The sequence below is a fragment of the Apium graveolens genome, chromosome 3 (assembly GCF_009905375.1).
Source record: "Apium graveolens cultivar Ventura chromosome 3, ASM990537v1, whole genome shotgun sequence".
Classification (NCBI taxonomy): domain Eukaryota; kingdom Viridiplantae; phylum Streptophyta; class Magnoliopsida; order Apiales; family Apiaceae; genus Apium; species Apium graveolens.
Window position 1 is genome coordinate 143,735,392 of NC_133649.1, and position 72,089 is coordinate 143,807,480.

General features: G+C 37.8%; 3 protein-coding genes, 1 long non-coding RNA gene and 1 pseudogene across 4 annotated transcripts; 2 read left to right on the plus strand and 3 right to left on the minus strand.

The window, feature by feature from the left end:
- Window positions 1-12,786: 12,786 nt before the first annotated feature.
- LOC141714616 (mitochondrial phosphate carrier protein 1, mitochondrial-like) lies at window positions 12,787-18,108 on the minus strand (annotated as a pseudogene).
- Window positions 18,109-23,967: 5,859 nt separating this feature from the next.
- On the plus strand, window positions 23,968-24,480 carry LOC141714617 (uncharacterized). The gene has a single exon (XM_074518127.1). It carries the CDS (start codon window positions 23,968-23,970, stop codon window positions 24,478-24,480), a length of 513 nt encoding a protein of 170 aa, XP_074374228.1.
- An 8,979-nt stretch (window positions 24,481-33,459) lies between these two features.
- LOC141712808 (uncharacterized) lies at window positions 33,460-36,370 on the minus strand. The gene is made up of 2 exons (XR_012571710.1): window positions 34,442-36,370; window positions 33,460-34,099 (listed from the first exon to the last, which is right to left on the minus strand). It is a non-coding gene; the product is annotated as an uncharacterized LOC141712808 (long non-coding RNA).
- A 1,146-nt stretch (window positions 36,371-37,516) lies between these two features.
- Window positions 37,517-42,144, plus strand: LOC141710889 (monosaccharide-sensing protein 2-like). Its single transcript, XM_074513386.1, has 5 exons — window positions 37,517-38,020; window positions 38,257-38,823; window positions 39,364-40,301; window positions 40,931-41,118; window positions 41,437-42,144. Exons 1-5 carry the CDS (start codon window positions 37,942-37,944, stop codon window positions 41,873-41,875), a joined length of 2,211 nt encoding a protein of 736 aa, XP_074369487.1. The 5' UTR covers window positions 37,517-37,941; the 3' UTR covers window positions 41,876-42,144.
- A 745-nt stretch (window positions 42,145-42,889) lies between these two features.
- Window positions 42,890-48,689, minus strand: LOC141712809 (MLO-like protein 10). Its single transcript, XM_074515882.1, has 15 exons — window positions 48,286-48,689; window positions 47,274-47,331; window positions 46,985-47,184; window positions 46,352-46,468; window positions 46,194-46,254; window positions 45,999-46,087; window positions 45,648-45,722; window positions 45,474-45,562; window positions 45,339-45,388; window positions 45,217-45,257; window positions 44,970-45,143; window positions 44,157-44,192; window positions 43,979-44,046; window positions 43,825-43,885; window positions 42,890-43,469 (listed from the first exon to the last, which is right to left on the minus strand). Exons 1-15 carry the CDS (start codon window positions 48,412-48,414, stop codon window positions 43,065-43,067), a joined length of 1,653 nt encoding a protein of 550 aa, XP_074371983.1. The 5' UTR covers window positions 48,415-48,689; the 3' UTR covers window positions 42,890-43,064.
- Window positions 48,690-72,089: the final 23,400 nt, after the last annotated feature.

Genomic DNA, 72,089 nt, shown 5'->3' on the forward strand with positions numbered 1-72,089 from the left:
GTCATATACACATTATGGTCACTTCATTTTTTCTAAGTATCGTAGGTTCATTATCTTTATCGTCGTCGGCTCCGCTTATGGATTCTCTCGGTTTCTACTCGCGCGGTCTCGGCTCCGACATTTTTATAAAATTGATAAATCATTAATTTCACTTGAAATTTTATGGCAGTTAGGAAACTCAATATGTTACTCTCTTTAAAAATTTCATGATTTATGATCACTTTTAAGTCTATCCTTTATATTTTCAAACTTTGTAATTCGTAGCAGTTTTGTCGCGTAAATCACTTTTACTAAAACGGTCATAACTTTTGATCCGTAAATCGGAATCAAGCGATTCAAGCGCCTAAACGATCCTTATAACACTGTCTATCCTAAACAAAGGTTATTTTTCAAGAATCTACAGTTTACAACTTCGGAACTTTCTACAGAAACTTAAAGTTACGATTTGTTGGTTTTAACGAAGTTATGTTTACGATCGGGATTTCGTTTATGCCCTAACTATCAACACGACCACCAAAAATCATCATATCACCATCAACACACAAACTCCTCTCAAGAACATCATGTTCTTGAGGCAATAACAACCAAACTTAGATCTACTTAACTTAATCATCAAGATTTCATCAATAACACCCATTACACTAGGTTTACTACCACATACTAAATGGATCTTAAAAATGAACCTTAAATAAAGTTGGGCCAAAGGTTTTTACCTTTATTGAAAGCTTGAGATGTGTTCTTGAGGATGGTGGAGGCTTGGAAGTGCTTGGTATGATTTTTATAACCTAAAACCACCATTGAAATCAAGAAACCAAAGAGAGGTTACTATTCACACTATTCATTAGTGAGTTTCTTGAATTTATTCCACCTATCAAACCTTAATAAAAAGATATGAAATAATTATCTTACCTTAGTTTAGTTTCTAGGAGGCTTGGTAATTAATTGGGTGATTTTACAAGAGCTTGAACTTGGAGTTTGGAATTTGAATTCCTCCCTTTTTGCATTAGGGCCGAATGAAAGCTTGTGAGGGGGTATTTATACTACTTTGGTTGCTTCTCTTGGATGCTTTGGATAGGTTGCTTCTAGGAAGGTGAGTTGATATCTTGTAACTTTATTCTATTCTTCCTAGTATAGCATTCTAGGTTTATTCCTTGTTGCCAAATCCATAAACATATCTTTGTAGCTTGATAGCTTACAAGCTAACTACAAGGTTAGCTTCCTTAGCACACTATTTTGCTAGCTAGCTTGGTTATCCTATGGTTAGCTCACTTTTTGATGAAGTAACCATGGTTACTTCCTTACCATGGTTTAGTTAGTGCGCTACGTTTATTTAATCGTTTACACGTTCGCTCGGTTACTTAAACGTTCTCCGTAATACTTACTCATAAATGGTTCGCGATATAATTCCTTTCGTATTTATTCTTTATATTTTTATTTATCCTACTTGAATATAAATCCTTAGGATTTTAATCTCGTAATTATATTATGATTCCCGTAATCCTCGATAAGTCGTAAATATGGTCATTTTTCTAAGTTTGTTTTCTTCGAAAACTAATAGCGTTTACATACACTCATTTGGTACGTATAGTCGTAATATCAATTCCGAAACTCATTTTCTCATGCACTACATAGTGTGGGCTCAAAAGTTTTTCCCGTCTGTCAGGGTTACTATTCATTAAACGTTTTACAAGGTCTCAAAAATTCGAGTTATTACATTATTGATTCTTGAGATGCCCTGTCATTGTCCTTGTGAACCTTTTTATTGATAATATTATTATTCATACCTTTTTAAGTAACCTTTTCTTATCTTGATCACTTGTTAATACCTTGAATTCCTGTAAACCCTATAAGAACCTTTGTGAACCCCTTTGTGTGATGATCCTTTATTCCTTTGTTTACCTTATTCCCTAATGATCCTTGAAACGGTTTTGATTCCCTAACTTGTATACCCTGTTATCATTTGATCAAGATCCTTAGCATTGAACTTTGCTTACCTTTGGTTTATTCATTTCCTTTGAATTCTTGAAATTGAACTTAAGAATGAGTTTTGACTTCAAAGAGTCTGAATGATTTCATATTCTTGGTAATGATAAAATGGATTTAGTAAACCTTTCTTTTTCCAACACAAGGTTTTCCAAACGAATTCCTGATGGATTGGATTGAGACGTAAGAGACTAGTAGGACTAGTCCAGTCATATAAAGAGGCTAGCGGGGCTAGTCTAGTTTAAGGTTGAAATTATGCCATAGGTACCTTAAAGACCGGATGGAGGTCGGTACGGGTTGATCACCCGTATTATTATGAATTGAAAGTTAAAGAAATCCAATCAAGGGTTCCATAACTATTTAAAAAGGAATTGAATTTCCTATTCAGTACTTGATTCTTTGAAAATGAAAAAGGTTTATATTGTTTTGAAAAGTGTTGATTGTGATATTGTGAAGCTTACAGCTTGTGAACCCTGATTTTGATTATGTTGATCATATAATTGATTCCCAATGATAAAAAAATTATCACTTTCCATTTGAAAGATTATTTGTAATCATGTTAATGATTTGTGATGAACGTCGGCTTTCACCCTATCTTGAGCCTTGTTCCTTGAAAGCCCAAAGTTTTTCTTCATAACCCTTTCATAGCCCAAAAGACAGAAATCTGCCACCTAGAAATGATAAAGTAAAATGCCCTGAGATCAATAATGGTATATTATGGATTTTGTATCGTAGAACTGTTTTATAGTTACTTGCTGAGTTTTATACTCATATGTGTTGTCTTAATCAAACCATGGCAGTTAAGCAAGAAGATGGCCAGGCTTAGGCGCACTGCTCGTAAGAGCGTACCTAGTGGTCCCTACCGTGTTGAGGGCTTCCGGTTTCTAGAGCAGGTAGTACAGGTTTTGAGTGAGCAAGCGCTTAGCCGAAAAGTTGTTAAGATATAATGGGTTATCTGTCGATTCCAAGTCGGGATCGACTATGTAAATTTGGTTTTATTTTAGGTTGTAAATTATATTTTATGGTTGGTAGTTGTAATCGTGTCTCATACTTTATCATGTTTGATCTTGTTAGTAGTTAATCGGGGTTTATGCTTATTTAATTTATAGATTAAAGGCGCGTGGGTCCTCATTTCCTAACCCCGAGATTGAGGGTGACACAATCAGAACTATCATCGCGATATTGAGACATCTTCCCCTAGATGCAGAAACTGATTACCAAAAGTGAGTTCTGCATTATCTGAATTGTGCTTGACTTGATCTCAAAACTGTTAGCCGAGATGGCTGGCCTGATGATGCTTGACTGAATATCATTGATCTTAGGCTGAGAATAGTCCATCAAAGCCTTAGGAATTTTTGCTTGATCTCCCATCACTACTAAAACTGGTTCCTCGATTTTCTCTTCTTCTTCTACCTTCTCTTCATCCTCAACAACTTCCCTTCAAACCACCACAATTTCTTCCTCGGCTTTATCCAGAATTCTCTTACGAGACCGCGAACGCGTATGCATACACGCTCGCTAGAGTACCGGAAATAAGACAAGGAAACAGATAAGTAACAATGTCTGAGTCAATGAACTCTAACGACACTGATGACAAACACATAAACTAAAAATTAACACCGAGTCCCCGGCAGTGGCGCCAAAAACTTGTTAGTCTCTAAACACGCGCTAGATTACAAGCAAGTATACGCGTTCGCAAGTAGTATAAGATATAAATCAGATTCATTTCAACAGAGACTCTTGGATAATTTAATAATATGCACCTATGCAACAATGATATGATTATTATCCAATGCTAAGACGATCCACAAATTGAGATTGTTTTTAACTAAAATTATGCTAACAATTATAACTAAGAGAATAAGAATGGTTGAATTAATGTATATGACAAACATGGGATTTTAACCTTATTAGATACTAATCAGATAACACGAAACTGATAAATGCCAACTTTCGTTGCAAGAATATCAAACTACCAGACATCCACAAAAGAGATAGAAGCTGAATAGACACCAAATATATTGAGACCCTATATGTCTTTAGAATTTGACAACATAACGGTTTAATGCAGAAGTTATCTATTATGATTACATAGGGCAAGTAAGATGGTTAAAATTACCTACGAATCATGCATAACAATAACACATGAACCTATGCTAGCATGGAAAGTTTTAAATCCTTAAATTCACTTTTGCTTCATTAAGAATTAACACACTATCTTATAAGTTCACGACAATCATAAGATGAATACGCACAACCAATACTAGGCTATCATACAATCACCACACACTAAGGCATCAAAACAAATCAACTAAAGAAATCCATAAATAAATCTGTTAGAACCCCATGATAACGATTAGCCCATAATCGAACTCATCATCAACGTGGGTTCTGATGAAAGCATGGTATAATAAACGTAGTATTTATAAACAAATAATAAACAAAGTACAAAACAAGTGTATAGGGTCAAGAATAAGAAAACTAGCATCCAACATTACAACGTAAACAAAGAATCTCAAGTTAAAACTAGGTATTCTTCGCCTTGATTGAATTGTGCTAAAACGGTCTTATTTTCTCCTTCTCCTTGTGCTCTCGTATGTCTCTTTATGAAAACGAGCTTATTTATGTATATATAGCAGACCCATACAGAGTATAAGTCTTCTGGATCAAAAGCCCCAATAGAATCAGGATTTCTGTTCTCGACCTGGCGCGGTCACGCGCTTGACCAGCGCGGGCGCTGAGTTTCTGGACTTCGGGCGCGGCCACGCGCTATCACAGCGCGGGCGCGCTGACCTCCTATATAAAAATCTGACTTCTTCAATTTTTTTGCTGATTTGAGCCGGTTTTTCAAGAGCTTTTATTCCAACACCATCCTAACAGCAAATTAGCACCAAAACAATGCTAATTCACCTGATCACCTAGAGCATGCCTGAAAATGTAAGAACACTAGAAAACACATTAAAACACCAACAACTTGAGTACAAATGCACCAATTCAAAGGTTTACGGAGTGTAATAAAGTATCATAAATGCCACTCAACATCCATACTAGTGTATCTAGTCTCTACATCCAACAATCTCTTACTCACATAATATACCGGCGACTGGAGGCCCTCTTTCTCTCTCACCAACGCCACACTGATGGAATATTCGGAAACCGCCAAGTAGAGAGTCAATGTTTCCCCATCCTCAGGTTTTGCCAACATAGGAGGATTTCCCAACTGTTATTTGATTTTCTGAAAATCTTCCTCACAGTCTGAGGTCCACACGAAATCATTTCCCATTCCTTTGATAACCTTAAAAAATTCCTTGCATTTGTCTAAAGATTTTGAAAGAATCGATTTAATGATGGAATCCTTGCTGTTAAACTCTGTACTTGCTTAACGCTGGTGGGAGATTTGATGTCTAGCAGAGCTTTGATTTTCATTGGATTTGCCTCGATCCCTTGGTGGTTTACCATGAACCACAGGAACTTCCCCGATTTTACACCAAACACACAATTCTGAGGATTCAGCTTCATTCTATACTTTCTCAAAATGTCAAACATTTCAGCTTGGTATGCTATGTGATCTTTAGCCTCCTTAGATTTCACCAACATATCGTCCATGTATACTTCCATCGTCTTCCCAATCTGTCTCTTAAAAATCTTATTCACCAACCTTTGATAAGTTGCGCCATCATTGATTAGACCAAACGACATCCAGATATAACAATAGAGACATCTGTCCGTGATGAATGATGTGTGATCTTGATCAGGCTCATACATGGGGATTTGATTGTAGCCAGAGTATGCATCCATGAAATTCAGCAAAGCATGTCCCGTTGTAGCATCAACCAACTGATCAATTCTTGGCAAAGGGAAACTATCCTTTGGGCAGGCTTTGTTTAAATCTGTGAAGTCCACACAAGTTCTCCACTTCCCATTGGGATTTTTCACTAACACCGGATTTGTCAACCATTCCGGATAAAAGGATTCTCTGATCAATCCGACATTCAAGTGTCTATCCACTTCCTCTACCAAGGCTACAGCCATTTCTCCACTTACGGCCCTGCAATTTTTTCAAACCCCTTTATGTTTGGGATCGATATTCAATCTATGGCACATGATTTTCAGATCAATCCCGACCAAATCCGAGTGGCTCCAAGCAAATACATCAAGATTTGCCAAGAAAAATATTGAAAGTCCTTTTTCAGCCTTAGATTTAACTGAGAACCAATCTTCAGAACTTTGCTTGAATCTTTCTCATCGATTCGGATTTCAATCGTATCTTCAGCCAACCCCATTTTCTGTATGGGCATTGTAATCCGTGGATCCAAATCGAGTTGATTGTGATCTTAGTCACTTTGTTTAGAAGGTGCGTCCTCTAGAGAAGGAGCATCAACTTCTTTTTTGAAAGAAGGCACGCTCTGCGTAACAAGGGCATCAACTCTTTTAGAGTCCTGAATGAGAGAAGCCGCGCCCTGTGAAATAGGGGCATCAACTTCTTCTGAAAGTTTTGGTGATTAGGGCGCTCCCTCAGGAGGAAGGGCATCTACCTTGTACACAACTTGTTCAAGATTTTGCAAAACATCAATTCTCCCTTCGATCCGTTCTCCATTGAAGTTTCCTTGGATTATGTGGTTGTTTGGGGGGTCTTCCTCTTCCAATATTTTGATCCTGAGGGTGTCTTTTAATAAAACGTTGCTGAAGGCAACTCGATGGAGTATTCATTCTTTTGCTCAACATAATAATGGACACGAATCTCCTCGATTGGTTGCTCGATCGTTCCTTCTGGTTCGTCATCAAGGCATCTCCGACTTGGACATCCTTTCTTCGAAAACCCCTCATAGCCTGTCGGTAACATTCTCGGGAGTCATATTGGGAAACATTTATATTGCCAACCGTATTTGGGGTGGGGAACTTGATTGTTACATGGTCCATTGAAGTGATGACCCTCATTTCCCTGAGAAAAGGTTGTCGTATCAACACTTTGTGAGATGATTCCTGATTTAGTACTTTAAACTCGAGCATCTTTGTTACAGAAAGGGGGTTTTCACCTAGAGTGCATGGTAATCGAATTGATCCCATGACACTAACTCCTTCTCCAGAAAAGCCGTATACCCAAGAATCCTCTCCGGACATGTCCTGATCAGGCAAACCTATTTTTTATAAGTACTGTAGTAAAGGATGTTTGCCGAGATTCCATTATCAATGAAGGCTCTGTAGATATTCTTAGTTCCGATTTGGAGAGAAATGACCAGAGCGTCATTGTGAAGATGATGTACCCACCTAGTATCTGCCTCTCTGAAGGTAAATATCCATCGATTTTTCCTTAAATACTTTAGGTGGCCGATTCTTCATCATGTGGATGTCATTCAACGGTTGGAATCGGGCTTCCCTTGCGTATCTTGCCAAGGCTCGATTACTGTATTTTATTCTAGGATCTCCTCCATATATTGCTCGAATACTGCCATACCTAAAAAATTTGTTTTCCTCCAAAATCTCATTGTTGGACCCCCGAGGAGTACGGCCTCCTTCCTCTTTTACTTTATCGAAACCATTTGTTTGCCTCCTTACTTCCTTAACTACCCATTCTCCAAGATATCCTTCATTGATCAGAGCCTCAATTTCATCTTTTAGATGTCGACATTCATGAATGTTGTGTCAGAATTCGTAATATTTCTTTTTGTATTTACTTTGCCAAGAAGACAGAGCTTCTAGCTTCCTGAAAAGTCCTTTATTCTTATTCACTTAAAAGATATGCTCAATCGAAGCGGCTAGAGGGGTATATCCGCTGGTTCTGCTGTCATAACTTGAGGGAGGACTCTATTCCCTTCGCACGGTTGCGACGTTCACCCAATTTTGGCTTCGGCTATCTCTTCGGTATCTAGGGCTCGGGGACCTGTCCCTCTTTCTTGATCTTCCCCTCTGACTTGTTTGCGAGGCCGGGCGAATTTCCGCCAAAGATTGTTCTATAGCCTTAAACGATTCTTCTAAGGAAAAGACATCTACCAGAGTAGCTGGGTCCTTCCCTTGCAAGTGTTTCCAAAAATATGAACCAACTCTTAATCCTTCTATCAAAAAACTTTTCAGAGCTTCGTCTGAAACCCCTCTTACACTGGTAGACTCGGCGTTGAACCTTTTGAAGTAAGATGCCAGACTTTCATTCTCCCTCTGTTTGATATTAGCCAGTTTAGTGACCAACGTAGCATACCTCACAGCTTCTTGGAACTTGGTCAAATATAAGGTTTTCATCTGATCCCAGGAAGTGATTACCCCTGATCCAAGCTTTTGAAACCACTGCTGAGCGCTTTCCCTGAAAGTTGCTGCCAGGAGTCTGCATCTGGCTAATTATGGAACTTGGTATACATCCATCTCTATGTTGAATCGTCTCGGAAACTCCACAGGCTCTGAACTTCCATTGACCCGGAGATCGCTAGTTGTGTTACGATATCCGGCCAGTAACTAAGCCTCTCTTACAGCCGCAGAGAATGACAAAAGAATTTCAGCTGTTATCGTTACCCTTCCTTCTAGGACATTGATCAACTTTTTTAGATCATCCACATTAAAGGTCCCCACGCCGTTGCATATTGGATTGTGGATCCTGAGGTTGCGATAGAGGTTGCACTACCTGATTTCCACCCGGAGGAGCCGGTTGCTGATTAATATTTTGAGCATTGGTTTGTCCTCCTCCCGGTATCACTGGTATCTCTTGGTTTCGCCCTTGATGTCCTTCCATATCTTTTCCCTGTCCTCAGCCGCGACCCTGAGGAATCTCACGATCATATGTCTGGATATCCCTAGAACCGTCATATCCTGCATAATTATCTCTTTCAGCTCGATCTTACATGCGAGTATCCATATACCCATGATAGTTGTTGCGGCGATTGTCGTCCAAGTATCTACCTCGGCCTCCGCCTCTTCCCCTCCACCGAGGTCTTCTCCAGCGATCACTTTCATATAGTCACGACCATACTGATCCATCGATCCACGAAGAGGAGCTCTCTCATGGTCGCGGTGCCGCTCCTAATTTTCAGTAGGATTCAGGGGCACATGGATTGAACCACGGGGCATCGCATCTCTTTGGTCGGTGTCTCTCTGCCATTCCAAAAGCAACATCCTTAGATCATCATCTCCCAAACGGATCCTCAAATGATCCTTTAAAGCAAAACCTCGTAGATCATTCGCCGACCTAGATTCCGCTTTCCGCCGTTCATTCAGAGTCCGCCCAGATCGGTGCGGGTGAGTAGTTACTTGATTATCATCCCGCGACACCTCTCGCCCATCAGTATCTTCATCGACAAGTTCAATGATGGAGGCTATGTTGTTGTAGTAATTCAGACATCACGGCATTATTGCCACACACTCGCCTCTGGATTGGTCGCGGCCCACCGGAGCGTCCATCTCAGCCATGGGAGCCTTTCTAGATGCATGAGCAGAGCGGTTATGACGAAGTTTCTCCTTGTCTTACGTCGCTCCACTGTGCTCAGCCTTGAGTTGAAAGTGTTCAAGGCATCACCTATGCGATAAAGCTGCTCTAACCAATCCGCGTTACTAATTAGTACTGGTGGTTGGCCCCCGACATTCGGGGTAGGACGATCCACCAGAGTAAAAATGTAGGGTTCATCATAGCCCTGCTCAGAGCCTTATTCAGAACTTTCTCCATCATAAGAACTATCATCACGATATTGAGACATCTTTCCCCCAGATGCAGAAACTGATTACCCCTCCTTCTAGCTCCCCCTCCTTCTAGCTCCAATTTATCGATGGAGGAATTGGTAACAACAAAGTTTAAGGTTTTTAGTCGGAAACAAGATCTGTGACGGTGGTTCTTCGTCAGAAAAACCGTCTTCTACTAGTTTTATGAATGTCCGTCGATGAGGCCCAACCATAAAAGCCCAAGGCTCATCCATGACTTCGAGACTTCACAAATAAGGTATCTTCCTGGCCAAGGATAACCCTCTGCTACCAGATGTTTCTCTAATCCGTGGATGCAGGTATAGCCGTGGTTCACCCCAAATGTTGGACACATCCTTGTCCCCCGGATAAGGAGCCCCTACCAGATTATAAGACAAGTGATCCTAAAATTTTGGGTGCAAAGTGCAGGATACTCCGAAGTCTCCCAACGAGGACACCCGTTGACTACAGAGACAGAGCTCTCAAAGCACACATCAAAATTCACCCCACATCCCCAATGAGGACACTCATTGACGGAAGAATTGGTAAAAATAAAGTTTAAGATTTTTAGTCGGAAACAAGATCTTTGATGGTAATTCTTCGTCGGAAAAACCGTCTTCTACTAGCTTTATGAATGTCCGCTGATGAGGCCCAACCATAAAAGCCCAAGGCTCGTCCATGGCTTCGAGACTTCACAAATATGGTATCTCCCTGGCCAAAGATAACCTTCTGCTACCAGATGTTTCTCTAATCCGTGGATGCAGGTATAGCAGTGGTTCACCCAAAATGTTGGACGCATCCTTGTCCCCCGGATAAGGAGCCCCCTACCAGATTACAAGACAAGTGATCCTAAACTTTTGGGTGCAAAGTGCAGGATACTCCGAAGTCTCCCAACGAGGACACCCGTTGACTACAGAGACAGAGCTCCCAAAGTACACACCAAAATTCACCCCACATCACTCATTGAATACAGGAGGAGGCCTTCTATCCAGGCATATCCTGGAGGTCTCTGAGCACGGACACCGCCTTTCTGTGGTTGCATTACAGGAATGAGTTCTTCAATAGAGTGCCTGCAAAAAATAGGCCAGTGATAATAATCTCCTCCTTCCTTGAATCATCCAAATAATCCGTCCAAGTAATCATGTTGAAGTCCCATTCAGACCATTATCTTACTTAGGGTGCGCCCTAACACCTTCCACAGGTGAAGGACTAGCTCAAAATTATACAAATTTCCTTCTCCATATAAAAATAGGGCGCGCCTCCTCCATTATGAGGGCGCGCCTTAACTCTTTAAGGCATTAACCATTAACTTCTAATATATATAAGGCCGCGCCTCCACATATCCATAGTGCGCGCCTACAACCTGCACAACAAAATATTTGTCTTATTTTTTCATATTTTCCTTAATTTTAGATATAAATATTCTAATTTGATCAATTAACCTGGTTTTTATTCGAACAAAATTTATATCAAATTTTGAGCGTAACAAAACTCATTTTAAGTTTGAAATTCTGCCGGCAGCGGGTCTGGACAAATAAAACAAGATGTAGGGCCGAACCCAGCTCATACGGACCCTATCCCTTTGGTTGATAATTAAATACTTCAAGTTGTTTAACATGTCCCCTTGCATTCTAAGCTTCACCATGATAATAAATTCATATAAAATACATTTTAAAATTATTCGACAACTTATTCATATTATCATCTTATATTTGTGAGTTTTGACCCAGCGAATTCAGATATTACCCAGAGCTTTAATAGTTGTAACTAAACGTTCCTTTTTCACTCTCATATTTTTTTTCCCCAGTTTAAAAACCATCTATTTATTTCGATGAAGTGTCATTTAAAAATTGTGTATATTTCAATTTTAATATTTTTTTGTGACTCAAGTGCAAGTCATGAGTTGGTTAGATTAGGCTATTAATCCGTTAATGAATAAAAACATGATTATAGAATATCATATCAGATAGTAGGTAAGCTTTTTGAGTCATGCATATATACGAAATTGTTGGTACTTCTTGTTGGACCTAGGTGGGTCCATCTCAGATGTTAATATTGTGGCTATTGGCCCAACTGGCCTAGTTTAAGTTTATATACCATTTCAACGACAAGGAGATGATAGATGATCCGCGAGGACTAGACCAATCCAGAGGACGAGACTTCACAATTCAGATTAACAGATCTTTTTCAATTAATTTCAGATCAAATCAAATTCAGGTTACGATATAATCATACTCCATTCAAATTTAATGCAATCGAGTCTAATTTCGGCTTTACACAATTTAAATTGCGACACTGTCTGTCAAATTATTCATAATAGAGATAGTTGTTTTTTTACTCAAAATTCCCACACCATGTCAAAATTATGCGGAATTTCCAACATTCATGTAATCTTAAATGATGTATATCAAAAACCATTTACATTAACGTAGAAATGAATGCAGGAGAGGATACTTATTTCAGGGATAGGTCATCAATCAGCTCGGAATGAGTCTGTTTCTGTGTTTCTATGCATGGGTTGGTTCTTTAATTGACAGGAATCAGACGACATTGCTTGCTGCAAACTATACACTTGCAGTTGCATATGTAGATGCAAAATTGCAATTATATTCACTAGCAAATTATAAGTGGCTCCCAGACACACTTATAAGCATCCCTCTGCAGTACAGGTGATGATTATAGGAATAACAAAAATAACAAAAATAAGAATTGGGGGGCCGAGAAAACTTAAAAATCCATTCTCTTAAAACTTAAATCTTAAAATTTCCAAAGTACTTATACATGCGCAAAATGGACCTAGACACAACATCGTACTGTAAGTTGCAAGAAAATAAACTTCCTCCAAATCCGGGCAGACAATGGAAAATAAACTTCTCCCAAACAAGCATAAGGTAGCTCTAACTGCAAAGCTTTTATTGTACAAAATTTTGAATTTGGCATAACCATTAAAAAGTGAGGCTCATTACCAACTTCATACGGTCGCAGAATGGTGTCAGGTTTAATTTAGTTCAATGTGGTCCAAACCTCTCCGTATAAGAGTGGTGCATAAAATCCCGTTACTCCAGTCGTACAACTATAGTTATTTTAACTGCAGAAGATAACCCTACCTAGAATAACACATAGTTTAGCTATTAAAATCAACTGACATCAGGCTGTTCTATTTTCTTCTGTCCTTGTGTTGCCTAAACCGCTTGTAGGCCTGCAAAATTATATTAAAACTAATTATCTGAGATACAACAGCTGATACCAATTCTGTTATTCAGCAATTATGGATGGCACTTAAAACTGACAGCAAAGACATACTACGACTACAGGATAGTGAGAAGACTGCAACATGACAATCGGTGAGCAAGGAATCTACAATTATGATATGAAACTCAGCTATGATGAAAAATCTGCAGCCACTCTCCGCTTCCCTTTACCTTTTATCTCTTTGTAATTATTTCTCATATTTGAGATTATATTTTGTAAAGCAAACCTAACCAATATTAGGACCCATAAACAGAGAGAGAGAGATATAGCGAACATATTGGGTAGGCAGTATGCATTTTCCTAGGAAGCTCTCAGCCACTATATTACAGATTAAGACAGTTCAAATTGTTCATATCATTTGGTTTAAAAGTTAAAACATAACCCCCCCCCGGTTCCATCTACAAGTCCCTTTGACTTTTATGAACAGTTTGAGGTATGTACTGATCAAGCATACATATAGAATAGACCATATGGAACCAAGGTAGTATGAGCTAAAGTAAATTATTCAAGGCAATATAATATATTTCAACTGAAGATTAAGGTCAAGTAAAAGTTTTAGGTTGTTGGTGAAAAGACTTTGGAGAATTAATCAGGCCCCTTTAGCTTGTTTTAAAACACTCTTTAAAGTAAATTAGGTCTTTAGCTTATGTTACAAGTAATACACCTGGTCAAGAACAAAGTGTCCTGGTGGTTCCTTTTTATCATTATTACAAGAGACGCAGTCAAAACAATAAAGTTAGAATTATGGGAGAAGATTATGTTTGATTGCAGATTTTGAGTTGGGCTAATTACAGATTTCTAGCTTCATAAAAGTAGCAGATTTAGTGCTAATTAATGCAGATTTTCAGGCTATTTTTAGAAGCAGAATTCAATGGCCATATTATATCAGCAAAGGGAGTGATGGCAGATGCTGAAAAGATTGAGGCTATAATTCAATGGCCTAAACCAACAACTATTCGAGCTCTTAGAGGATTCCTCGGCCTAACCGGTTACTACAGAAAGTTCGTACATAATTATGGCTTGATTGCAGCACCTCTAACCAATTTGTTGCGGGAGAACTCCTTCCCTTAAACTAGAGAATCAATGGCTGCATTTGAACACTTAAAGTATGCCATGACAATGACCCCGGTATTGGAATTATCTAATTTTAAAAATGACTTTTCTGTTGAATGCGATGCTTCTGATTATGGAATGGGGGCGGTGTTACAACAAGAAGGCAGACCCGTTGCCTTTTACAGTAAACCAATGGCTCAACCACATCAAGCTCCCGGCTTATGAAAAGGAACTCATTGCACTTTCACAAGCTACTCGGAATTGGAGACCTTATTTATGGGAAAAAAATTCATAATTTATACAGATCATTTCAGTCTCAAGTATCTACTTGATCAACGAATCAGTACAAGCCCTCAGCAACACTGGATAAGCGAACTCTTTGGTTACGATTTTCAAGTGGAGTATAAGGCGGGTCGGGCGAATTGAGTGACAAATGCCCTGTCACGAAGAGATGAAAATGTCGGACTGATTGCAGTAATTTTCGGGCCACAACTAGAACTTTTCAAAGCCTTGATGGATGAGATAGAAACATCCCAAACATTACAGTCCTTTATCAACAATATCAAGTAGGAAAAATTGCCACCACAGTGGTCATATGATAATGGACTGATATTCTACAAAAAAAGAGAGCATATTTGGATTCTAATTCCCCTCTCATCCAAGTTGTTATCTCAGCGCTGCATAACCAAGGCCACGAAGGATACCAAAAGACTCTATTTCGCATAGCATCAGACTTTTATTGGTCTGAAATGAAGAAAAATATTCAAGATTTCATCAGGTGTTGTGCAATTTGTCAAAAGAAGAAATTTGAGCATTTACAACCAGCTGGTTTGCTACAACCTTTACAAGTTCGCTTGCAAGTATGTGGTGATATTTCAATGAATTTCATTGACGCCTTGCCTCCTCCATTTGGGAAATCGTTTTTTGCTAGTCGTGATGGATCATTTTTCAAAGTATGGACACTTAATTCCCATGTCTCACCCATACTCTGCAATCTCACTGGCAAAAATATTTTTAGATCATATATTCAAGTTACACGGCCTGCTAGAAACAATTGTGAGCGATAGAGATGTTATTTTTACAAGCTCCTTTTGGACATAACTCTTTAAATTAAGTGGAACAAACTTTTAGTTCAGCCTATAATCCACAGAGTGACGGTCAAACGGTCAAACAAAAGTCGATAATCGCACCATTAAAGTCTACTTACGCTATTTTACCGGTGATCAACCCCGCTAGTGGATGCACTGGATTTCTTGGCTGAGTATTTCTATAATACTAGCTACCATTCTTCTCTGAAAACAATTCCTTTTGAAGTCGTTTATGGTAGAGCACCACCTCGCCTTCTAAATTATCGTTCTGGGCTAAGTCGAGTGGAGGCTGTAGAGCAGGAACTCAAAACTCGAGGCCAGACTGTATCTAGAATTCGTAATAGAATATTGCAAGCCCAAGATATCATGAAGAATAACTATGATAAATATCACAGAGAAGTGCACTTTGAAGTCAGTGATTTGGTGTTACTGAAGTTACAACCTTATCAGCAACTATCTCTAGCGTCTAACAGGAACAAAAAACTAACTCCTCAATATTATGGCCCATTTTCCCTACAAGAAAAAATTGGGACTGTAACTTATCGTCTTCAACTTCCTCAAGCAGTCAAAATACACCCAGTTTTTCATGTCTCCTGTTTAAAAAAAATTCAGGGATCTATTGATGAGACAACACCTACATATCCAACGATTTTCACGAAGGGGAAGTACTGCCAAGCCTAAAAGTTGTACCGGACAAAAAGATTATTGCAGGAGAGTATCATATTCTGATTCATTGGGATGGCTTATCTCCTTCTGAAGCATCATGGGAATCAGCTCAACATATTAAGAAACAATATCCAACATTCGCGCTTGAGGTCAAACGCTTTTTGGAGAAAATGAGTAATGTTACAAGTAACACACCTGGTCAACAAAAAAGTGTCCAGGTGGTTCCTTTTCGTCATTATTACAAGAGAGGCAGTCAAAACAATCAAGCTAGAATTATAGGAGAAGATTGTGTTTGATTGCAGATTTTTAGTTGGGCTAATTACAGATTTCTAGCTTCATAAAAGTAGCAGATTTAGTGCTAATTGATGCAGATTTTCAGGCTATTTGTTAGAAGCAGAATTATTGCTAGTAGCTGCAGATTTTTAGCTTTGTCCTTGTAAGTATTTAAAGGTTCATTGGGAAATAAGAAAAGTGGAGAAAAATATTCTTTATCAAATATCAAATGAGATCGGTGAGCTCTCTCTCTAACTGAGCTCTCAGCATTTTCCTATTCTTTGCAATCAAGCAAACATAGGGAGGGGTAGGAAGAATAAGAATAACAACCCTTTAAGGGAAAGAATCGACCAAGACTTTATTGTAAAAGGTCCCGTAACTCGATCCAGAACTTAGGCGCCTATCAGCGTATCACAATTAGTTAGTTCGAACCCAAGCGCGACAAAAAAATAAATCAAACAGAACACCAAAAGAGTCTACAGGACCATAAGTAGCTGCATCCATGATTTTGTGCTACGTTTGCCCCCCCTAGAGCAACATTTGTTGTATAACATTGAATGACCTTAATCGCATATCGCAAAAAAAAACTGTAGTAAATAAACAACTATAAAGGAGAACCATACATAACAGCAGATTAGGTGCACTCATAGACACATATGAGAAGGTGTGTGAAGAAGGCTGCATATTGACCGATTTGAAGAAGACTGTTGGAAGTCTGGAAGATAAACTGTTTAATCTCCAAAACAACCAAAAGTTACTAAATTGAATGGATAATCATTGGATGGCTATTTCTTGAAGATCCAACCAATATAGATATATGTTTAGGAAAATTCAGATTTTCACTCTGTAGCACTGCAGAACATCATGTAACGTATACGCATCCACTATTACTTATATTTTTTTGAAACCACGTATACGCAATCCACTTTGTAGCTAGGTATGCAAAAAATTATATATCAATGTGCACAAAGTCTATAGATAAGTTATAGTGGCATAAGATAAGGAAATTATACTTCAGTGCTCGGAAAAGGATACGTCAAAATTCTCACTTGAGCATTCTTTTTTAATTATATACAGATAATTATTTCCTCAAATTGGCACAGAGAACAGAATATATAATTTGCAACGCATCAGGCAAATTTTAAAAGAACAGATAAGACATGCACTTTTAAGTACTATGGAAGGAAAACATTAGAAGGGATAAAGAAAATATCGCTAGGCTAAATAGATAAAACAACTTCATGGAGAAGAACAATACAATACGAAAGGAATGAAAAGGAACGTACAGTCCACTTAGAAGTTTAATGCTGTTATAGAATAGCCATTGCATTGTCATCGCAGGACCCACAAGCATTATTCTGATAGAAAGACTTCTTGTGAATAACTTAACAAAACCTATTTTCTTGACAACCTGGTGATGCAAAAGAACCTAGTTAGACGTACAGTCCGCTTAGAACTTCATGTTTTAACAGAAACACCATTAAGAAAATTAGCATTCGGAGACTGTCAGCCTTTTTTATTATACATGGAGGCAACAATATTGTCAGCAGGGTTAGAGATAATGCTACCAGTTGATCCGGCAGCATAGCCAGCCAAACATGTCACTCCAAGTTGTTGAGTTCGTGAGCAATATTCTTTTTTTCTTTGAATTACATTCCGATACAGAAAGTTCACAGAATGCTCAAAGGTTGAAAACATAACCATGGAGACTGTCCAGAAGAAATATATAAGATTTGGATAGAATTAAGGTACATACCAAGAAATTGAGAAAATTAAGCCTCCATGCCCCTTGACTACCGTATCCCAAGAATTTGGCAGCCCAACCTCTTGGAAAAGCAGAAGGACCTTGTTCTCTCAAAATAGTAGAAAAACATGTCCAAATGCTTTTGTACTTAACAGGGTATACCTAAATATAGAAAAGTTATAAATTCTTGAATTCTCGACTCAAACAAAAGGAGGGGGGGAGGGAGAGAAAGGGAAAAACCTGCATATTAACTTTGAGGACATCAAGAGGAGTGATAGCCAGATAAGTAGTTCCAGCACTTAGCATTCCACCAACAGCACATACCCCATAATACCCTGCTGAAAATTCCTCACAAATCCTATTTGGACCCTTATTTTCCACTTGTATATTCATGGAACTACTACTACTACTACTAGAGTGTATACAATATAATCAGCTACACTTGTACGCCCATCATCTTCTTCCGCCGATTAAAGAAGATGGTGTTATTTAGAGCGAGGCGGATTATACAATTTAAGTTATAACCTGGTTGGACGCCCAAAAAGAAAAAAAAAGTTTTATTACACACAGACACTGTGTAAGAAAACGAACCTATGTGTTGGAGGCCTTTTTCTGATGCTCGAATCAACAATATATTTTAGCTTTAATCTATTCCACGCCGTCCGTTGTAACACTAGGGTTGTGTTCCCGAATCAAGGGTAGAAAAAATAAATAAAAAATAACCAATTTTTCTTTCTCTCCTGATCTTTCCAAAAGTTGGAAGAAGATTTTGGAGACAAAAATAAAGAAACTTCTTCCCAAATTTGTAACTTTCTTTTCCTCTATTTCATAAAAGTTGTTCGGAACAAGCTGAAGAAATATATTTTTTACATTTTTTTTCTTTTCACTCCAAAAACATTTCTGGAACATAGCGTAGGTTCATGACGAGATTTTATGTTTTTTTTGCTTCAGTTTACCTAAATTCATGTATTTTGGGCTTTTCGAGAACCGGGCTTTTAGCGACACAGCCTCCTGCAGTTGTAGTATTGGGAGAATAGTGACTAACAAAAAAAATATATGGAGAATAGTCTAGTTTACTCAGCCTTGCATTCATATAACGTGTTTTTCATTTTTATATAAAATAAAAAAATTATTAATTAATAATATTATATTTTTTAAAATTTCCAATTTCATGTTGGTCATGAAAGTTTTTTAAAAAAAATATTTAATTCTAAAAAACGTCCACTAATTAATTATATTTAGATTAAGACGATATAAAAGGCGGTCTATCACCCGAAAATCATTACTTCGTGAACAGAATAAATGTTACACAAAGTAAAGCTAGTTATTACTCCAAAAAATTATCTTCAAAAATTATTTGTCCTCCATGACTTATCACGTAATATCCAGTAATTTTTAAAATTAGAATAATAATAAAATAATATATCAAAAAGGATTAAAATTTGATAAGGATCATTCCACTTTAGAAGTAATATTTTATTTTTAATTAGGATTTATTTTTATTTTATTTTAGGATTTTCTGTTCCTATATAAACAATCTTATGATGTAATGCAATGAATAATATTTTATTGAAATCAAAATTCTTAAGAATTTTTTCTTATATTTTTCTTGTGGATTTAAGAGAATCCTTTTAAAGTATTTTTCGTGTAAGAGTCCTTGCGATTATTAGCGTTTTCTTGTCTTGCGCTTGCATGTGTCAGTTGGCATCAGAGCAGGCTTTATCATGTCTTTTTGTTAATTGATTCAATATAGGAAAACCAATTATCCAAAAAGATCTTGTAGAGGTTATGTCAGCTTTTTTATTGTGACTCTCAAGGTTTTGACAGATAGGATGACTATGTTTACGGATAAATTGGAAAACAATAAGAAGCAACATAGAGCTGAAAGAGAATATTAGAATCGAGTCCCTCGAGGCTGGAAATATGATGTTATTGAAAATTCTGGATCGAAAACAAATACAGATAATCGGTATAATATGATTATATAAAAAAGGCTGATATACCTTTATTCTATGGGAATTTGAGAGTAGAAAAGTTTTTAAAGTGGCATATTGATGTCAATAAATTCTTTGATATTATGGGTATACTTGAGTGTAAGCAGGTGAAGATGGTAGCTATTAGGTTAAAGAGTATTACTTCTATATGGTGGAATAAATTTGTTATACATAAGGGAAAATAAATGAAGAAACCAGTAAGAACACGATATAGGATGAAAAAATTGATAATTATGAGGTTTTTACCGAGGGCTATAAGTCTAAGATGCATATTTTGGTTAAGCATGATGATGATACAATTGAGCATTGTGAACCTGGTCATGTTGATAACGTTTTTTATGATTGTCCTCAACCAAAATTGGGTAGCTTGTTGGGTGAGGGAGAGAAAAAAGAATTTGGTTATGTAAGTGCTAAAATATTGTAGAAGATTTAGATGGGTGTAAGATAGAGCATGCTGAAATTAGTGTAGATATGGATTTTGACATACTTGACAAGGTTAAGCAAGAAGATAAGAATGAGAATGCAAAAGAAGACCTCGAAGAAAACTTGATGAAGCCTATAAAGATGGGAACGGTCACGAACACCGGGTTAAAGTTGCATTAATATTGTCTTTCATCGATTTTAAGTCTTTCGATGATTTTAAGTGAGTGGATGATATGCAACGTTGGAATTTATCTCAGGCATTATATAAGAAAAGTATGGAGAAAACAGTTGACTTAATAAATAATGATGGTAATTATATTTTGTATCTGTTGAAGGATAAGCATGACGTGAATCCATATTTTAGATGTGCAATATTTGATACTACGGTTAATGGGTTTAAACAAGTTGAGTTGATTTAAGTTCTAAGTCGACAATTGTTAACAAAGACGTGGTTGGTTTAATTCAAGTGTTGTTTTCACCATACGTTAATCATAGAGAGGAGTTCAGGTACAAAATTATCATGAAGTTGTTGCTTGTAAAAGTACCATCATAGGGAGATAAACAACAAGTCAGCGTAATTGTTATTCTAAATGAGAACTCGAGGTCGAGTTCTTTTGAATGGAGGAGTCTGATGTAGGAAGATTTTGGTGCTAATTGATAATGTGATAAATCGGAAAAAGGGTATAAGGAAAAAGATTGCACGATCACGCCAAAGCACCAGTAGCATCGTTTGGATGGTTAGAGAATATATATGATCATGCCACTTTATAAGTAATATTTTATTTTTAATTAGGATTTGTTTTTATTTCATTTTAGGATGTTCTGTTCCTATATAAATAATCTTATGATGTAATGTAATGAATAATATTTTATTGATATCGAAAGACTTAAGAATTTTCTCTTATATTTTTCTTGTGCATTTAAGAAAACCCTTGTGAATTCACGATTTGCCTTGTGGATTCAAAGTATTAAAGGATTTCTGGTGTAAGAGTTCTTGCGAGGATTAGCGCTTGCTTTCATACGCTTCCTGTCGCGTAAAGTTCAAGGTTGTAAATCAGAAATCCGGTCAACTCGGTACTGTTCCGAAAAAATAAGTAATTGAAATTCAGTACTCAGATAAATGATCTATTATCATTGTTTTATTAATTTTTTCTTTCATATATAGTTATATATAAATAAAAAATAAATTATATAATAATACCAATAGATTAATAACACGTTTGAAATAATAAAATTCCAATATAGATTGATTATTTTATAATTTTTGATAGGCAACTATAGGTATTCAGCTCGCTAGTTAATAAATAAAAGTACGAGAAAATAATAGGTTCACGTATTCGTGAACTTGATTCATGATGATCAAGTGCTGATAATTATTGAATAATTTTTCTAGATAATTAGTTTATTTAATCCATCAATTGTTTTTATTGTTGACTTTACACTTTCTTTGTATCCATACTATTTATACATGCTACATAATTGATATGGATAGAAAATGCATCCTAAAGACACATTAAATGTCGCATTAATTGCAGTTGGGCTTGTCCGAAATGTCCAATACAGACATGTCTGGTCCAAGCTTCATAGCAGACATGTCTGGTCCAAAGCTTCGTAACAGGCCTATGACGGCCCAAACAACCAAGGCCCGCCAGTGGAGGTCGACCAAGTCCACGAACAAGAGCTGTTCACGGACTAGGCCCAATACGGCTGGAAGAGCAAAGACATGTGTTCTAAACGGATTCAAAGTCCTACATAGAAGGTTCTGGATCTCCTTCCCCAAGAGGACTCCTAATCACCATCTAAGTTGGAGGCTTGTCCACCAAGTCTCCCAAACAAAAGTCTAACCCTAGACTCACCTCTATATAAAGGGCTCTACCCCTCAACCTAGAACTACGTTTTTAGCTTGATTCTCTACAACACAGAGATATGTAGGCATCTTACAAGGATCGATAGTCCCGAATGCAAGAGCAACCATTAAAGCTCTAATCTCACCAACCCTAGCATTAAATACTAAAGTACTCAGGTTTTTATTCCATAACATTTGGCGTCGTCTGTGGGAACTTACAACAACCATGGTGAACACATGGAGTAGAAACACTAGTGGGACAGACACTCCTGTCCCATCGCGAACAATCACATTAGTGGTGGACATACCACCGCAATCAACTTATGCCTCCACCCAAGGAGGAACCCTAGTAGGGGCAACTGAGGCTCAGCCACAAGGGACGAATCCCCCGGCTCCTCAAGGGACGAATCCCCAACTTCAGCAGCTGCATGCACCTGTGAACTCTCGACCCCTTGGGTATGAGTACTCGACAATTGTGACTACTAACCCCCCTTATGGGATGCCTTTATACCCCGAAGTTGGAGGGAGTGAACACTCTGGTAGGAGTGAAGCACAAGGGTGGACGCCCCAATACATACGTGGTTTGGCTCATATTCCGGAGGATCAAGAATTCTCTGGACCTTATACTGAAAGAGACTCTGAATCATCGGATGACAATGTTGCTCCAAGAAGGAGGCATGCTGGCAAGGAGCCGATGGCTAACACTGAACAACGTTCCAGGAGCACTTAAGGGATGAATCCCCAAGATGTTCAAGAGAGGATCGGGGCTCATAAAGAAGAGATCCAAAGGCTGAAGCGAGACCTGGAGACACATCTGGCCCCAAGACCCCCACTCGCTCCAAGGCAGACAAATCCTCCTCATATCATAGACCTGGATGGTCCAATATCGAGAAGGGAAGTTGCCCCAAGGGTTGATCCAAGTGATCTTATGCCCCTAGGAGATCCTGATGATCCAAACCCACCATTCACTGATGAGATAATGAATGCTCAAATCTCAAGGAAGTTTAAGATACCCACCATCGAAGCATACGATGGTACTGGCGACCCCGCTAATCATGTTAGGATGTTCTCTAACACCCTGTTGTTACAGCCCGTGAACGACACTATTAAGTGGCAGGCCTTCCTTCAAACCCTATCAGGCATGGCTCAAAGGTGGTGCAGCCGTCTACCCCCAAACTCTATTGGATCCTTTAAGGACTTGGGTCAAGCTTTTATTAAGCAATTCATAAGTGGCAGAGTGCACGAGAAGAGTTCAGCATCTCTCATGGGTATAGTCCAAGGAGAAAAGGAGTCCCTAAGAGAGTATCTGAATCGATTTACGAAGGAGGCTTTGAAGGTCCCTGATCTTGATGATAAAGTAGCTATGATAGCCCTGCAGCAAGGGACCAGAGATGAGTTCTTTAAGATGTCCTTGGCTAAGCGCCCTCCCGAAAGTATGCTGCAACTCCAGGATAGAGCCGGGAAATATATTAAGGTGGAGGAGAGTATGAAGACGATAGTTGTGAAAAATGAACCTACTGGTAACAAGAAGCGGAAGACGGATCAGAAGTACGATGCCAAGGACAAGTATCCACGAATTGGCAAAAACTCTGACTCCTCCTCTAAGAAGAATCAGCAACCAAGATTCGCTGAATATGCAAGGTTGAATGCTCCAAGGAGCCAAATACTTATGGAAATTGAAAAGGACAAAGACTTCAAATGGCCGAAGCCACTAAGGGGAGATCCCGGAAAAAGAGACAAGAGTCGATATTGCAGATTTCACAAAGATGTTGGTCATGACACTGACGATTGTAGGCAACTCAAGGATGAGACTGAGTATCTGATCCGAAGGGGAAAGTTCGGACGTTTCACCAAGGGTGAAGAGGGCCAGTAATCAATATCATCTCAGGAGGACCTACAGCAGCCGGTACTACAAGAAACTCCCGAAAAGCTTATACAAGAGAAGTGATGAGCATAGTTGGGGAGCCATCTAAGCATTCCAAGTCAGAGATGACGCTTGAATTTGGTGACCCAGACCTTGAAGGTTTGAAATTTCCTCAGGATGATCCTCTGGTTATCACTCCGATAATTGGAAATTGTCATGTTATGAGGGTCCTAGTGGACAGTGGAGCTTCCGTGGACATTCTGTTTCATGACATATTCATAAGGATGGGCTACAATGATTCTCAGCTAACTCCGTCTGATGCACCCATCTATGGGTTTAACCATGTGGAATGCAAAGGCGAAGGAGCAATACAACTTCCCGTAACTATCGGGGAAGAGCCCAGGGAGGCCACACAGATGTTGAACTTTCAGGTTGTCAAGGCAGCCTCTACTTATAATGCTATCATGGGTAGAACAGGGATCCATGCTTTTAAGACTGTGCCCTCAACCTACCATATGGTACTGAAGTTCCCAACTAGAAATGGTGTTGGAGAAGCAAGGGGAGATCAGAAGGTGGCCCACAGTTGCTATGTTGCAGCACTTAGACCCAATGGAACAGGGGGAAGGTCCTCCCCATAGAAGACATGGATGTCCGAGAAAATGACGAACTACGAGAGAAGCCAGCCGTGGACTTGGTCCCAATTCCTTTAGACCCCTTAGACCCCGAGAAGGTTACATACATTGGGGCATCTCTGGAAAAGCCCTTGAAGGGCCGCCTGACAACCTTCCTCCAAGAAAACAATGATGTATTTGCTTGGACAGCAGCTGATATGCCTGGGATTGACCCAAACCTTATAACTCATAGGTTGAACGTTGATCCAACTCGGAAGGCTGTAAAGCAAAAGAAGAGAACTTATGCCCCTGATAGGCTGGAAACCATTAAGCAGGAGGTCGAGAAGCTTTTAGAAGCTGGATTTATTGAGAAAGTTTAATTCCCTGAATGGTTGGCCAACCCCGTAATGGTTAAGAAGGTCAATGGAAAGTGGAGGATGTGCATTGACTTCACTGACTTGAATGATGCTTGTCCCAAGGACTGTTACCCTCTACCAAGGATTGATACCCTGATCGATGCCACTGCTGGACACGAGATGCTAAGCTTCATGGATGGCTTCAGTGGTTACAATCAGATTAGGATGCATAAGGATGACACCCCCAAGGTATCTTTCATAACTGACTTTGGTGTATTCTGCTATCTTGTTATGGCTTTTGGACTTAAGAATGCAGGAGCTACTTACCAAAGACTGGTAAATAAGATATTTGCCCATCTAATTGGGAAGACCATGGAGGTCTATATTGATGACATGTTAGTCAAAAGCCTAAGCAAGGCCGATCATATTATTCACCTCAGAGAGGCATTTGAAGTGCTGAGGCACCACAAGATGATGTTAAACCCAGCCAAGTGTGCTTTTGGTATTGGGTCCGGAAAATTTTTTGGTCATATGGTCTCTAAGAGGGGAATAGAGGCCAATTCTGACAAGATCAAAGCCATCCTAGACATGGAGCCACGACGCTCCATCAAGGACGTTCAGAAGCTGACGGGAAGAATCGCAGCTCTAGGGAGGTTCATCTCCAAGTCAGGAGACAAATGCCTGCCCTTTTTCAAAACCCTTAAGAAGGTGAAGGACTTTGAATGGACAGCTGAGAGCCAAGAGGCCTTTAAACAGCTGAAGAAGTACATGACTGAAGCTCCATTGTTGGCTAAACCAAGTCCGGAGGACACTCTTTATTTGTACCTCGCGGTATCTGAACAAGCCGTGAGTGCAGGCCTCGTGAAGGAAGAACAGAAGCTCCAGAATCATGTATACTATTTAAGCAAGGTGCTCCATGGAGCATAATTGAATTACTCCACCACGGAAAAGTTCGCACTTGCTCTTATCACAGCCTCGAGGAAGTTGAGACCATATTTCCAGGCTCACAAGATCGAAGTCCTGACGAACCAACGTTTGAGGAACATCCTTCATAGCCCGAAGGCCAGTGGAAGGCTCATCAAGTGGGCGATTGAGTTAGGAAAATTTGATATCAAAATACAAGCCACGAACGGCTATCAAGGCTCAGGCCTTAGCAGACTTCGTGGTCGAATGTACTGTTAACGACCAAGAAGTCGGGGTAAGAGATAGTAACCCCAGAAGGAGGAGAGAAGGAGAAGGATGAAGAAATAACCTTAAAAGAGTATTGGGTTCTCCATTTTGACGGAGCATCCAAAACAAAATCTAGTGGTGCAGGCCTAGTCTTGAAAAGCCCTGATGTGTTTATGATTGAATATGCTTTGAAGTTGGACTTTCCGACTACGAACAACGAAGCAGAATATGAAGCATTGATAGCTGGCTTAGGCTTGGCTAGAGCAGTGAGGGCCAAAAACCTGAAGGTCTGCAGAGACTCAAGACTTGTAGTTGCTCAAGTTAATGGGGAGTTTGAGGCTAAGGATGATACTTTGGCCAAGTACCCGAGAGTCGTAAAGGGAATACTGACTCAGTTCGATGAATGGTACGCAGAACATATTTCGAGAGAGGAGAACACTACGGCGGATGCCTTGTCTCAGTTCTCCTCGTCTGAAATCGAGAACTATCCGAGAAGTATTTACTTCCAGGTCTTGAAGACCCCTACTATTCATGTCATAAATCTGATAGCACCGATCGGTGTGGCAAGCTGTTGGATAGACCCAATCAAGACCCACTTAGAAACTGGGTGGCTCCCCGATGATGCCCAGAAGGCACGCAAGTTGTCGGTTAGAGCGTTAAGATACTCGTTGATTGAATGCCTTCTTTAAAAAAGGTCCTTTGTTATTCCGTACTTGAAGTGCTTAAGACCTCTTGAAGCAAAGGAAGCACTTAAAGTAGCCCATGAAGGGATTTGTGGACAACACGTGGGGGGCAGGGCCCTCGCTCACAAGATAACTCGATTGGGGTTCTACTGGCCAACTATGCTAGCCGATGCAAAGGCTTATGTGAAGAGATGTGACAGATTCCAAAGGCACGCTCCGATAGTACGACAACCCCCAGAGAGGCTTACATCGATCATCACACCCATCCCTTTTGCAATGTGGGGAATGGACATACTTGGACCATTTCCTATGGCATCGGGACAGAGGAAGTTCATTGCGGTAGCCATAGACTACTTTACAAAGTGGATTGAGGCTAAGACACTAGCCAAGATAACCACCAAGCAAATTACTTAATTCTTCTGGGAGAATGTGATATCCCGATATGGAATCCTGCACATACTTGTCACGGATAATGGGAAATAATTTGATAATACAGAGTTTAGAGAGTATTGTGATGATAACATCATAAAACTTCGCTTCACCTCGGTTGCGCATCCTCAGGCAAACGGGCAAACGGAAGTTGCTAACAGAATCATCCTTGATGGACTTAAAAAGAGGATTGAACGCTCAAGAAACACTTGGGTGGATGAGTTGTTGCCTATACTATGGGCATATCGTACCACCTGCAAAGTAACAACTGAAGATACCCCATTCATGCTGGCTTATGGAGCCGAGGCAGTGGTGCCCCTTGAAATCACACATGGATCCCCTAGGATCGAAGATTATGAATTGGAAACCAATAAAGAAGGCATGAGGCTTGCTCTCGATCCCATTGACGAGGTCAGAGATGAGGCCAGCTCCCGCAATACAGAGCATCAACGAAGAGCCTCCCTCTATTTTAATAAAAAGATTAAAGAAAGGTTCTTTTACCAAGAAGGCTTGATCTTAAGAAAGATTGAGGCTTAAGGAGTTGAAGAGAAATAAAAGATAACCCCTAACTGGGAAAGGCCGTATAAGGTCAAGAAAACATGAGGATGAGGATTCTACAAGTCGGAAACTCTGAGCGGTGATAAAGTGCCTCATACCTGGCGCGTTTCGAAGCTGAAGGTTTAATATGTTTAGGACATGAAAGATATGTTCCTAGTACTTAGTAGTAAATGGAGGAATAAGGTCAACCAGTGTACGAGCATCCAATGAATAAAATTCCCAAAGGACCAAAGTACCGAAAATAAAAGATGAATATGAAATCAAACTACAAATGCAGGAGATCCTGAAGGATCAGAAATCAAGTCATGATGAACAAATAGGTTAAACACTGAAGATGTTCAAGTCCATGAAGGACCACAAATAGATAAAAGCCACACACAGCAAACAAAGCCATGCAAGGCCTAAACACTGAAGGACAATCTATAGTCCAAAATCAGATGATTGGCCAATAATGGCAACCTCAGAATCAACCCAAAGGGTAGGAAATCCCCGCAAATTTAGCATATCTGGGTAAGAGCTATGAACAGAGCCAATGGACATATTAATAAAGCGCACCCCATCATCATGGGTGTCCATCATCTTGAATAAGTTTTCCGACTATTGATAAACGCTAAGAGAGCTCTAGAATTCCAGTCCTAAAACTTTCTCTCAAGTTTCTTCATCAATGCCTCCAAGGCCATGTGCTCACTCCTTCATTTTGTGCTTTTAGTGAAAGAAGTTGCGAAGTAGGCGTTGGACTAATAAGAAAAAGATATTAGAAAGCTAACTTCACGAAATGTATATGGTCGACTAAAGTCTACATTACAAACTCCAGCCTACCAAAGAAGGCTGATCAGCCTCAAGAGAAAGTCTTTGACCAACTGAAGATCCCTCGGAAAAGGCTCCAGCAGACCGGCCTCCAAGGGATGCCTTAAGCCATCCAGGCTCCTCCTTTAATTTGAAGTATTGAATCTAAAAAGAAGAGATGTACCAAATACAAGACATGAACCCCGCACATCCCCGCCTCAGGAAGCTGTTCGCCTAATTAGAACAAATTTAACCAATGGAAAATAGGAGGGGTTAGGCCAACTTTAACAAGCTTCCTTTGAATTATGAGGACCCGTCAAGAACACGAACATGATAGTTTATGTTCGAGGCCCATCGAAACATGTTGTCCAAGAAAGCAAAAATATTTCCCCTTGACCGACCAGAGGAGGCCGAGTAGCCATCCATGAAGATCTTTGACCGTCTAAAGGGTCCTTGGATGAGGTCCCCACCCGGTAAGGCACTCCCTCAAATAAAAAAGAGAGAAGTCTAATCCACAAATTGATATTGAGAAGATTGAAGTTCAAGAACTTCCACGAAATAAGATCCCGAAGGGCCAAGAAGCTCTAGACATTAAGGTTATGGCCGACCAGGGCCTCAAGGGCTTGGTCTCAATGGCCGACCAAGAGTCCTTGAAGCTGACTCCTCCACATGGAGGGGTTAGGCCGACTAGGACATCCTCGAAGGAACGTCTACAGACGTCCGGAACTAATAGGGATGGCCTCTAAGAGAAGGTTCCAAGAAAACCATGAACTAGAGCCAAGGGATGCTCCTGGTGAAGACAAGAACTTCCACAGAAACAAGTTTCGTAAAGAATACAACGTTCACGAAAATAAGTTTCATGAAGAGTAAGACGCTCACGAAGGTGAGATTACTGGCCTACCAAGAGTCAGTGACTCCTAGTCCTCCATAAGGAAGGATTAAGGCGACTAGAACCCTCACGGAGGGAAATAAGTTTCGTGAAGAGTAGAACGTTCATGAGAACAAGTACATAATGCTCACTAGAAAAAGGCTCAAACATCCAAAAAGAGCAGAATTGGTCGACCAGGCCACATGAAGGCCTTATAGCCGACATGAACCTATGTATGGTTGATCCAGACCCTCCTAAAGGTTTTCTGGTGGAACTCCTATGAAATTCCTTGAGAATTCTTGAAAAATTAGGCGCCTAACGAGAACAAGTTTCATGAAGACTAGAACGTCCATGAGAACAAGTTTCGCGAAGGCTAAAGAGTCCATGAGAACAAATTTCGTGAAGACTAGGACATCCACGAAAACAAGTTTCATGAAAAATAGAACGTTCACTAGAAAATGATCAGAAAAGTCTGGCTGAGGGTAAACACAAGTCGTTAGTCTTAACTAAGGGACGATTATGTTAATCACCATGATAAGCAAAACTAGTGAAGATTAAGACAAGATTAGCTTTTCAGCTGAACTCACGAATACGAGAACAAAGCGTTCTCCTCCTAACAGATCAGACTATCCTGCAGGAGACTCTCAAGGTCCATTAGGACCACTCTCAGCCGACCATCCCACACATGGGGGGCATATGGCTGACCAGAAGCATCCATATTAGAGCCATGACACCCACAATTTATATGCGGGGAAGCTCCGGCCGACCAGCCAATAAATGAAGGCCTTTTGGCCTACCAGGAGCCTCCGTATCAGAGCCATGACAGCCACAACTTCTATGCGGGAAAACTACGGCCGACCAGGCAACAAATGGAGGCCTTTTGGCCTACAAGGAGCCTCCATATCAGAGCCATGACGACCACAACTTTCATGCAGGAAAGCTCTGATCGACCAGGAAACAAATGGAGGCCTTTTGGCCTACCAGGAGCCTCCGTATCAGAGTCATGACCGCCATAACTTCCATGTGGGGAAGCTCCGGACGACCAGGCAACAAGTTGAGGTCTTTTGGCCTATCAGGAGCCTCCGAGTCAGAGCTGTGACGACCACAACTTCCGTGCGGGGAAGCCCCGGCTGACCAGCCCATAAGTTGGGGCCTTTTGGCCTACCAGGAGCCTCCGTGTCAGAGTCATGATGGCCACAACTTCCATACGGGGAAGCCCCGACCGACCAACCCACAAGTTGGGGCCTTTTGGCCTACCAGGAGCCTCCGTAGCAGAGCCATGACGGCCACTACTTGCCTCCGTAGTGGCCTTGACCTACCAGCCAACAAATTGGGGCCTTTCAGCCTATCAGAAACTTCTGTAGGAGAGCTATGAGGCCTTCAAAAGTTATTCCGTAGACCCTCTTGAGAGGTCCTTAGGAAATTTCTCAAAAACGATAACTCTCAACAGAACCTAGTTTCGTGAAGACTAGAACATTTACGAGAACGAGTTGGTTGAAGTGTATAACATCCAACAATAGAAGTTTGGACTAGTTTAATGAAGTATAAGACTTCCTATAAGGGAAAGTTCAGTAGAACACAGAGTGTTCAACAAGAACGAGCCAAACGTCCACCGGGATGAGTACAGAACGTTCGCTGAAACAGCCATAGCAGAGCCCTGATGAACTCAAAGGCAACCATGAAATTAATTCCATGGACAACCAAGAGCAACAAGGAAATAAAAAGATATGTAGAAACCTTGAACTCCTAGTGAGAAGCTCAAAAAAAAAGTGAGGGGCAAGAACCCCTGGATAACTACCTCCAGGCCAACCAAGAAGTGGCCGACTAGGAGGTGGCCGACCAGGAGGGTCTCCTCCAAACTAGCCTAGCAGCCCACAATTGGGGGCATGAGGCCGAACGTTTGGACTAGTTTAATGAAGTATAAGACTTCCTATAAGGGAAAGTTCAGTAGAACACAGAGTGTTCAGCAAGAACGAGTACAGAACGTCCACCGGGATGAGTACAGAACGTTCGCTGAAACAGCCATAGCAGAGCCCTGATGAACTCAAAGGCAACCATAAAATTAATTCCATGGACAACCAAGAGTAACAAGGACATAAAAAGGTATGTAGAAACCTCGAACTCCTAGTGAGAAGCTTAAAAAAAAGTGAGGGGCAAGAACCCCAGGATAACTACCTCCAGGCCAACCAAGAAGTGGCCGACTAGGAGGTGGCCGACCAGGAGGGTCTCCTCCAAACTGGCCTAGCAGCCCACAATTGGGGGTATGAGGCCGAGCAGAGCCTCCTGCCCCAGGAGGTTCTGCTCAACCCCGACGACACCCTTCGAAAATTTTGAAAAATTTCGAAAAAAATGGAAAAAAATCAGAAAAATCTTGAAATTTTTTAAATTTTCAGGATTTTAAGATTAAGCCCAGATTAGGGCCGATTAGTGAAATTAAGCCTAGATTAGGGCTGATTAATGTATATTAGGTGTAATTAACCCAAATTATGGATAATTAGTGATTTGTATGATGAAATTAGCCCAGATTAGGGTTGTTCAACCCATTCATTCTTATAATTAGTGTGAATTAAGGATAATTAGTGTCTTATGCATACTGATTAGTCTTAATTAGCCCCGATTAGGGCAGATTAGCCTTGATTAAGGCCAATTAGTGCATTGTAGCTTAAAATTAGGCTCTTTTAAGCCTAATTGGCAACTTATACATGGAAATTAGCCCCGATTAGGGCCGATTAGCCCCGATTAGGGCCATTTAGCAGCTTTCACCCTATAATTAACCTCGATGAAGGTTGAGCGGTGATAAACGCTCGCTTCTTAGCCCCGTAAAGGGCCGTTTAATGTTAAACACTATCCAAATAGCCTATGCAAATGCCTTAAGTGTGTATACTCGCACTAATAAGTCATTGTAAATGTGTAGGTCGCTCCACACTTTAAAATAAAATGACGATACCCATGAAGGGCTGATACCCATGAAGGGCCGATACCTATAAAGAGCCGATACCTATGAAGGGCCGATACCCGTGAAGGGCCGATACCTGAGAAGGGCCAAAAGTACCCCGAGTCGCGATTAGACCATTATAACTTCCACGAAAACTCGAGCAGTATTTACGAAAGTTGGGGGTAAATGATATGGATAGAAAATACATCCTAAAAACACATTAAATATCGCATTAATTGCACTTGGGCTTCTTGTCCGAAAAGTCCAATACAGACCTGTCTGGTCCAAGTTTCATAGCAGACATGTCTGGTCCAAAGCTTCGTAGCAGGCGTATGACGGCCCAAACAACCAAGGCCCACCAACGGAGGTCGTCCAAGTCCACGAACACGAGCTGTTCACGGACTAGGCCCAATACGGATGGAAGAGCAGAGACATGTGTTCTAAACGGATTCAAAGTCCTACATAGAAGGTTATGTTCTCCTTCCCCAAGAGGACTCCTAATCACCATCTAAGTTGGAGGCTTGTCCACCAAGTCTCCCAAACAGAAGTCTAACCCTAGACTCACCTCTATATAAAGGGCTCTACCCCTCAACCTTGAACTATGTTTTTGGCTTGATTCTCTACAACACAGAGATACATAGGCATATTGCAAGGATCGATAGTCCCGAACGCAATAGTAGCCATTAAAGCTCGAAACTCACCAATCCTAGCATTAAATACTAAAGTACTCAGGTTTTATTCCACAACAATATTAAAAATAAAACTGTATATTTAGTTTTTATTTATTTATATTATTAATAAGCACATATAATTTTTCAGATATAAATAACATAAATAACGTATGAATAATTTTCTTTACTCGATGCAAAAGCTAAAACACTTAGTACTAGTTTATTTGATATGTAAAGTTTTTTATATTTTTATTTTTTAATTTTGTTTTTATTACTAAAATAAGTAGAACTAATAAAATTGTACATTAACTCGTGATAAACATAGTTCTTCGCTGACAGTTTGTGAATAAATGTTTCTTATGAGTTTATACACATGCAATTTTTTGACCAAATAAAATTTTGAATTTTAGTTCGAGCTAGATACTTATGACAAGTCAACTAGGATTTCATAACTAAAGTAATGTTACAAGATGTAAAAAGAAGGAGAATAGATAGAGAATATAGGTTGAGATATATTTTATTGCTTTGACTCATAATAAGAGCCTAGATGTGAAAAATATCCCCTATTCATTATAAACCAAAAGAGTTTAACATCTAAATTAAGGGTACTACCATCCTGTCCATACATTAATAACAACCATGCTAGGAAAAGACAGTTTAACTAAGCAAGAAAAGACAATTGAAAAGACAGATGGTCCATAACTAAAATAAGAGTTTACTAGTAATTAAGGTTTAAAGTTATTAGTAGAAAAATAATAATCTTCTTCTTCAATACTCCCCGTCAAGCTGGAAGAGCAGACTTCTAGAAAGCTCCCAGCTTGGCAGCATGTTGATTGTGCAGGGAGAATTTTTATAATTATGTCAGCTACTTGATCAACAGAAGAACTGTGCTCAGTCTTGATATGAACAGCCTTGAGATGATCTCTAATGAAGTGACAATCTATATCCATATGCTTAGTCTTCTCATGAAGGGCTGGATTAGCTGCAATAGCTATAACAACTTTGTTATCACATTTGAGAACAAAGGCATTAAGTATGCAAAAAACTCCGCAATCTTACTCGAAAGACGCGCTAAAACTTTTGTTTTTTCCTCTTTCTTAGAGGTAAAGATTTCAATCCAAGGTCCTTTAAATATGCTTTGAGCCAAGTGACTTCACAAGTTGTTAGAGTCATTGATCTGTATTCTGCTTCTGCAGAGGACATGCTTGGAAGAAGGATTTGAGGTTTTTTAGAGTGTCTGATTTGTGTTGTAAAAGAGATATCCATCAACAATTATAAAAAAAAGAACCTATATTTTCCTTTATAGGGAACCTTGTAAGGTCCCCAAATGTCAATGTGTATAAGTTCAAAGGCTAAGGTTGCACAAGAGGAATTTTGACATTAAACAGGTGAGAAAAACTTGTGTGTGATATTTGGTGTAAGTTTAATACAAGGAATTTGTTGCAATTTGTCTATAGGTGCATGTCCAAGTCTATGATGCCAAAGAGATAATGGAGTAATATCATTATGCTGAGATTGAGTAAGAGGGTTACCAGTGGTTGGTAACTACAGATCAGCAGTAAGACATATTGCAGGTTGAACTGGAGCTGGAGCTTTTACATCTAAGTAGTAGATATCATTCCTAGCCCTCCTAATGCCTTTCGATTATTTGGTTGAGTTTTCCGGAATATTGCAGTGTGTAGGAAAGAACTGAACCTCATAGTTTGCATCTTTAACCAAGTTTTAAACTGAGATAAGGTTATGTTTGAAGGTGGGAACACACATCACATTTCTAAGCACAAGTTCTGAACTCGGTATCACAGTTCTACAGTGATATATAGTGGCTATGTCTCCAATAGGAAGGTTAATGATTGGAGTGTGGATAGAGTTTTGGGGTTTATAAGGTTCAGCAAGTGTGGTGTCACATGATCTGAAGCTCATGAGTCAATAATTTAACCTTTGTCGTCATTTTTGATACTATAACTAGACATCATACCAGAAAAATGGTAATCAAGTTCTTCATCAGTCTCACTCCCTTTAGCTTGGCTAATCTGCATTTGAGGCATGAGCTTCGCTAGTTGCTCTATTTATTGAGAGATAAATAGAAGACACGGTGAATTAGCTGGGGTAGAAGCACTAGTGTGTGCTGTAGCAGCCAGCTTAGGTCTAGAAGAATGAGGCCATTTATTAGGAATAGAGTGTGATTTGGCTCTTGGGATAACGTTTTATCTTTGTGGTTGAAAAGATGGGTTTTTTGGTTGCCATTCAGGATAACCTACTATGGACCAACATTTCTCCGTAAGATGGCCTTTGGTTCCACAGGCTGTACATTGAATTTTTTATCTTAGATTTAGTTTTTTCATACATGGACATCACATCAGGAATAGAAAATGACAGCTTTAACACTGCTCTTTGAGCTTCTTCTTGCTCAAGAGCTGCACAAACAGTCTCTACAGTATGAAGAGGAGTGAACAGTAAAAGTTGGCTTCTTTGGGGGATAAACATCTCATTGAGACCATTAAGAAATTGAAAAAGTCTTGACTCTTTTTAATAGGTACTGATATTTTCAAGAAGTTTGGGGACGTTAGCTGTGGGACTAGAGATAACAGGTAGAATGTTCATAGAGTCAAGCTCTTCCCAAAGAGATTTCATACAAGTATATTACTCTGTGACGGACATGGAGTTTTATTTTAAGGCATACAAGGCTTTGCACAGTATATATTTTCTTGAGCCATTTTTAAGGCAAACCTCTTTTCAAGATTAGACCGGATCTCTCCGGCAGTAGACATGTACATAGCTGATATTTTAATAGTAGATGAGATATTACCAGTCAACCATGCCATCACCATGTTATTGCACGTCTCCCACATCTCGGTTTTTGTAGCATCATATGTCGGAAACGGTACAGTGCCATTGACAAAATCCAGTTTCTGTTTGGAGGAAAGATTGATTTCCATGCACCTGCGCCATGCTCTGTAGTCTATAATGCCCTGTAGCTTATCAATCTAGCTTATCAATCTGGATAGAGGTTGCATTGGTAGAAGGGTGTAATAAGAGAGGGTTGACCTTGTCTTGGTAGGAGAGGCAAGGGTTTTAAGAGGTTTGAGAATTTTGAGAGATTTGAGCCACTGCTTAGTTTCAAGACAAGATGAATTCAGATATGAGAGGGTGTATAGAAGAGGTGGTTCACACTAATAATCAAGCAGGTGAATTACAGAGGAAGGTTTGAGAAGAAAATAAATATAGTGAGAAAGAAAGACAGCAAAGTGCATCCTTTGCATTCAAACTCTGATACCATGATGACAAGTCAATTAGGTTCTCATAACTAAAGTAATGCAACAGAATGCAAAAAGAAGAAGAATGGATAGAGAAAATAGGTTGAAATTATATAATTGTGCCTCGTAATGAGAGCCTAGATGTGAAATATATCCCCCATTGAGGAGCTACAAAATAAAAGAGTTTAACAACCAAATTAAGGTACTATCATTCTGGCCATACAATGATAACAATCCACTAGGAAACAACAGTTTAACTAGGTAACAAAAGACAACAGGAAAGTCAGGTGGTCCATAACTAAAACTAGAATTTAGTGTAATTAAGGTTTAAAGTTATTAGCAGAAAAATAATAATGTTCTCCTTCAATAAATACATCAAAGTTGATACATTAGTAATTTAGAGATTGAGGCTCTGTTTGGCAGTGTTGTTGAAAACTGTTGTGCTGTGAGGAGAAGTGCCGGTGAAAAAAGTGTTGTCGGGAAATTTAGATGACTGTTTGGTAATTTTTTAATTTATGCATATTTTGAGATATAATATATAAAAATAATATTTTTGAGAATGTTTGATATTGAAACTGATAGCTATGACATGCTTTTGCTAATAACAGCTTTTAGACCAAAATCGCTTTTCCAGAGAGTAATTTTTTGAATTTACCAAATACCTTTTTGACATTTTTTCAGCAAAAAACTGTTGAAACTATCTGAACAACAATACCAAACAGAGTCTGAATCTACTAGCTCCTCATTCACACACCTAAATGTAACATAACAAAAGTTGGGGGTATAATAATATATCATGCTAGCGAGAAGAGCTGACGATATAATTCCATCTCTGATCGTTTTTACAAGATATAGTATAGCACAAAGATGACTTGTTAATTTAATTAAATTTGTAAATTCAAACTTATTTGTCCAAAGAAAACAAATTTATCAGTTAATCTGCTACCAAGTACATTTTTTGTGGCTCATGCTTTCTCACGATTTTAAACATACTAGCCAAAAGAAAAAACTGAAAATTTATTTACACTTGCACCAAAGAAAAAGAAAAAGAAGAACTTGGATAAAATCAGGGGAATCTTGATGATTTGTAATAAAAAAATAACAGCATGAGAAATCAAAACATTGTAAAAAAAAGCGGGGGGAGAAGAGTGAAAATATCAGCAGCACTCAGCAGTTCCTTGGTCATAGGGTTAGCGACATCTCGGTTTGAACTAGTAAATTGCATTTATTTACTATACTTTCTGTTATGTTATTTCCTCCTCACTTTCACTCTTCTACTCACCCCCCATAATATGTTTAATTATGCAAACACTTTGTCTGCATGTTTGATTAATTCTAACACTTCTCTTTCGGTGTCTTTCCAATGAATCACATGCCAGCATCCATGTTTCTTTTACATATTGTGTTAATGTGTTTGATTTAGATCATTTCGTGTTTCACTATTATCTCACAGTTTATTTCATTTTTATGCAAAAATACACATGCCTAAAGATGTGTACTAATAGTCGTATTGCCGTTAGCTGATGCAACTATCTTCAACTGATTTTTAATTTTGTATTGTACATTTGTTCTACGTGCACTAGAAATTTCTTATTACTTGTGTAGATTACATATGAAATCTGAGTGAATATGTGGTGGTTTCAGTATCTTAAAATCAAATGTACATAAAGGATATGATCCGGAGACCTGCCAGTGTAACGTGCTTGCACAAGATCTAACAGTGGAAACAGCAATTAAGCAATTTCCCACATCAACGAGCTTAACAATATTTAAGGAAAATGAGAGGAGCTGTGCTTGTGGCCATTTCTGCCACGATTGGAAATATGTTGCAAGGATGGGACAATGCAACAATAGCAGGTATATAAGCATATAGTAACCTTATTACCTTTTTGTGTTGTTTGAAAATTGGGTTATATTACATTCACCAGTCAGACATTATTACTTTTCATTGGTTGATTGTTTCTTTCCGAAGTAAATTAGTGTAATAATTTAGAAGTGAGAATAATGTTTCCCGTTTTTAGTTGTTACACAATTTGATTTATAAATAGCTCTAGCTTTCGATGTACATGATACTTATCCAACGAGCTGTTCAGGGGCAGTTCTTTACATTAAAAGGGAATTTAATTTGGAATCCCAGCCTACACTTGAAGGGCTAATTGTAGCAATGTCACTGATTGGAGCAACTCTTATTACAACATTCTCTGGACCAGTATCAGATTCAATTGGGCGGCGCCCTATGATTATAGCCTCATCTGTTCTCTATTTTCTTAGCGGTATAGTGATGTTTTGGTCTCCCAATGTCTATGTCCTGCTTATTGCAAGGCTTATAGATGGTTTTGGAGTTGGTCTTGCTGTCACTCTTGTCCCTCTCTATATATCTGAGACGGCACCATCAGAGATAAGGGGATTGTTAAATACCCTTCCACAGTTCACTGGCTGTGTTGGAATGTTTCTTGCTTACTGCATGGTTTTTGGAATGTCATTGATCAATAATCCTAGCTGGAGGTTGATGCTTGGGGTTCTTTCCATACCATCTATTATATATTTTGTATCGGCAGTATTCTTTCTGCCTGAATCTCCTAGGTGGCTTGCTAGTAAAGGTCGGATGGAAGAGGCTAAACATGTTTTACAACGATTACGTGGAAGAGAAGATGTCTCAGGTTTGTCTACATTGTATGTGTTGAGGAAATGATGTAATAATTACTGTGCTTTTACTTCCTCTGATTGGCTCTCTGCATTATGTTGCTGACTAATATGTTGCTATTTCAGTTATTTTGGGGGGTTTCTTAAACAATGCAATTTTGTTTTTCTTTCATTGTATACATAGATCACAGAAGGAACTGGAAGATCAGTTCAAGCTTAATAATAAATAATTGTAGTCTATCTTCCTCCCATTTCCCACTTTCTCTCCCTCACTCTCACTCCCGCTCTCTCTATCTCTCATGCAGAGCTACCCTTTTACCTTTAGAGTATCTAAACAAACTTCATCCTATTTCAACCGAGATTCGATTCTGTTTCATTTATTGAGCAGCAACTTTGATGATGTGCTTTCTGAGCAACATTCTGACAATCTAATATGATAACAGATGCGGCAGCTCCTTTAGATGCATGAGTTTTTTAAAAGTAAAATTGAACTCATTTAAGATTGGAACTCGTGAGTCATGGCGGTGATCTTATTTTTAAGTATCATGTGTTTGCAGGTGAAATGGTCTTGTTAGTCGAAGGACTTGGAACTGGAGGTGATACAACTATAGAAGAATATGTAATTGAGCCAGACAATATGCTTACACGGGACCTAGATCATGCTGTAGAGAAAGATAAAATCAAATTATATGGTGCTGAAGAGGGCCAGTCGTTGGTTGCCAAAGCTGTACGAGGCCAGAGTATGCTTGGTATGATGTCTCGTACTGGAAGCATGGCAAACCGGAGCGCTTCTCTGATGGATCCTATGGTCCATCTCTTTGGCAGTGTTCATGAGAAGCTTCCAGAGATGGGAAGTATGCGAAGTATGCTCTTTTCACATACCGGTAGCATGTTTAATGTACCTGAACAACCTGAAAATGACCAGTGGGACGAAGAAAATCTTCACAGAGATGGTGATCGCCACTACTCTGATGGTTCGGGACCAGAGTCTGATGATAACCTACGGAGCCCATTACTCTCGCGTCAAACAAGCACTACAGAAAAAGAAGGAGGTGCTGCCTCCAAGGGCAGCTTATATAATTTGCGGCATCATAGCAGCCTCTTCCAAGGAAATGCTGGTGAGGCAGTCAGTAGCATGGGTATTGGTGGCGGTTGGCATTTAGCATACAAATATTCAGGAAGGAAAGGTCATGATGGAAAAAAGGGAGAACTTAAAAGAATCTACCTACACCAGGAAAATAACCAAGAATCTCGGCGTGGTTCTGTCTTATCAGTTTCCGGTGCTGACATGAGTGCAGGAGATGCAGTTCATGCATCTGCTCTTGTGAGCCAATCTGTCCTTCATGTAGAAAATCTTCCAGTTCAGCACCCAGTGGGAGCAGCAATGACTCAACGGCCTAAATCTGCCAAGAGAGGGCCACGTTTGACTGATCTTCTTGAGCCAGGTGTGAAGCATGCACTGATCGTCGGAGTAGGAATTCAAATACTTCAGCAGGTACTGTATTAGTCTGTAGTATATATCAAATTCAAGTTTAGTTTTGTAGGGGCTCATTTCCTAAAATATACCACTGCTAATCGTGGAATTTACACTGTTAAAAGTGAAGAAAAACATAACCTTCTTTTAGTTAGAGATTTTTTGAAAAAATTATATCCCAACATACAAGATTGATTTCTTGCTTTTAGTCTCATGGAGGATTGTTTATAAATGGTTATTTTTCTTCTTTTTTTTGCCAATTTAAATGGTTATCCCGCTGTTCTGAATGCAGCAACTTGAGGCAACTTAACTTCCATGTAAACTTCTAACCTTGAAGACCTGCATTCAGTTGTGCAGCCAAAATTACATGTATTTCCTTTAAGGATGACCTCTGAACTGATCTGAAGTTGCTTTTTTACTACCCGTTTAAGTAATCGGTTTATGTAAAAGGGTATTTACATTTCTTCAGAAACATAAACCTTCATTATGTGCGAAAAGTGCTGCAAGAGCTATTTTGCCTAGTTTTTAGCCAGGAAGGTTCTTTAAACTGAACTATAGACGTTTATTTGAATCACTCAAATGAGCCTGTTTTAATTTATGAAAGGTCTAAATTAGCCGATCAATTCTGACAATGATCATTTGTTTCGCAGTTTTCTGGCATCAACGGGGTAATGTACTATACTCCTCAAATTCTGGATCAAGCGGGTGTGGGAATTCTTTTATCTGATTTGGGTATCAGTTCAGAGTCTGCTTCTTTCCTTATAAGTGGACTCACAACCTTATTGATGATTCCAAGCATCGCTGTTGCCATGAGACTGATGGATTTTGCCGGAAGAAGGTAAATTATATATTTGTTTTACAAGCCTAGACATGGTATACTTTCTTATTTCTAAGTAATATAGTTGAAGTGTTAAATTGCAAGGCTTGTTTATCCTCGAGCTTCCACAATCAACATAGTGTCGTTACTAATAATCTTTAAGTTGTTTTCAAGACAAGTAGTCTATTACTCTATTTAGTATTCTTAAAGGAAGTTTAAATAGGGATTTTGGCTAAGCCGATAAAGTTTAAGAGTGCACGATAGTGCTTGAACTGATCTTTCTATAAGTTGATTATTTGTTTAATATTTCCACTTTCTTCATTGGTATTCTATCTTCAGGTTTCTGCTGCTAGGTACCTTGCCTGTCCTACTAGCTTCCCTCGTTCTCCTTGTACTTGCAAACACCATTAGCATGGGTTCTGTCCTCCACGCCATTATTTCAACTGCTTGTGTTATTGTTTACTTCTGTTTCTTTGTCATGGGCTTTGGACCAATCCCAAATATTCTCTGCTCTGAAATCTTTCCTACGCGTGTTCGTGGCCTTTGCATTGCCATAACTGCTCTGACATTTTGGTTCGGGGACATTATAGTCACGTACTCTCTTCCAGTTATGCTCAGCAGTGTAGGGCTTTCTGGTGTTTTTGGCTGTTATGCTGTAGTATGCGCTATAGCATGGGTCTTTGTGTACTTAAAAGTGCCTGAAACAAAGGGTATGCCACTTGAAGTCATTACAGAATTCTTTGCAGTGGGCGCTAAACAATCTGACATGCCTGCATAGAAATAGCAGCTTATGTTTGGAGTTTGATGCTGAGACTAGAGTTAACAACTTTTGTGATGACACTAAAAGAGTGAAAAGAGTGCTAGTTATCTGGGAAGGAAGAAAAATAATTGTCAGCCATTGTCGAATATTCGAAGCAGTGTCAATGATTGATCCTTTCTACTTTTCTTTGTTTCTATACGTTTCTGTATTAAGTTGGTAGGTCTCAAGTGTGGATAACTTCTTCAAGTATGCCTCTCTATATAATTATTTTAGCCATAGTTTTTCCTTTTCCTATGTTCCAAGTTTTTCTACATACATATTTCCATAATCTTGTGCATATATTTATCAAACGTGAAATTTGTAGACTTAAAATGATAAAGTTAGAACTATAATGACAAAGATTTACAGGAGAATGCCATTTTATTATGAAGTAATACATATACAGATGAAGTAGTTATAGAGAAAATAGAGATCAGCTGCCGCACAGGATTTAATATAGGAAGCATGAATGCATGTGCTGAACTTTGCAGTATTTTTATAATTCCAGGTTTGATGCACAAGCTTTAAAAGGATTTTTTTTTTATCTGCATTAATGATTCTTTATCTTCTAGTAAACTTTGTTCTTTGGATTCTGATATTCCATAATCCAGACCTGAAATAGTAAAAGTGTTAGAAGTTGTCCCACATCATTTCTGGGAGGCGTAATTTGCTAGAATATTAGCAGTCAGACAACTTCAATTAGCATGACGCATTTTGGGAGTGATCCAAAAACAAACCCGTCGGGCCATAAGCAGCCAGACAACTCCATGAGGTCTTTTGGGAGATGCCCAAAAATAAACCCGTGCGGGACCGGCCCAAAGTTGACAAGCATGCCTAACAGCAAGTACCTTAACTTTCTGCAAGTGTCTTCTATGTTGAAGTTCTTATAGCCTAAAAATCTGGCAAAGGTGTATCAAGTAAACAAACTTTAGTACTTCAACTCTTCATATAACCTATTACTATTGCTCTTGGGAAAAATAAGGAGGAAACGTCTTGACAAATGTGCTCTATTGCTTTTTACTTGATGAACAAAATTGGTAAGCTACAACAAGCTACTTAATATACTTGCGCAAAAAAAAACTATACAAAGAATCAAAGTGGCTTTATTATACACTTGCCTAAATCAACTTTCATGTTGCGGTGCTAGCGTTCCAAATGTAAAATCAACTTACTGCAGTTCTTCATTGGGCTGAAGTACTGTCTTTTCAACATCTGTATTGCCATTATCAACTCTTACAATCAACCTGGCTGTGGCGGATTCAGCAAGGTGATCAACTTCCAAAACCGACATCTTGTACTCGTCATAAGAAGAGTGCCCGGTCGTCTTGAAGCGATGAAGTGTGGCTGGTGAGGAGTGAATATTGGACACTGAAGCTGATGCCACTGGAGCAATCGGGATTGGATCAGCATCCTCAAAAGATCGCCTAGCAGATTCTTCTGTTCTTCCTCTATGCATAGTAGTAGTAGTAGATTCCCCAGCTCTTCCGGCATGCTTCTTAGCAGCTTTCTTCCAGTTCAGCAAGGCTCTGGAAGTTTGCTCATCAAATATCGATTTCTTCATATGTGAGCCCATCTGAGAATGAAGTGGCATTCAGAGAGATATTATCTTAATTGCATTTTGGTACAGCTCATGTAACATTTGCTTCTTCTTTAAAGGTTTGCGTATGTGCACATGGTTTTGATGGGGGGGGGGAGTTGTTTATGTTGTGCATGCTCGTGCACCACCACCAATAGATTAGTAAGTAAAATCTTTAGAGAGTGAACTGATTGTTTCAATAGAGACTCTGCTGCAAGCTAAATATTTTGATAGATGTCATCGAGTTACCACTGTTTTCAGACTTTGTGAAAATCCAACAAGACCTTATTTATGTGACCTTAATCAAATATTACTTATTAGCTACTAGAAAGAACATCAAAAGAGAAATTACCTGAGTCACAAGGGCGTAGAGGGGAAGTGTAATATAGCTGCATAAAACAAGCACCAACACTCTGCAGTTCGACAAAATTTATATCATCAGTTAACTAACTGAGGTTTTATATGGCATTGCCGCAGTAAGCATTTTTATGCAACAAAACACTCACCCAATACAAAGTTTGACAATCAAAAACTCATAGTTTTCATGGAAGCAAGAATTCACGCCAAACTCATACTGCAAATAAGAGGAAAATTCAGCTGTTGGGGAACTTGTATATTTCCATTTAATCATATAACCTATACTGATTTATGTTAACAAATAACAGGAGGGCAGTTGTATATTACCGTTATCCACAAAAAATACGTTACTTGGAATGCATTCTGCAAAACCACATAATTGATTAGAGTTCCTTTAGATGAACAATGAGCTTAAGAATAAACATAAGGATTGGTATTAATTGTTAACATGTGTTTTAAAGCCAAAAAAAAAGAAGTTGAACGCTTGTAGAAGGGTGACCGGCTTTAAGTTGAAGCCCTGAGGTTTGGATATAGCTGCCTCTTCAGCAAACATATTACACATTGTCCCTCTGTCTTATAGAACTTGTTGATAGTATGCTAAGGGCCTGATAGGAGATAGCCCTAACCAAGCCCAGTACGAAAACACTACATCCCACACAACCCGAGACGGTCCCATGTGTGCTTGGACATGTGACTGGTGCAAGAAGCCTAAGTCACCTGACACGAACATGCCTCCAACAAAAGGGCTGCCAACATGATGTCAGAATGCAGGTCTCTCCTAGACCTGCCACGCCTGTAATGCCGAATCTGACACACTGCCACAACAACACACCCCAGTAACGCCTACACCAGATCTGCTCCTCTCCTACGCGTGTCCACGCCGAACCTGATGCACTGTGAAGCTGACAGCCTGACACGCCCTGGACAAACTGACCCACCAATTTCACCACATGCCACATGTTCGTCGGTAAGGCCATGAAGCAAATGACTTATTATAATTACCCGCAGATATCAGGAAATTTCACATCACAAGAGTGTGAAAAAATACAAACATTGCAATCGTTTTTACTGAGTTGAAATACTCATTAAAGTTTCTAAACTTATATCATTATTAATAATACTATTAAAAAGTTTTGGTACCTGAAATAGTGCGAAGTGGATTAGGTAGAGCACCAATTTAGGCCGACCAAACCAAAAATACTTGTCTGAGCCTTGAACTAGAGGAATTCCTTGGACCACTGCATGTCTATTAATAATTTCAGTAGCCATTTTTGTCAAAATGGACTGTAGCTTTGTTCCAACAGCTAATATGATCTGTCAAAAAATACAGTCAGGGCTTTCCTTCTGGATAGATGGATCAAATGCATGATTAGAACAGATATCTTACCACCAGTGGAATTAATGATACCCAAAATAGTGCTTCAGATCCTGTAATGAATTAAACAGTTAATTTTTATTAAAATAGAACTGATTTCTTCTCCTAGGGAAGTCCTATGGAAAGATACATACCATCGACATTTATGAGCAGGAAAATAACAAATGATGCCCACAATACAGGACTGCAAATTGAAGAGAAAAAAAATTATATAACAAATATGCAAAAACAGTTTGTCAATGCCTTATGATGTATAGAATATAACCTACCTGACACCAACAACTACTTTAAAGTCATCCTCTAGGGACCTTTTAATATACTTTTGGAAGTCAAACTTGCTTCCCGGTGCTAAATGAACCTACAAAAAAGAAGAAAAAAATAATTTATATTTGGCCTTTTATGCAACATAGCATTTACAGAAGTATACAAAACTCGAAACTCACATTGATGAATCCATTTCGCAAGGTTAAGTAATCAGTCTTTGTAACAGACCGGAAAAATTGTCGCAGAAAGCATCCCTGTGAACAATATGCTAGTGAATGAGAAGTTTGACATTATTAAGTTACTTAAAAATGTACAACTATTGGACAACCAACCACATCAAATTTTGACTGACAAGTTACACAGCACAATATATATTTAGTGGTACAAAGTAAGTAAATTTGTAACACTAAAATTTTAAGCTATAAAACTGAATATCATGTCCTAGTCATTGTTTTGAATACTTGAATGAGATATAGTGCAACAACGTACATAAGATGTCTCATTCAGAACAGCAAGAGACGATATCTTACAATAGTAAACACGAAGGGAATCTTAGTCCACAATTTTGTATGGGCTCTAACAAAAGATGTCTCATGCACGAGCCTAAATCTTGAAGCATCTGCATATTCCATTAACGAGAAGAATTAAGTTTCAAATAACCCAGATATGCTAATTTTAGAGAACAAATATTTAAGCAATGGAGACTGCTTGTTAATAAGTTATACCATTGGCAAACTCGTAATCATTAGATGCAGTTTCTTTCTCCCAGACCTTCCAACCTCGAATCTGTACAAAAAAAAAGTAAGATGATTGTATATTCATTCAGCCATTTCAATTTTGCAACAAAATCCATCAAGGAGCAACTTATAAGTTTATAGAATACCTTTAGTTTTCCAAGAGCCATAGTTATCGCACTGTATATAACATGAAGGACTGCCAAGAAGAATATGAGGATGTGTAGCTGATGCAGTCCATCCTTACTTATCAACGGTACTTTTCCCTGTTCCCAGGGTATTATTAAGCAATAGACTATTAATCTGTTATGCATATCAAAAGGTTATGCAAAAGCAAGAGCCAATAATGCTGAGGAACAGAAAAGATAAGGTTCGAATATGTGACAACAAATATTAAGCATTAATCTAAAATGATCACAACTATTATTAGTAGGAACTTGTCACGGAGTAAACGCTACTAACTTTGAATTACAATTACCGGAAGCACTGGACAACAACATTGGAAGGTTGTAATGCATATTATTCAGCTATCTTGAAGTTTCTAGACAGACAAAAATATCAGTTTTTATTCGTCTAAAATTCAGTAAAAACACATTTGTTAAGTCTAATTCTATTTAAACTGGTAGTTGGAATAACCTTATAAGACTAAGTAAAAATTAAATTTAATGTTTCCGGATATATGTCTGCATTAATAAGGAAGCTCTTTGACGATATTCTACAATTAACTAACGCAAATAAATAATAGCATGAGATAGCTGTGTATCTACTTGTAAAGGCATTACCTCTTTGCAACTAAATTTAGAATCTTTAGGTGGTGGCTTTGCTTCTTCTTCCTCCAAAAGCCTACTTAATTTCTTCTTAATTCCAGTATTACGAGGACATGGCAACATTGAGTTGGCAACATCTTCCGGAACACAAATTTCAGCAATGTAATATTGAGTGAATGTCAGTATTAATGAAATGAAACCGAGAATCATCAATTCTGCAGCAAATCAGTGAAAAGTTAATATTGGACTATAGAGGTCTACATTGTATAGGTCTCTCTCTCTCTCGCTCCCTCCATCTGCTTACCAGATTTTACTTTGTCCAATGCATCAAAAAGAGCTTTCTTATGTTTTTTGGTAAACCACTGAAGAAAAAAAATTCAATGATTATTAATATTATTATGTTGCTTGAAGACAAGTAAGCTTATACAAAATTAGTTACCCAAGAAAACATGCAAGAGTTATATAGGAAAATTAGTAGATAAACTAAAATAGAATAAACCAAGAAAAATGTGAATATTATTTGATTTGAAAAATATTTTAGATGAACTTTGCAAGTTTTCCATACACTAGAATCAAGTCTTGGTTAATCATTGCTCTTTGCTAGCCTAGTGTCATGAGTTCAAATTCTCAATGGAACTTGACAAAAGATAAGTGGAACTTGGAAGCTACATTTTCTGGTATCGGGCTTAATGGCGGATATGAGGCATAATTGTTTGGATAATGCTACAGATACCATATTCGGTCCCCCTATTTTTTTTACAAATACCACGCGTCTGACTTTGATTGGCTATAACAACATTATATGAAATGGACCTCCTGAATTCACATAACAACGATCAATTAAAACATTCCATATTATCTTGTCACCTATGAAGTGTGAAGTTCGAAAATTCAAAAGGGACGAGGATGGGAGCGGAGATTTACATAAGCATGTCAGAGCAAACAAAATTGTGTGACAAATATAAAATTGAAATCCCCGGTCCACGTAGATTCTATTGAGCCTTGTATTTATACTAAAATCAAGTTGCATTAAAAAAGTAGGAAATGAGTGAACAAATGTAGAACTGCTTAGTCAGGTTTGACCAACTAATTTTTAAACACTGTGGGGGGGGGGGGGTGTCAATTTGGTAAGAAAATGAAGAAAAAAAGAGAGTCAAGAAATAAAGTCTAATAAGTAGTCTAAAAAAGAACCCCATATTTCTTCTACTCATCCAGGAAAATCATAACAGAAGATTAATGAAATAGGTGAAAGTGGAGTTTAAGAAAAGAAGAATAAATGCATAATAAATGCATAATAATAATAATAATAATCTTACAGCACCGAGTTTGTGAAGAATTTTCTCGAGAAGAATGGAGATGATGATAAAAGCTGCACAAAAACCAGCTACTGCCCATGTTGGTGTTTGATCTAGCTCCCTTTGCTTCCCACTTGAATATCCCGCCATTTTTTACACACAAACTTGATCACAGTTGTAAACAAATAAGCCCAGAAAAGAAAACAATGTTCTTCAGAAATTCAATGAGAGCTGCAAAAACTTTTAAAAAATCTTGGTTGCTGGTGATGTTTTGTGGAGACAGCATATACATATATAGGATTTATTGGTAGGCTAGGCTTTAATCGTAGGTAGTTAGGTGACTTGGTAAGAATTGGAAAAGTTGACTTTTGTCTCTCTCTTTTTTTTGGCGATAGGAATTGCTAGGGGAGATAGTTGACCTTACCATCCCCGAGTCCTGAAAGTTACGGTTTGTCCTAAATTAATACGCGTTTGGGGTTGTACAACACCCCTAGTTTTTCCCATTCGGATTGCTTAGTCAATATTGGTCAAACAATGCAATCAACAAAAATCAATATTTTAGTTTGATAATTTATAAATAGTTTTGTAATATTTTCATCCTCCAAAACTGAATTTGGGGATATATTTATATCAGTTAAGTCTATAAATTACGTTTTAGTTAGTTCAGTTTATAAAAATTTGTCTCTCAAGTTTTAATGGAAGATCATCTTCTTCTTCAATTTTTAGCATTAATTTCATTTCACAGTAACCTCGTAATCAATAGATGCAATTGTAATTGTTTCCCACTAAAGTAATTGTTTAAGAGGGGTTGAATACAATTACTTTACAAATCGATGTATTATGAAAGTAAAGTAAGAACAGATGAATCATGTTAGATATATTTGTGATGTCATGTCTAATCTGATTTGTTTAGTTTCAGAACTTATTATCAGAACTTAACTGGAAATCAGAACTTACTGAAGATAGGAAGTTATCAGAACTTAAGCCATCAAGACTTACATCAGAATTTAAGTGCGGATACACTTCATGGATGAAAAGCGGCTGATTTACAGGAGATGATCTGGATTAAATAAAAGAAGATATGCTTGGAGAGTTGTACAACTAAAGGACTACAATAGATAATCTTTGATTGATGTATTTTAGGAAACAGAACATATCATATCAATAAGGAGATATCTTGTAACTGTGTAGTATATAAACACAGATTAGGGTTTACACTATAAGTGTTATCATTCACGAGAATATTATTAATTGTAACCCTAACAGCTCTTAATGATATCATACATCACTGAGAGAGTAGATTAAACCTACTGTAACAGAGTTTGATATATTGAATAAACTTATTTTATGTTACATACTTGTGTTTATAATCGAATTGATTGTAGATACTATATTCAACCCCCTTCTATAGTATCACCGAGGCCTAACAAGTGGTATCAGAGCCAATCTGTTAAGCTTACAAATAGTTAAGATCCAAACAAACAATCAATCATATCCGATCAATCAAAAATACAAGACCCTCAAGAACCTGCAAAGGTTCAACCCATTCAAAACACCAGTAGATATGAAACCATCAGGGTTCCTATGCTCAGGGTGTCTGAGTACCCTGTATGGAGTGTGAAGATGGCCATATTTCTGGAAACTACAGATCCAGAATATTTAGACATAATTTATGATGGTCCACACAAGCCCACAAAGCTTTCTGTTACAGTTGGGAATGAGCCATTGAAGATGATTCCTAAAGAAAAGAGAGAACTCACCACTGAAGACATCTCTTCACTAGGCAAGAATGCAAAAGTAAAACACTTGCTTCATAGTGCACTTGACAATGTCATGTCAAACAGGGTGATTGGATGCAAGACTGCAAAAGAAATCTGGGATGCATTGGAAGTGAGATGTCAAGAAACCAATGCCATCAAAAAGAACAGGAAGACAATAGTACTCACACAGGAGTATGAACACTTTGACTTAAAATCTGATGAGTCACTAACTGATACATATGAAAGATTCACAAAGCTGTTGAATGATCTGTCATTATTGGATAAGGAATATGATCCAGAAGATTCAAATCTGAGATTCCTACTAGCTCTTCCTGAAAAGTGGGATTTGAAAGCTACTACAATAAGAGACAGCTATGAACTTGCTGATATGTCTCTTGATGAAATCTATGGGATGCTCAAGACTCATGAACTTGAGATGGAGTAAAGAAAGAAGAGGCTTGGAGGGAAGTCTAAGACAGTTGCTTTAAAGACTGAAGAAAAGCCAATTGTCTCTAGGAAGGTAAAAGGAAAGGCTCTCATCATACAGTCTGATTCAGAGTCATCAGATTCTGATGATGATGATTCAGAACCTGAAAATTTATCTGAAATGGATGTTGATGCAGAGATGATGCATCTGTGTGCTCTTATGGTGAAGGGTATCACAAAGATAGCCTACAAGAAATTCGGAAAGGGTATGAAGTTTTCCAGGAAAGGTGGAAGTTCTGACAAGAAAGGGTTCAGAAAGACTGAAGGCAAAGGAGAAAAGTTTGACAGAGGAGACAACTCAAATGTCAAATGCTATAATTGTGGTGAAAGAGGCCACATCTCTCCTGATTGCAAGAAAATAAAAGGTGATAAAGGCCAGGCACTTATCACAAAGAACAAAAACTGGGCAGACACTTCAGAATCTGAAGAAGAGGTAAACTATGCCTTAATGGCAAATGCTGATAGCAGTTCTGATGCTGATGAACTAAAGGTACCTCTATCAACTCTTGCTTTTGATACAGAAGATATTAATGAGTTGAGATTATTTCTGAAAAACATTTATATTAGCTATAGAGATCAGACTTTAGAGAATGAAAGATTAAAATATGAAAATCTAAAGTACAAAAACAGAAAGTAGCTATCTTGAAGAAGAGTTAGTCAAGATGAACACTATTCAGACAGAGAGAGATAATGATGTGTATGTTAAGAATGGATTGCTTAAACATAATGATTATCTAAAAACTGAATTAGAAAAATAAAGAGAAATCATCAGGACTTGGACTAACTCAGGCAGAACAACTCAGAATATTCTAAGTAGTGGAAACTGGAAAGAGGGGTTAGGTTATAAAGATGGTAAAAGTGAGAAAGGGACGTTGCCAATTAAGCCAATTGCTATCAAACAGACTAAAAAGCCAAAGGTAAATCCTGTTAAATTTGTTGCAAAAACTGTTGTGTCTGATTCTGAAGAGATGAAAGACTCTAAAACAGAAGTCAAAGAAAAGTCAACTTCTGACAAATTAAAACAGGATAAACCAGCTTTGCTAAACATTGGCTTAATGAAAAAGAAGCAGCTTAAGTAGAAGCTGAAAGAGATTAAAAATGTGAACAAGGTAAAGGAAGCTAGGAAAAATAGGAATGGAAAGGAAGGTGTGAATAAAAGTAATAACTATATGTCTATTCCTAATGCTCCTAGAAAGAAATGCTATAATTGTGGAAACTCTAACCATCTTGCTTCTTTTTGCAGGAAGAATAATAAAAGGCATATGTCATAGCCTATTTGTTTATTCGAGGATTTAACTCAACTCAAATAAGAATGTAATAAGTAAATAGTAGATCCACAGTCAAAGAGATCTCTCTAAGTAACATCTGTCAAAGGATTCAGTATCAATGTTCATCTACAGCTTTAGAAATTACTTCACTGGAAGAAGTTCAAGAAATTGATCAAACCTCAGTGATATAAATCAATATTGTGGATTTAATCAAGTGACAGAGATCTCGTCAGGGTATCAATTAATTACAGGGATTTAATCTGAAGAAAATCAAGACATGAAGAAACATCACAGAAGTTAGTCATTCATGAACCAGACAGTACATCGAGTGTCAACATTGAAGTGGTGAAATGGATTCATGATTTTCAGAAGATTGTCAGAAGAGTGGTTGCTGTTCAAGAATAGTATTAATTCTCTATAAATTAATTAAGTCGTATAATTTAATTAAGAAAATAAATTATATCTGCAAAGATTAATTTATTGATTAATTGGATTAATTGATTAATTGATTAATTAATTCTGAATTAATATTATGGTTTTTCAGAATTGATTTTGAATTTAAATTCAAAATTAATTCAGCAAGACAATCTTTTGTACTAGTATGACAATCGGTATGGCAATCAATATTCATACCGAAAGTCATGCCAGTTCATTTAAATTGTCTTACTGGAAGTCTTACCAGCTGTGGTGATTGTCTTGCTAGTACAATCAATAGTCCTACCGAAAGTTCTACCAGCTGTTGGGATTGTCTTGCTGAGCTCAACAGATTGTCTTGCCAATTAAATCAAGTGGGTTGTTGTAATATAAAACAACAGAAGCTGATTGTTAACAGAAGCATTGAATATCAAACCAACTGAAGAACACAGAACAAAAGCAGAAGAACTTATTGCAATTTCTCAGGACATTAATTTCTAGTATTTATTGTTAAATCTAAACCACTAGAAATCCTTCTCTTGTTCTTGTGTAACTATCTAGCGGATCAAAATCTTTAGAACTTAATCTCAAATTGCTTTTAGCATTTGATCCTTTTTATTTCAAAAATAGAAAAAGTTCATGTCAAATTTATTCTAGATTTGGAATAATTTATTTGAGATTAATCTCTTGTAAACGATACCGTTGTTGTAACATCTTTCAAGTTTAATAATAGTTTTATTTAACTTGAATTTTGTTTCACTTTTTTATTCCACATTTTATTCGATTAAACGGTATAGTTTGTATTCAAACCCCCCCCCCTTCTACAAACATATTAGGACCTAACAATTGGTAACAGAGCCTTCTGATTAACGAACAAATCAAGATCCTAGACTTTTGTGATTCTTCCACTCCTTGAATTTTTATTTACTTAAAAATTCATAATGACTACACAAAAAGTTGGAACCGTTAAAATTCCACTGTTCGATAAAGAAAATTATATTATGTGGAAGAAGAAGATGCTCTTGTTTTTACAAGTTGCAAATCCCAAATATCTGGACGTGTTAAAGAAGGGTCCAAAAATTCCGATGGTTATTGAACCAGAGGTTATAGAAGATGATGTTGTAATTACCAAAGCTATAACCTATGTAAAAGATCCTGAGAATTTTTCTCCTGCTGAAAAAGAAGAAGCCTCCTTGGATGCCAGCCTTTAATTAATTTTAGTTGATTCCCATGATCCCTTGATGAACTGTAAAAATTCCAAACACATATGGGAAACTATTGAGGTGATTAATGAAGGCACAGAGGAAGTTCGAGAGAACAAGTTAGAGATCCTAACCTCTAAGTATGAACATTTTAAATCCAATCCAGGAGAAGGAATTACTGAAGTGTTTGAGAGGTACAATGTATTGATCAACAACCTGAACATAAATGGAAAATATTATTCAATCAGGAAGGTCAACAAAAAGTTCCTTTTAACACTGCCAACTCATCTTAAACATAGAATCACTGCCATAAGAGAAGCAAGAGATCTGAATGAGATTTCTTTGGAAAGGCTCTATAGTGTGCTAAAAACCTATGAGTTGGAGCAGATTTAGCAGAAGGAAGTCTACGGGAAAGGAAGAGTGGTCAGCACGTCTACTGCTCTAGTAGCTGAAGAACAACAACAACAACCACAACAACAACAACAATGTCAACAGTCAGAGAGAATGATACAGTCTTCCAAGGCTGAAGAAAATGTGATAGTAGCAGAATTTGATCCTCCTACTACAAATCAATCAGGAGATGATTTTTACTCCTTGGAAGAACTGAAGCAATTGGAAGATGAGTCAATGGCCCTGATTGTAAAGAGATTCTCCAATGTCAGATTCAAGAGGAATCCCAAGTTCAAGTACAAGTCCAACTACAACAGATTCCAGAAAGGTGGATCTTCATCCTCTAACACCAGCAGTGGTGGATACAAAACAGGGATGGTTGATCGAAGCACCATTCGATGCTTTAACTGCAATGAGTTGGGACACTTTACCACAGAATGCAGGAAGCCAAAACAAGTTAGGAAGAACTCTTATGATTCTAATCAGAAGAGTAAATCTGAAAGGGCTTACCTGGCAAAGGGAAGAAGCTGGGATGAAACTGACAGTGAAGATGAAGAAGTTGGGAATCGTGCTCTTATGGCTAGTGATGCAAACACCTCATCGTCAAGAAAAGAGGTAAAATTTACTGATGCTGAATTAGTTTATCATCTAGGAGGCTCCTTAGGTTGTGCTCGTCGTGATAATGAAATGTTAACTCAACAAATCAAAGACCTTGAGAAAGAGGTCAATGAATTAAGATTTGTGCACATTAATCAAGATAAATTAAAAGAACAAGTATCTTTTCTAGAGAATAGAGTTGACTGTTATAGAAAACTCGAAACTATTCTCAAAGACAAGATCACCGGTCTTGAGACTATGGTCAAAGCTTACTTTAATTCTTGCTCTAAGGCTAAAGAGTTCTACAATAAGCAAGCTATTAATCAAACATCTGGAGTAGGTTATGATTATAATGTTGCTATTGGAGAATTAGGCATAAACTCCCCTCCTCATGTTTGTGCTAAAGGTAGGGAAGTACCACATGTGCTTAAGGGTGTTGATAAACCCCTCTATAAAAAATAATTGTTGAACCATTTGATGAGACTTCTTTTATTATTCAAGAAGAAATACGTGCTGAAGATCTTGCTAATAAGAAGGTTGTTTCCAAGTCAAGTGTGTAGAAAGTTCCAGTCAAAGTTGTGAAAGCAACTAAGACTAACTCAGACACACCTGAGTTGGATAACAAAAATGCCATGCCTACCATGCATAATTTGCCTGTTGCTAATTCCTCTCATAAAGTATATGGTGTTTCTAATTGCATGTCTTGTTCTTTTAATTTGATGGTTGCTTATTTTAATGATAAGCACGTTTCTAGTGATAAGACTACTCCTCGTCAGCATGTGAATAATAAGAAGCATAATAGGTCTAAGACTGTTAGTCCTCCTAAAGCTAGAAAGGAGACATTTGTGTCTAAGCCTAAACAGAAATTTGTCAAGGCTGTTTACAAGGTCAAATGTCCAGTCGTTGAAAAAGTTGAGAACATAAAAGTTAAGAATGTTGTTTTGCCTGATAAAGGCCAATTCTACAAGTATGCCGGACCCAACCAAGTTTGGGTTCCGAAGAAGGTCTAATCCATTTGTATTGCAGGGCATTAAACAGAAAGAACTGGTAGTGTGGATTCTTGACAGCGGATCGTCGAGATATATGACCGGAGATAGAGCCCTGCTATCAAATGTGGTTGAGAAAGCTGGCCCAGTGGTTACCTTTGGAGATAACAGCAAAGGTCTAACTGAGGGATATGGCTGTTTGCAAGCTAGTGATGTTATCATTGAAAAAGTGTATGTTGTGCAAGGACTTGAACACAATCTGCTTAGTATTAGTCAGTTCCGTGACAACGGCTACAATGTTTTATTCGACAAGCTGAAGTGTCAGATTATGCACAAGAAAAGTGAAAAACCCTCCTTGATGGGAATCCGGAAAGGAAATCTGTTCGTAGCTGACATGAACTCTGGAAGCAATCCTGAAGTCAATTGTTTCTATGCAAAGGCATCTTCAGATGAGAGTTGGCTATGGCACAAGAGACTTTCCCATCTCAATTTCAAATCAATGAATTCTCTTGTCAAGAGAGAACTGGTCAGAGGTCTGCCTCAGTTGGAATTCTCCCCAGAAGGACTGTGTGAGGCTTGCCAGAAAGGAAAGTCAAAGAAAGCAAGTCACAAAGGCACTGACACATCCTCCATAACTGGTGTTCTCCAATTATTGCACATGGATTTATTTGGACCAGTTAATGTTCTTTCGATGTCAAAGAAGTGTTACTGTCTTGTGATAGTTGATGACTATTCCAAGCATACGTGGGTTTTATTACTTCACTCTAAGGATGAAACACCACAAGTTGTGATTGATCATATCAAGTTGATCGAGTTAGATTCTAATGTCCCTGTTAGAGCAATAAGGTCAGATAATGGAACAGAATTCAAGAATTCACTTCTCAATGGATTCTGTACAGACAAAGGGATTACCAGACAATTTTCAGCTCCTAGAACCCCTCAGCAAAATGGAGTGGTAGAAAGGAAGAATCGTACATTGATTGAAGTTGCAAGAACTATGTTAAGTGAATCAGGTCTTCCAATGTACTTTTGGGCTGAAGCTGTCAATACTGCATGTTATACTCAGAATCGAACTCTAATCAACAAAGACTTCATGAAAACTCCTTATGAGATTATGAATGAACAGAAACCTTCTATCAAATACTTTCATGAATTTGGTGCCAGATGCTTCGTGCTCAAGGATGGAGATGATCATCGTGGTAAATTCGAGGCAAAGGCATATGAGGGTATTTTTGTTGGATATGGAAGAAGATCATACAGGGTGTATATCATTGATCAACACAAAGTAACTGAAAGTGTCAATATTACATTTGATGACACTAAACTCCCTAGTATCCAAACTGAAGATCCTTCTGAGAAACTGAAGTTTGATGATATGTCAGATTCAGAATCAGAACATGATCAAGAACCTGAGGTTGTTGCTGGTGAAGAACATGTTAATCATGATGATACTCAAGGTAATGGTGATGGAAACATTGGAAACAATGGAGATACCACTGCTATTGACAAAGAATCATCAAGTCAACCTGACAACAACTCAGGGGGAGATGCTAAAGGATCAACTAGTAGGACACAACATCCCAATGAATTTTAAGGCGAATCATCAAGATCAAATCTTCCAAGACAGATTGTTTGGAATAAAGCTCATCCTTTTGAATTGATTATTGGTGATCCAGATGTTGGAGTCAGAACTAGACGTGCTACTCAAAATGAATGTATGTTCTCAGAATTTCTTTCTGAGATGGAACCTAAGAAGATTGAAGAAGCACTGACGGATCCAGATTAGGTGATTGCTATGCAAGATGAACTCAATCAGTTTGAACATCAACAAGTCTGGAAACTGGTACCTAGACCTACACACAAGAAAGTTATTGGTACTCGGTGGGTATTCATAAATAAACTAGATGAAGATGGTGTGGTTACAAGGAACAAAGCAAGACTGGTAGCTAAAGGGTATTCTCAAGCTGAAGGCATTGATTATGATGAAACCTATGCTCCAGTGGCTAGACTAGAGGCCATCAGGATATTTCTGGCATTCGCAGCATTCTCAAACTTTAAAGTTTATCAAATGGATGTCAAGAGTGCCTTTCTGAATGGAAAGCTGGATGAAGAGGTGTATGTAGAGCAACCTCCTGGTTTTGAAGATCCAGATTATTTGGATTTTGTCTACTTTCTTTTCAAGGCTATCTATGGTCTCAAACAGTCTCCGAGAAAATGGTATGACACTCTCTCTGAATTTCTTATTGAAAATAGCTTTATTAGAGGTGTCATAGACAAAACTCTCTTTTCTAAAAAGCATAAGAATGATATTATATTAGTCCAAGTCTATGTGGATGATATAATATTTGGGTCTACTAATGATAATCTCTGTAAGAGATTTGCTAAGTTAATGCACAACAAATTTGAAATGAGCATGATGGGAGAGCTGAAGTTCTTTCTTGGATTACAAGTAAATCAAAGGTTAGATGGAACTTTTATTTGTCAATCCAAGTATCTCAAGGAACTCCTCAAAAAGTATAATCTAGAGGATTCTGCATCAGCAAGGACTCCGTCAACTACAGCTGTCAAGCTTGGACCATGTGAAAACTCCATTAAGGTAGATGTCACAAGCTACAGAGGTATGATTGGCTCGTTACTCTATCTTACTGCAAGTAGACCAGATATTATGTATGCTACATACTTATGTGCAAGGTTCCAAGCGGATCCTAGAGATATTCATCTCGTTGCTGTTAAACGAATCTTGAGATATCTTAAGGGAACACCAAATCTAGGTATTTGGTACCCTAAAGAATCTGATTTTAACCTTGTTGGATATACAGATTCAGATTACGCAGGAAGTGTTGTTGATAGGAAAAGCACCTCACGGAGTTATCAATTCCTAGGTAGCAGATTAGTCTCATGGTACAGCAAAAAACAGCAAACAATTTCCAATTCAACAGTCGAGGCTGAATATATTGCTGCTGGAAGCTGCTGTGCTCAGATCTTGTGGATTAGGAATCAGCTACGGGACTATGGCTCTGTATTGAACAAAATCCCCATTCTATGTGATAATACAAGTACAATAGCCATCACCAACAACCCTGTGCAGCACACAAGGACCAAGCACATTGACATCATGTATCATTTTATTAGAGAGCACGTCATGAATGGTACCGTTGAACTATTTTTTGTTCCAACAGAAGAACAAATAGCAGATATTTTCACTAAACCTCTTGATGAATCCACATTTACCATATTAGTTGGTAAATTGGGTATGTTGAATAGCTTTAGTGATTAAACTAGTTAATATCTGAAATATGTTCTTGAATGAATTTACAAATGAATTTTTCATAAATGAAAAATTCATTTGCAAATTTATTTTATCATATTTACCATAATTCTTGCTTAATTCTATGTAATTGTTATTATCTTATCTTATTTATTTTATTCAACTTGTTAATTTTAATATCTCAAAATAATTTATTTTCTCTAAAAATATTTTTCTATGAATTTTGTTTGCTAAAATTCAACAGAAATCTGTTTTTGGAATAAAATATAATTATTTCTGAGTATTTTAATTTTGTAAATATTTTGTGTAAGTGTAAATTCTGTTTATATTTGGTTTATAACTGCAATGACAATCGGCAAGACTTTTGGAAATTGTCTTGCTGAAAGTCATTCCAGTTCATATGTGTTTTATTTAAAATTTAATTTTTCAGTTTAGTTTTATACTGGCAAGACAATCGGTATGACTATCAATAGTCTTGTCAGTTTAAAACTTATATTATATATATATATTACTTTTTATTTTTATATTTTTGTACTAGAATGACAATCGGTATGACTATCGATTGTCTTTCTAGTTTATTCTGTTATAATTCATGATATTTTATACTGGTATGACAATCGGTATGACTTAGGCTTTTGTGTAGAGTTTTAAAAAAAACATTTCATCACTGCTGTTTTTTCCCCTTCTTTCTTCAACCGATGTTTCTTTCTCTCTCTGTTCGATCAAATCAACAGTCACCATTGTTCCTCTTGCTCGAGTTTTTACTCAGCACACTTAACTGTTATATATACATATTCGTGTGTATACATACAGTGAGGAAGTGTTGTCAATTTTTTTATTTTTACTATTTCACTTCATTTTTTTTTCAAATCAGTTTTACTTGGTATTTCAATTTAGTTTTGTGTCTTGTGAGATTGCTTGTGAGTTAAGAACATTAACGAGATACACTTTTTTCTAAGTTTTTCGGATATAATTGATTTAATTCGAATTATTAATTTTTTTAATTCGAATTTTCTTAATTTAATTCTTAAAATTCTGAAAGTGTGTGTTTTATTATATTTTTAATGGCTCTCAATTTCCAAATTGTCTCACATAATCATGTTGGTTATTTTAATCCAGAAAAGTGTGATGTGGAAAAATTTAAGCCGTGGATTAGATTTTTAAATGACCATTCGATTGTTAGCTCTGCTATTAAATCAAATGTGTTATTAAATATCGATCTGCTTAGACTGATTTGCACAACCTCTACTGTGGCCGATGATTCAAAATCTTTTTCATTCACCGTGGCAAACACACAGTATGTAGTTGATGAAACAGTCATCAATCGAGCGTTAAATTTTCCAATGGACAATTTCTGTAATTTACCCTCTGAAAATGAGATTTCAAACTTTTTTCATGCCATTCACTATCAGGGGGTGATTAATTTAACCAAGCTTTTTAAATCCAATTTGGTTTCTGAATGGGACATTTTCTTTGATACTCTTTCCAAAGTGTTTGCCAACTGCACTAAATCAAATTTTCACAACATCACTTCCACTCTGCAGTATATTGGTCTTGCGGTTGTTTTCAATCAAAGGATCAATATTGGCAAATTACTTTTACCCATTCTTCTGAGACGTCTCATTTCAGCTAAGCGTGATCATTCCACAAATCGTAGGGTTTCTTGCTATTACGCTCGCTTTCTCATGCTTATAGCAGAACATCTTCTCACACCTGAGCATAAGGCTCTTTTTGCTAACTCATCAGTAGCTGAACCCCCTCCCGTAAGCAAAAAGATCTACACACGCTAAGACACTTCCTTCAAATCATGCAAGTTCCAGTATTTGTATCTGCTTTCATGGCCACTTCATTCTTTTACCAATTTTCAATCTTCCCAGTCATGAACAACAACCTCAACCTCCAATGGTTCAAGCCACCCAGGCTCAAACATCAGATGCTCTTCCACTGCAGGTAATAATTCCTCACTCTCACACCATTCCTACTTCTGTTGAAAGACCCCCAGTGGTTGATAGGGTTGACCATGAAGTTGTAGAACCGTAGCTTCAATCCCAGGTCATAGAGCCAAACACAGAGTCTCAACCTGTCTCAACCTCTCCCCCACTGTCTAAAATGTTACCGAGAAGGTTAGTGGGAAGTAGTATGTTGTTGGATGTGAATGAACCCTCAGCTCTGCCTCCTCTCAAGAAAAGAAAAACACTTACTGAAGCATCCGAAAGCCCATCTGTGTCCTCTCAATAGGACATGGACTTTGAGATGGCCAATGAACAGTTACTAGAGACATTCTCTCAACATGATGAATCTATTGAAATTCGCCATAGGGCCATGGCATCTTGTACTGAGTTAAGCACACTTCCATTACTCACAATGGAAGCATACAGACCAATAGATGATACTCAGGACACAGAGAGAGGAGTGCACATTGAGTCGGTTACAGTGCCTGCCATAGTTACGGCAGAAGAGCAGTCACATGCTTCTGAGGGAAAATATGACTCTCAGCCACCTTTAATAGAGTCATTTTCTCCCCTCCCAGATCAACACCTCTGGCTCCCTCACGGGATTCTCCACTCGTAGATTTATCTGGAAAAAGTGGAGGGTAACTCGGTCAATTTATCCCTGAAGCAATTCAGACATCTAGTTCACATGAAAAGATAGGTTTGACTGAGGATCGGGACTCGCGAATTCCCATTGTACCACCACTGACCTCTCTTGAAGAGGCTAAGGTGATTTCAATTGCAGGTACAGAAGACCAGCTACAGGATGGCTCCTCACGAGCACTTATATTGAGAGAAACACAAGCACGTGAGTTGAGTGAACCAAACACGAGACATATTCAGGTGAGCGCACACACAGACACAAACACTGAAAATCTGTTAGCTCAAATTGCTGCTCTGAAAGAACAACTTGCAAAAAGTCAGGCTGAGGCTCAAACATTCAAAGCACAAGTGGTTGAACGATCTTCTTCTTCCACCTCTGTCAACAATCAGTTGGCATTCATTAGGAATGATATCTCAGATTTCAAGACCTCTGTGATACCAAAGCTTAATTCCATTCAGGAATCTCCAACTTTATCAACAGACGATATTGCAAACTTCTGCTCTCTTCATACTAGAATGAATTCTCTTGAAGACCTGGTTGAAATGAACCATTCATTGGACTCCTCCAGATTCCTTAAGATAGAGACGGGCATGAAACATCTCAATGAAGGGATGAAGCACTTGTATTTTATGATTAAAAATTCTCACTGCCCTAATGAAGAGCAAAGAACCTTCTTTGAAGGGCCGTCTGGTGGAGGCTCAGGCTCTGGAGGTAATGGAGGTCATGGAGGGTCTAGAGGAAAATCTGTAGAGGATTCCTCAACTAAGGGGGAGAAGCAAGGGAGAAGTGAAAAGGGTAAAGAAAAAGATTCTTCTGTTGGAGACACAAGGAAGGCTGATGATGTCTACTATAGTGGAGAACATGATGACTTTGATATTTTTGTCATTCCCACTGAACTAGTCTTGGAAGATAAAGATGGTTTCTTTGAAGCCGAGGAGGAAAATGATTTTGAAGAATGGGAGGAGGAAGCTCAAGTGGATCCTGTTTTTGAGAAAGAGTTTCAGCAGCATCAGTCAGAGTTGAAGAGAAAAGAAGCTGAACTTAAAAAGATATCCCAGATCATTGACATGAGGAAAGACATTCAACGAACAGAAACTCTTGAAAAGCAACGTCTTTATGACATTAAATCTAAAGAAAGGATAAGAGATGTCAAACTGAAGATTGGTGAAAAATGGGATGAAGCTAGGAGAGTACTTGATATGCCTCAGCTGAGCACAAACAATGATAGGCAGTTTCTACACCTTCTTGACAAGCTGGAAATCTCTAATCCAAAAAATGACGTGTACATGAATGCTATCAAGACTGAAGTCTCAAGGATCACAGCTGCCTTTGACAGATCTTTAAATGAAATGAGCATCTTTGTATATTGTCATAATGAAGGATCTTTCAAAGTATCACTTCACTTGTTTGAGAATTGTTCTTTATCTGAGATTTGGGTTCTACTCAACAAAGTAAAAAGAAGCTCAGAATTGAATGAAGTTCTTCGAGAAAGGCTCAAAGAGTTTGCCAGCAGGGCTAGTCCTCAAGTGGTCAACAATCTTCATCAGGTAAGATTCTTTAAGTCTGACTGTCTTCAAATCTGCCATCTCGATGCACAATCTCTTAAAGACTACTCTGCTAAGCATCTTGTCTGGATGGAACATCACTTAAGAACTGTCGAATACTCATCCATGTTGAAAACTCAAGCTGCTGATCTGATTCAAGCTTATTGTGAAAAGAATATTAAAAGGTACAATCAGTTCAAGAATAAGCTAAAGTCAGTTGGAGTTCAACCAGTCATACCAGCCGGCTTCACTTCAGAAAAGGATCGTGTCTTTGACAAGGAGTTGCTTCAAGATTTGGAAGAAGGTGAATTCGGAAGGGAAGACAACTGAATTCAATTAGCTCAAAACTTAATGTAATATGCTTAGAGCTTTATGAATCAAGATAGACAAATGTAGTCATATGTTCAGTCTAGAGGAACAACTATCTTATATTCACTTGTAAATTTCTTTTGGAATCTGGAAAATGTTAAATATAATCCAGAACTTTTCTGCTATTTACTTTGCATTTCTATTTATATCTTTTTCTTATTTTTTAGTTGAGTTATCCTCTAGGTATTTGTTGTTATTGTCTAACAAACAAATAGGGGGAGATTGAAAGGCATATGTCATAGCCTATTTGTTTATTCGAGGATTTAACTCAACTCAAATAAGAATGTAATAAGTAAATAGTAGATCCACAGTCAAAGAGATCTCTCTAAGTAACATCTGTCAAATGATTCAGTATCAATGTTCATCTACAGCTTTAGAAATTACTTCACTGGAAGAAGTTCAATAAATTGATCAAGCCTCGGTGATATAAATCAATATTGTGGATTTAATCAAGTGACAGAGATCTCGTCAGGGTATCAATTAATTACAGGGATTTAATCTGAAGAAAATCAAGACATGAAGAAATATCACAGAAGTTAGTCATTCATGAACCAGACAGTACATCGAGTGTCAACATTGAAGTGGTGAAATGGATTCATGATTTTCAGAAGATTGTCAGAAGAGTGGTTGATGTTCAAGAATAGTATTAATTCTCTATTAATTAATTAAGTCGTGTAATTTAATTAAGAGAATAAATTATATCTGCAAAGATTAATTTATTGATTAATTGGATTAATTGATTAATTAATTCTGAATTAATATTATGGTTTTTCAGAATTGATTTTGAATTTAAATTCAAAATTAATTCAGCAAGACAATCTTTTGTATTAGTATGACAATCGGTATGACAATCAATAGTCATACCGAAAGTCATGCCAGTTCATTTAAATTGTCTTACTGGAAGTCTTACCAGCTGTGGTGATTGTCTTGCTAGTACAATCAATAGTCCTACCGAAAGTTCTACCAGCTGTTGGGATTGTCTTGCTGAGCTCAACGGATTGTCTTGCCAATTAAATCAAGTGGGTTGTTGTAATATAAAACAACAGAAGCTGATTGTTAACAGAAGCATTGAATATCAAACCAACTGAAGAACACAGAACAAAAGCAGAAGAACTTATTACAATTTCTCAGGATATTAATTTCTAGTATTTATTGTTAAATCTAAACCACTAGAAATCTTTCTCTTGTTCTTGTGTAACTATCTAGCAGATCAAAATCCCTAGAACTTAGTCTCAAATTGCTTTTAGCATTTGATCCTTTTTATTTCAAAAATAGAAAAAGTTCATGTCAAATTTATTCTAGATTTGGAATAATTTATTTGAGATTAATCCCTTGTAAATGATACCGTTGTTGTAACACCTTTCAAGTTTAATAATAGTTTTATTTAACTTGAATTTTGTTTCACTTTTTTATTCCGCATTTTATTCGATTAAACGGTATAGTTTGTATTCAACCCCCCCTTCTACAAACATATTGGGACCTAACAAATAAAGATATAAACTCTTTACCTCCTAGATCAGGAGTTAAGAGTCAGTCTGTTAGGTTTAAACCACAAAATCCTTATTTTCATTGTGGTAGTTTATGACATTATATTTATACTTGTAAGGAATATCATAGTTTGTACTATGATTATTATGAAATAAAACCTTCTTTAAAGAAAGTATGTGTAATTCTTTCTAGTGTAAATTCTGATGCAAAGTCTGATATAAAGTCTGATAAAAAGCATGTTAGCATAAACTCTGAAACTAAATCCGCTGCAAATGCTAACAAACTTAACAAGGCCAAAGGATCCAAGCAAGTCTGGGTCCTAAAAACTAATCAATAGTGGTCTTTGTGATTGCAGGGCAACAGGCAAAACATCCTGGTTCTGGACAGTGGATGTTCAGGACATATGACTGAAAATAAAGCCCTGCTATCAGATTTTGTGGAGAAAGCTGGCCCCGGAGTTTCTTATGGAGATGGCAACATGGGAAAGACTCTGGGATATGGCAATATCAATCTTGGGAATGTCATAATTGAAATAGTAGCTCTTATCTCAGGACTTAAACACAATCTGCTAAGTGTGAGTCAAATCTGTGACAGAGGTTATCATGTGGATTTATTTGAAGAACACCGTGAAGTTGTAAGTAATTCTACAGGAAAAGTGGTTCTGAAAGGTTATAGACATGGTAACATATATGAAGCCATACTTTCAATAAATTCTGATGGTTCTGCAATCTGTCTATTAAGCAGAGCATCAATTGAAGAAAGCTGGAATTGACACAAGAGACTCTCTCATTTAAATTTCAATAACATAAATGATCTAGTAAAGAAAGATCTTGTGAAAGGACTGCCAAAATCAATATTTGCTCCTGATGGTCTTTGTGACTCATGTCAAAAGGCAAAACAAATAAAATCTTCATTCAAGAGCAAAATTGAATCCTCAATTCTTGAGCCTTATCACTTACTGCATGTTGATCTATTTGGTCTAGTCAATGTCATGTCTATTGCAAAGAAGACATATGCTATGATTATAGTGGATGAGTTCACAAGATACACTTGGGTGTATTTCTTGCACAAGAAGAATGAAACTGCATTTACTCTAACTGATCATGTCAGACAGCTGGATAAGTTAGTCAAAAATTCTGTTAAAATAATAAGAAGTGATAATGGCACTGAGTTCAAGAATTCAACCATGGAAGAGTTCTGCAAAGAGCAAGGAATAAAGCAAGAATTTTCTGCACCTGGAACTCCACAGCAGAATGGAGTTGTAGAAATAAAGAACATGACTCTTATTGAAGTTGCATGAACTATGCTTGATGAAGCAAAGCTACCAACCTATTTTTGGGCTGAAGCTGTGCAAACTACTTGTTTTACACAGAATGCTACACTCATAAACAAGCATGGAAAAATACCATATGAGATGGTGAAGAAAAAGAAGCCAAATCTGAAATACTTTCATGTATTTGGATGCAAGTGTTTTGTTCTTAAGACTCATCATGCACAGCAGTCAAAATTTGATCTAAAAGCTGATGAAGGAATTTTTGTTGGATATCCACTTTCCATAAAAGCCATCAGAGTCTATAATTTAAGAACAAGGGTTGTCATGGAATCTATCAATGTATCTTTTGATGATTAAAAGATTACTGGACTTGAAGATTTTAATGATCATGATCAACTGAGATTTGAAAATGAAGATGTAAATTCTGATTCTGTAAATTCTGATGACCTAAATCCTGATCCTGTAAGTTCTGACGGGATAAATTCTGATGTCATTGAAACTGTGGTAACTGCTCTAAAGGAAAATGCACCTGTTCAGGGGGAACAAGCTGATGATCATACCACATCTCAAGACTCTCAAGAAGCATCAGAACCAGTCATCGGCTCTTCAAGTTCTGATTCATCAAGTTCTGATTCATCAAGTTCTGATGAGCCAAATTCTGACAATTCTGGAAACTCTAATTCTTCAATTCCTGAAGAAATCAACTCAAATTATGGAATCTCAGAGAGCATAACTTCAGGGGGAGCATCGGAAAATGCTGATGAAGACATCATGGATCATGGGGGAGAATCCAGTTCTAGAGATCAACTTCTATCTGCAAGGAAGTGGACTAAATCACACACACCTAACTTAATAATTGGAGATCCTGAAGGAGGTGTCAGAACTAGAACAACAACAACAAATGAATGTCTCTATCGTTTCTTTCTATCTCAGACTGAACCTAAGAAAATGGAAGAAACTCTTCAAGATGCTTATTGGGTGCAAGCAATACAGGAAGAGTTAAATGAATTTGAAAGAAATAAAGTCTAGACCATAGTACCAAGACCAAAGGAAAGATCAATTGTTGGTACAAAATGGGTGTTCAGAAATAAAACTGACAGTGATGGCATAATTACAAGAAACAAAGCAAGGCTAGTTGCTAAAGGTTACTCTCAACAGGAGGGTATTGACTATGATGAATCATTTGCTCCAGTTGCTAGATTGGAAGCCATAAGAATCTTTTTGGCTTATGCTGCTCACAAGAAGTTTAAAGTCTTTCAAATGGATGTGAAAAGTGCTTTTCTCAATGGAGAATTGGAAGAAGAGGTATATGTTGAACAACCTTCAGGCTTTGTAGATCCAAAATTTCCAAATCATGTCTACAGGCTTGACAAAGCACTTTATGGCCTTAAGCAAGCTCCTAGAGCATGGTATGAGAATTTGGCTCAATTCCTTCTGGAAAGTGGATTTCACAGAGGCACAATTGACAAGACTTTATTCTACCTCAACCATGGAAATGACTTACTTTTGGTACATATATATGTTGATGATATCATCTTTGGCTCTACAAATACAAAACTTTGGGAAATATTTTCCAAGTTAATGCAATCAAGATATCAAATGAGTATGATGGGAGAGTTGAGTTATTATCTGGGACTTCAAGTCAAACAAACTGAAAAAGGTACTTTTATCAGTCAATTCAAGTACACCAGAAATCTACTCAAGAAATTTGGAATGCAAGACAATTCTACTGCATCAACTCCCATGGCCACTGCCACCAAGTTAGATAAAGATACTGGAGCATCAGTAGATATTACTAACTACAGAGGTATGATTTCCTCTTTACTCTATTTAACTGCAAGTAGACCAGATATCATGTATGCTACCTGTCTTTGTGCAAGATTTCAGGCTGATCCAAGAGAACCTCATCTAATAGCTGTGAAAAAAATTTCAAGTACCTCAAGGGTACAGCTGATCTAGGATTGTGGTATCCTAGGGAATCAGATTTTAAGCTAATAGGTTACTCAGATGCATATTTTGTATGATGCAAAATAGACAGGAAAAGCACTAGCAGAAGCTGCCAATTTCTTGGAGGCAGATTGGTTTCTTGGTTTAGTAAGAAACAGAAATCAATTTCCACATCAATTGCAGAAGCAGAATATATTATTGCAGGAAGCTGTTGTGCATCTGTGGATGAAGAATCAGTTACTGGACTATGGGTTAGAATTTTCTAAAATACCCATTTATTGTGATAATCAAAGTGCTATTGCTATGACAGGAAATCCAGTTCAACACTCAATGACAAAGTACATCAGCATTAGGTACCATTTCATAAGGGAACATGTGATGGAAGGTACAGTGGAATTGCATTTTGTTCCAACAGATCAACAACTAGCAGATGTCTTCACAAAACCACTATGTGAAGCTACTTTTACAAGACTGGTAAATGAACTTGGAATGGTTTCAGGTTTTTTCTCAAAATCTATTTAGTTTTTGTTCTCATACATCAGACTTTATGATCAGTGTTTACAGATTTTCTTATCTCAATGTAATTTGTGCTTAAATTGTAATATATTAAACACTGCCTATTATCTGATGTGATTCTATAAACTCTGAAAGTGTTTTGAATGTTGTGTGACTATTCAATCCAATTAGGATTATCTTGTTAGATGCTGACTTAGTAGTCTTTAAAAAACTATGTATCCCATGTTTGAATTAGTTATTTATGTGGAAATCAGTAACACAAGAAAATTTTGATTTTGATCTTAGTCAAATTTACTTCCTGTATCTTATTACTAAGTCATAAACTAGATTATTGCTTCTTATCTGTCAAATTCTGATGTCAGTAAATCTTAAGGATGAACTACATGCCTGATAAGCCTCACTTATCTGAAGAAAATAAAAAAAAATAAAAGAAAAAATTGAAATCAGGTACTCCTTTGAGATCTAGAGTAATTTATGTGAAAGGGAAGATCCAAGTGCATTGCTGGTATTAAGTTATATGCATTAGAAAAGCAAATTAATTTTTCTTCGTGACTTTTCACATTCTATGATTATTGGAAAAAGATTCTGATAACAACATTAATTCTGATGGAAGTTGTAACTCATTTACACTGAGAAGCCCTTGTCAAAAGAATTTCAAAAGATGCATAAAATAAGCACAAATAGTTGAGGTGGATTCTTGCATAACTTTATTCTACAATAGACTTCACAATTCAAGACAGATTTTAAGTATTTTTCTTAGTTATGCCTTATTTCTAAGATATACTGAAGTTTATCAGACTTTAATCTTTATCTGATCATTTGCACATACATACACTATCACTCCATATGAATGATGAAAATTACTGTGGTTATTAAGTTGTTTCTGATAAATAGTTAAGTATTATTTGCATAAATTCAGCGGACAAGTTCTGACTATGTTCTGATGATTAAACTCTGAAGAAACCAGTCAGTATTTGTGTGAAGAAACACAGACACAGTCATTCACTTTTTAAGTACAGAAGCCATATTCTGATGACCGTTAAATTCTGATAATAGTCAAGTTCTGATGCAAATCCTGATGCTTGCGTGGCATTATTTATTTACTTGACTTATTTTTAGTATTTATTGTAACGGTTATATTTCACAGAAAAATAATTAGGTGAGATAAAAACAGTCATAATCATTTGTTAGTGGGTTGTGTGTTGGTTTTGGTATGTGCATGTGTGTAGTAATTACTGCATGTTTACCGTGCCCACTATTTATGTTTTGACTGATTACACGCTGCCAAGTGTAAAAACTTCCGGTTCTAATTCAAAAGAGACGTTACCATGTGCAGAGTATAAATATCAGACATAAAAGATTATACAATCTTTTACCCACTCTTTTACTCTATTCTCTCTCTCTCTCTCTCTCTCTTATTTTCTTACTCTATTATTTTCTGACGTTCTCTTACAGGCATTTTATCAAACACTTTGCAAACATAAATTTTCACTTGATTTTTCAACGGAAATGGCACCAAAGGATGTTATTTTTAATGGAGCCAAGTTTTTCCCAAACAACTACTCTGCTATCTTGAACAAGGATGAAGCTCCTTCAGAACTTCACTTTGTTCAGGATTTATTGGCTCACAGTGAGATTGGGTATGCTCTGACCCAACCTCAGGCAATCTCTGGTAAAAAAGTGCTGGATTTCTAGAAGACTGGAATCTATGATGATGGAGGTGAAACTGGATCTCCAAGCATCATCTTCTCATCAGGAGAAGATGAGTATATGGTCACTGTTACTACAGTGAGGAAGACTCTTCATCTGCCTGAAAACTGCACTTACAACTCAGCACCTGGAGAATCTGTTCTTCAAAACATGATGGCAAGCTTGGGATATGAGAAAAGCTTGTCCAAGCTAGGACAGTTGAAGAGGCCTTACATCAGGAGGGAATGGAGCTTCATCTTTGATTGCATCACAAAGACTTTTACTAACAAATGCTCCAATTTCGATGCCATTCCAATCATGAGTCAACAAATAGGGTATGCACTTCTTAATCAGACTCATTTTGATTATGCATCTACTGTGTTAGGCTTTATTGGTGACAGAATGAAGGAAGATGCAAATGTAGTATATTTTGCTAGGTTCTGTCAATTAATTTATAGTTATTGTTGTTCTGATAAGCCACAAGTGTTCAGTGACCTAATGGAACCTTTTAAGTTACATAAAAGGGCATTTAGTGACTTATTATCTGCTGATAACAAGAAGGAAGTACTAAGACCTCTCCAAATACCCCAATCTGTCAAATAGTTCTTAGTCAACACTAACCCAGGCACTTACACAGCCATATTCCCTGATGTAGTGCCATCACAACCTTCCAATACTCAACAACCATAGTCTACCTCACAACCACCAACATCAGCACTTGTTGTCAGCACTTCAAAGTCCAGACCCAAATCCAAAACCAAACCAACCTCTGGTACTTCTCAAAAGGTGCCAGTTGTAAAATCTAACACATCCTCCAGACCCAAAACCTCAAGAGCTAAATCTATTCCTCAATCTTCACCAAGGAGAAAGAGAAGGCTGATTCTGAGAGATGAATCAGATAAGGAAGAACAGGTCCAGGTTCCTGCATCAGAACCTGTGATAGAAGAAGCTGAAGAGTCAACTCTTCAGAAAGAGAAAGCAGCTGAAGCTTCTGGCATTCAGAAAAGGAAGAGGTCTTCACATTCTGATATAGATCATATCACCCCTCCATCTAGAAAATCAAAATTGAGGAAGACAAGAGCAGGTGTGCATCTTGCATAAATTCAATCTAAGGATGCTAAAGATGCTGAAGAAGAGGATTATGAATCTCTAATCTCATCAGAACCTATTGTGATTGAAGCCCTGCCAGCACCTGAAGAAGTTCTGATTCAGGAATCTGAAATTCCTGAAGTCCATAGATTAGAACCTGTACAAGAATCTATGATTTCTCCACCTCACTCTCCAATCAAAGCTACAGATGATGTTGAAGAACAAGAGACAAGTCCTGAAATAGATATTTATAATTTGAATATACCTACTGTTCTATATCTGGAAGCTCCAACTACAAAACAGCCAACTCCTGTTACTTCTCCAATTTTACAGGCTCAGATACCAACAACACCAATTCTTGATCTTGGAACTGAAGATTAGAATTTAGACAAAAGTGCTTCAGAGTCTCCTACATCCACACACACCTTGGTGTTAATAGAAGATGAGGAGATTCTAGCAAGTTCTGGAGAGTCAGCTCCAATAAACACTCCAATGCCTACAGGAAAGGAGGCATTATTCCAGTTTGAGGAAGAGGCTGCTCCAGTTCCATGGGAGGAAACCTTTAGAGGGGTTGAGTGGATGCATAAATGGAATGATACTGATTTTATTCCCAGCCCACATGTTCTGACAGAACATGTTTCAAAAGCTGATGAGTTACTGACAAGTTCTGACTTCAAGCATCAACTAAGATCATTGCTCTCAGTACAAGAACTCTACAAGGTCAACACTCCAAGACTCATGCAAAGATTGATAAACTTTAGGAAACAGCTGGTAAGCTAGACATGATGCATAAACTAGACAAAAAGAGGTTTATCAGACCAATTCAAGAAAAAGTGGATGCTATTGAGCTTGTTCAAGACAAGCAGCAGACCCAACTATATGAGGTATTACAGAATCAAGCTGCTCAATGGACTTAGTTAAATGAGATCCAATCTTCAGTGGAA

Excerpts from the sequence above, each read along its gene's own strand:
- LOC141714617 (XM_074518127.1), top strand. The coding sequence starts at position 23,968 with ATGACGCTTGAATTTGGTGACCCAGACCTTGAAGGTTTGAAATTTCCT.
- LOC141710889 (XM_074513386.1), top strand. The coding sequence starts at position 37,942 with ATGAGAGGAGCTGTGCTTGTGGCCATTTCTGCCACGATTGGAAATATG. Across the intron at positions 38,021-38,256 it reads GGACAATGCAACAATAGCAG|GGGCAGTTCTTTACATTAAA; the intron begins GTATATAAGCAT and ends CGAGCTGTTCAG. Across the intron at positions 38,824-39,363 it reads TGGAAGAGAAGATGTCTCAG|GTGAAATGGTCTTGTTAGTC; the intron begins GTTTGTCTACAT and ends ATGTGTTTGCAG.
- LOC141712809 (XM_074515882.1), bottom strand. The coding sequence starts at position 48,414 with ATGGCGGGATATTCAAGTGGGAAGCAAAGGGAGCTAGATCAAACACCA. Across the intron at positions 45,389-45,473 it reads AAAGTAGTTGTTGGTGTCAG|TCCTGTATTGTGGGCATCAT; the intron begins GTAGGTTATATT and ends TTCAATTTGCAG. Across the intron at positions 44,047-44,156 it reads CGTATTTTTTGTGGATAACG|TATGAGTTTGGCGTGAATTC; the intron begins GTAATATACAAC and ends TCTTATTTGCAG.